At 43.6% G+C, this 72,089-nt stretch overlaps 3 protein-coding genes across 4 annotated transcripts in view; all 3 read left to right on the forward strand.

Annotated features, from left to right (window-relative positions):
- The window catches only part of dennd2b (DENN domain containing 2B), a 45,292-nt gene extending 43,973 nt beyond the window's left edge, over positions 1-1,319 (forward strand). For both annotated transcript variants that reach the window (XM_079996994.1, XM_079996995.1), the window contains exons 19-20: positions 281-367; positions 724-1,319. In XM_079996994.1, coding sequence (XP_079853120.1) covers positions 281-367; positions 724-758 — 122 coding nt within the window. In that variant the 3' untranslated portion in view covers positions 759-1,319. The remainder of the gene's footprint in view (positions 1-280; positions 368-723) is intronic.
- Positions 1,320-1,787: 468 nt separating this feature from the next.
- trim66 (tripartite motif containing 66) lies at positions 1,788-20,736 on the forward strand (the record flags this gene model as incomplete). Its single annotated transcript, XM_079997276.1, has 18 exons — positions 1,788-1,873; positions 5,545-5,689; positions 6,305-6,554; positions 8,501-8,624; positions 8,864-8,980; positions 9,252-9,366; positions 9,638-9,784; positions 10,059-10,176; positions 10,358-11,088; positions 13,593-13,799; positions 14,493-14,646; positions 14,783-14,867; positions 14,976-15,162; positions 16,741-17,606; positions 17,728-17,851; positions 18,215-18,289; positions 18,770-18,922; positions 19,009-20,736. The coding sequence occupies 18 exons, from the start codon at positions 1,788-1,790 to the stop codon at positions 19,240-19,242; spliced, it is 3,918 nt and encodes a 1,305-aa protein (XP_079853402.1). The 3' UTR covers positions 19,243-20,736.
- Positions 20,737-32,564: 11,828 nt separating this feature from the next.
- Positions 32,565-43,067, forward strand: stk33 (serine/threonine kinase 33; the record flags this gene model as incomplete). The annotated part of the gene is made up of 12 exons (XM_079997277.1): positions 32,565-32,651; positions 33,214-33,324; positions 33,447-33,551; positions 33,660-33,798; positions 37,030-37,115; positions 38,408-38,495; positions 39,086-39,161; positions 39,267-39,395; positions 40,193-40,352; positions 40,432-40,623; positions 40,964-41,062; positions 41,390-43,067. 12 exons carry the CDS (start codon positions 32,565-32,567, stop codon positions 41,546-41,548), a joined length of 1,431 nt encoding a protein of 476 aa, XP_079853403.1. The 3' UTR covers positions 41,549-43,067.
- Positions 43,068-72,089: the final 29,022 nt, after the last annotated feature.

Here is a 72,089-nt window from a genome sequence, read left to right on the forward strand (position 1 = left end):
TAGGATTTTGCTGTGAACACTGGCCATTTAAGTGCATGGATTTAGAAGAACACATTTGGTGAAACTGTGACTAAATAACCCGGGAGTTTATTCCAATCAAAGGACTCCTGTAGAGCCTCTCAACTGCAGCCAACCCCTCCCTCCTGCTGCCCTCTAGTGGTGCGCCCGTTAGCTGATCCTGTGCCACGGAGACCTCTGTGTATGAATTCTTGGAAACGTTTTGAGAATTTTCGTGACATTTCCTTTTTTTAATTTTTTAATTTTTTTCAATCACCACCAGGACTTTTTGAGCAAAGGGTGGAGCAGTATCTGGAGGAGCTTCCGGACACGGAGCAGAGCGGTGTCAATAAGTTCCTCAGAGGCCTAGGTGGGTATTGTACTGTGTAACTCAAATACAATGAAATACTATACTTATAATAATAATAATAATAATAATAACAATAATAATAATATTGTTATTATTATTATTATTATTATTATTATTAATAATAATAATAATAATAATAATAATAATAATAATAATAATAATATTAATAATAATAATAATAATGATAATATCATTATAATAATATATAGTTCCACCGTGTCTATGTGTATATGTGAGACCACATCTAAATTAAAGTACATGTTTTACTGCAATGACATCACTTCATGTTTTGTCTTTCAAATAACTTATATTATAAGTAATAAATAATAATTATAATCTTTCTTTACCTTTTACAGGAAGTAAAATGAAGTTCCTGCACAAAAAGAACTGACGGAGAGTTTGCTACTGTAAAACAAACAAACCAGTGTGTCTTATTTCGACATCCTACTAAAACGGAAGATTTCCCAAATCTGTGTATGTTGATAATTTTTTAGTCTCTTGTGCGTCATCTTATTATAATTTTTTTTATATATATATATATATATATATATATATACTTGTACATAGATCAGTGTAAACTGCCTGTGATCCTTTCCAATGCAGATGTATTTTTAAGCGTATGGTACCTGGTGAGAACGGTGTTTGAGGGATGGTACAGAGTGAGTGCGGCTGAGTGGAATCCGATGAAAATGTTTGCGTGAGTGGGACTCCACGTGGGCTCAGATGTACAGTCGTTCAGACCGTGAGGAGTTTAAACAGCAGATATGTCTATGATGATTTGTACATGCAATAACAGAAGGAAGAAAATGGTTGTAAATGTTAAAACGTATGGTCTTTTGCCAAGTAAATACATAAAATGTCTAAACGTTTCGAAATGACTTGATGTTTACTTATGTACTTACATTTTTTTTTTTTAGACTTTTGAAAAAAAAAAAAAAAAAAAAGAAAACCTTCCTTTACCTGTGTGTGAACTATGTCCTCCGTGTTATTTATTTGGAATTTCCAGTTTTAAGCGGCGATCGCCCTCTCATATCGCGCCCGCACAAGCCCCATTGAGCGAGGGCCTCTTATAATACGCCGCGCTTATCTTTTTAAGATATGTGGCGACTCTTATCACCTTAAATCCTTGAGCTATATTTTCGTGGTAACACTGTTGTGTGAGGTCGGGTTGCATTGTGAAAAGGAAAAACACCCAAGATGCTTCAGTGAACACAGCCTGACTAATGTGTACATTCCAACATACGAGAACTGACAGCAACACGTTCACAAGGACTGCAATGCACCCGAAACCGTTATTCATGTTATTCGGCCACACGTACGGATGGATCGCTGCACCAAATTTACTGTACCTCGACTGTATATATGCCCTATATGTAATCTGTAACATATTTCATTTCCGCATCATGAGTCGTCTCCCAACATGGCTCCTTCTCACTTTGACGTCTCTATGACAGCTTCCCTCAAAGCTGCGGGCGGTGACAACTTGGTGATGTCCCAGAAGGCCCGGTGTGTCTGGCCACACGCTGCCGCTAACCTCATTATGTCCTGGCACATCACTCTGCTGATGTTAGCGTTCTGACCGGACGAGCACTACGGGTATAAGGTCAATGGTTTTTATTGTGCCTGACGTCGTCGTCGCGTTCAAAGCGGATCCTCCTGCCTTTTTTTTTACGGCTTTCTTAAAAGTGGTAATCCATCAGATCGTCTGTGTTGGGTGGATTACGCGACAAGTTCCAGAATCCCATCGGAAACTGCAATGTGTTGTTGTTTTTTTAATTCTGGGTTTCCCCTCGTGTTAGATTCTAAGACCGTCACTTTCTTAAAAGTTGGTTTTCTTCTGATGGATTGATTTTTTTTTTGTTTGTTTGTTTGTTTTTTTTCCTCGGTCACTTGAGGTTGCGGGGATATTTCTTTACGTCCAATTGCGCTCGTCTTTTTTTTTTTTTTTGGTGAACATTCATCCGTATTGACAGTGTAACCGACCACAACTAGCTATGCTGGTTTGATCAAATTCAAATTCATCAAGGCTGCATTTTACTTGTTGCCCGATCCCCGCTGGGAAAGGTGGACCCCGCCGCCAACGATGGAAACAGCAAATAGAGGAGCATATGCATATGCACAAACATCGAATGGCTGTTTCTTCTACGGTGCCGGCCAATTTTAATTTATTTTTTTTTTTTTACATTTTTTTTTTTTGGACAAAATAACCTCACGGATTACCACTTTAATGTTCCCCCTGCCGACACGGTGCTCTGCCCTGCGCACTATTTTTAGTGTTTCCAACAAAAGTACCACAGCCCCGTGGCGCGTCAGAGCGATTCGGATGCGAGCAAACAAACTCTCACGATTAAGTGCGAGACTTTGCGTCTCCCAAAAAAAGCATCCGGAGCCACCAGCCTCATCCGAGGGGGGGAAGACGGCGACCGCGTCAAGGTAAACACGGCGCCTAGCACGGTGGAGCACGCCCGTCTCAACGTCGCGGCTGCTTGGGTTCATGCGACGTGCGCGGCGCGGCGCCCCGGGCGTGATTCACTTGTTCGCCGGACATTTGGCGTTTTCCCAAACGGGGGTTTTAAGGCAAACGGATCCGTGCTTATCCACGATTTGTCCCGTTTAATGTGCTATGGCTATGGATGTTATCATGCGCACGTTATAAAAACAGGGTCTTGTTGCGGTGTTATTATTATTATTATTATTATTATTATTATTATTATTATAGTTCAGTCTAATCAAGCAGAGTAAATATGCAAAAAAAAACCAACCAAACAACTTCCAGAGTCACGTCTGATCCTTCGCCATGTCATTCATTGGAAACAGTCCAGAAACGACAGAAACATGGATAAAAATAATGACACGAATGAATTATTGGTTATGTTGCCAATAGATAGCTGAAGACTGAACAGACACGCCCTGCTCTGTAATCTTAAAAAAAAAAAAATTAAAAAGCTATATATTTGACCTATTTTTATTATATATATAATTTTTTTTTAATTATTTATTTATTTATCTATTTTTTTGTTTGTTTATTTATTTAGCTGCTATTTTTTTTAAATCTTTCAAATTATTTCTCAAGTTCTTTTTAAGTTAAATTATGTTTTTATTACAGTAACTGGCAATTAATTGAGTTTATGAGTTCTGTTTATCGCTGTCCATAAATTTGGATAATTCATTCTGCGTTGCTATTATTATTATTGTGTTTGTTGTTATTACTGTTTTTTACTGCTATATTCTTGTTATTTATCATTATCATCATTATTGTCGTTATTATTGTTGTTATTATTGGAATATTTGTCAATTTGACACAGGATCACCTTTTCCAGATTTTCTGTGTTTGTGTAGAAGAGTGTATTGAAAAGTAGTGAAAGTCAAACATTAGTTATATTATTTAAAGATACACGGCTTGTTATATTAAGGGAAAATAGCTTAGTGCAACTTAAAAAAAGTGATGACACTTTAAGCAAAGCAGCAGAAACAAACAAAATATGTATTGGATCTGGAAATCTCCAATAATAAGCAAGTTGTGCTTGTTATTTAACCTCTAGAAGGAGACAGATGATGGCAGCCTTTGATTCCAAATTCAATCCCGACTATAAACAAAGAGACTACCTTTAGTAAAAGTGCTCCATTGTTTTTCAAGTAGCCTCTAGTTTTTGAAAATGGTATGATCATTTTTCAGTACAGATGGATGAAATGGATGATGGAAGTCATTCCTTGACTGCCATGGTAACAGCCTTGGATGTATCCAAGGCTGTTACCATGTAATACTGTTGAGGATTTGGATTTCTGGCCATACCACACGTGAAGCTGTAATATGAGAGAATAACTGGCGATGGAAAATGGTAAATGTGAAATAACTTCATTAATCTGACATCACGGTGGAAGGTAATCTCCCCTTTGGAAGATGTGGAAGGTGTCTCACTGGGACGGCACCCCTGGGCTCATGGAGATTACAGAGGTGCGCTTTCAAGGGAGGGATCACGCTGGAAGTTGCTATTATTGTGACGTCTCCTGAGATGGCGTAAATTTTGGGCAAGGCTTTATCCAAGGCCCCCGGGGTAGGCTGGGGTGGGTTCATTTTGAGTGATAAACGTCCACGGCGTGCGGTGGAAGGAAGGGAAGACACGGCGTTGCGATGCAAGAGAGCTCAGTGAAGGAGGAGCGGGGCGCACCTTAATTGACTAATTGTGTTCCAAACTGGGTCTTGGAGCTCTCAGCGGGGACGACAACGGCTCTGAGCTCCCTGGTGAAACACCCGAGGATGAGAGAGTTGTCAGATTTGTAGGTCAGGCTGTAGGGGTTGTCGTTAGGCAGATTTGCTCATCCCTCTGGATGTCTTTTGTGGATTGATTTGGGATTTACTTAGTTGGTTATGTAGTGCGCTTCTCGTGCTTTGAGTGGAAGGACAGCCGTGCTCTCTCCACAGTTTCATCTTCAAGTTTCCTATTCTTCCATAACTGTATACCACCGATACATGACGGTGATAGTGTTTCAGCCTCCGGTAACCCAATCCTCTCTATTCCGGATTTCCTTTCCTGCTCCAAGCGTAGCTCCTTTTACTGCCTTGTTTTTTTTTTTTTTTTTTTTTTTTTATTGCTCCTTCACTTCTGAAACGCTGTGATAGGATCTTAATTGATTCCACGGCGCCGAAGAGAGATGGCGGGAGTGTGTCCTCGTCCCATCTGGAGCGTATCAGAGAGCCTGACCCGGTTTCGGCGTGCTGCGTTAGGACGCCGCTCCGCTGGGACCTGTCCCCCCCCTCCTTTTGCTGACACAGGGATGCGGAGAAGGGCCACAGCTATCCCATCATAGCCCGGCCCGTCTCGTCCCCGCCTAGCCCGCTCCCCGCGCTTCCCATACGTCTCCCGCGCGGCATTGTAGGTCACTTGGCCTCTGCCTCCATTTTGGGAAGGGCTTCCGGGGATATTTTGCCCTAGAAAAAAAAAATAATTATCTTATCTCCCTAATTCCCAATTATTATGCACAGGCTTATTTAAGCGAACGGATTAGTTTTTTTTTTTTATATTTTATTTTATTTTTTGTGAGTGGAGTCGGAGCCTGCGGTGAGGATAGTCCTACACTTGGATGAACTGAGGGAGGAGAGAGGGCTCATCGCGTGAAGCTTCCCTTTCCTCCCTCCCTCCCGCCGGCGCCGCCTCATCGCTGTGTTCCTGCCGCAGGTACACAGCTCACACTCTCAGCTCGTGTTTTGCTGCTGCCTCTGTCGCTGCCGAGGCTTCGGGGCTGCTCGCTCTGAGAGGGGAGAAACTCTGCTCCCAAGCCAGCTCCACCTCTGCGCTCACCCAAGACCTCGACATGGAGAGGGTGAGTTACTTCCTTTATTTCTCGACATCCACTGCATCCCTGCTCTCAAAGTGGATGGGTTGATTAGTCGCAGGTGGAGTTGTCGCTTCGCCCGCAAAGTTTTATCTTTTGTCAATTCTGCTCACGATGGGCTTATTGTGTGGAGATCAGCAGAGAAATCTATTAATAACACGACAGAGACAATGCTCCGGAGTCAATTGAGAGCCTCCCAGCTCTTTTATCTGCCACAGTGTTCATTGCCACAGCGTTTGAAAGGCGAGCCAGAACATCCACTATTGTGTGTAATGTGTGTAATGAAGGCAAAACGTCTATTAGAGAGCTCTATATTTGGAAATGTTTATATAATTAAACCTTCCTATTCGTACCAATGTCTGTCATTGTTATTTCGATTGACATGCCTCTGAAGGTGTGTGTGTGTGTGTGTGTTTGAACTGATTTGTAGTGTAACCTCTTTTAGGGACTTTGATTCCATGCATGTGGCAGTCCCTTGAAGCCAGATGGGTTTTATCTCGTGAGATTGTCAGCATAAGAGCCAACAAGAGCTCTGAGAAGTGCTGTTAAGAGGAGGGAACGCGAATCTTTTTGACGTGTGCCACTCTTATGTTTTTATGTCAGAGCTGCTCGGAGTGCTCGGTGCACGGGGTCGCTCAGAGCCTCTGTACGTTCTGCAACAAGTGGCTGTGCTATCAGTGCACGGACCTGCACCAGCACCCACCCACGTCCGCCTCCACCTCCTCTCCCTACACAGAGCTGCTCCAGCAGCCGCGGCCCGCCGCCACCACCGCCGCCGCCGCCGCCACCGCCACCACCCAGTGCCCCGACCTCCACTTGAGAGGCCCCGGGTCCCTGGCCCCAAAGGAACCAGGCAAGCATCCGCCACAAGACATAGCTCCCCCGTTCCCAGACGCACGGGGGCGGCTGCACGGGCTCGTCTTCTCCCTTTCGTCGTTTGCATGCAGGATTTCACTTTTGTTTTCTGTTTCTCCTCTCCTTCCCTGTTCGCTTGTTAATCGTGTCTTCGTCTGAACCGTTGCATTGAATTATGCATGACTGTTGCAATGGCTGGTTAATGGTTCCTGGATATTCCAGTGTTTTATTACACCTCCCTTTGTGCATGTGACCCAGATTTTGAAGTGCTTTGAAGGTTCCCGTTCTCTTTATTTTTGGTACAAATAACGACACACCATTATATTTCCGATGTTAGCAGTTAGCTAGCATCCATGCTATCAATCTGCCAGCTGTCTTCTGTTTTGCGTGATTATAATTGACTGAAGTGGGAAATCGAATCAAGGCGTTTGTCACACATCATTATTGTCAGGTGTTATTTTTGGTGATTGGTTTGCATGCATGTGAGAAGTGCAGAGTGAAAGTGCGGTGAGCGAGATGCTGGAGTTGTCAGTCAGGATGTGGTCACTGTGCTCAGCTCTGCACCACGGAGATGTGTGATGAGCAGCGGCAGGCTGCTTCAGCTGCTTCAGTCCGCTTCAGGCTCCGCTCAGCGTCCAGCAGAGAAAAGTCCAGGACGTGTTCTGTCCCCAATTCTCACACTCTACCTGAGAGTAAAATGGCCTATTTTCCAACTTTTTATGTGTGTGTGTGTGTGTGTGTGCGTGTGTGCGTGCGTGCGTGCGTGCGTGCGTGCGTGCGTGCGTGCGTGCGCCCACACACGTTTGTTTGTGTTTTAGAAAATTGTTTCAGTAGCGTTGGTGGCCCCTGGAGATTTATTTTAGCAGATTTTATTAGTATCAAGAATGAAGAAAGTCTTTGTATTCAGAAACAAATTTCAATTTTTTTTTCTGTATTTATTTTCTTATATAATTATTATAAATGCATTATTTAAGAATATTATTTATTGTTATTATTTTAATTTATTGACTTAAAACATTGATTTTGTCGCAGGATTTTTATTCATTAATTTGTATATGTTTTTCCTTTAAACTAGTAAGTATCTAAGTAAGTTATACTTCTAATACTAATACTATACTTCTACTACTAATTGAATCTTTTTTCTGCTGATGACACATATCACTTATCAACCCTCCTTTGTTTCAGCCCTTACTGTGTTGAAACAAAAATTTATTAGGAGAAATATAATAAAAAAATATTGAATGGATTGGATCACACCATTGAATTTTAAAATAACCTTTTGTGTTATTAAAGCCACATTAATGTCCCATATTAAAAACTCTAACATTTGAACTGCTAACATAAAACATAAAAACAACATAGCATAAAAATTACATAAAACATATAACATTAAAGTATATATTTAAAAAAGGGATATTTTTATGCTCCCAAGTGCAACTTCATTTTGTATTTCATCAATTTAGTTCATGTTGTGAGCACAAGTATGGTCTTCATCATTTCATAACAATACCCAAGATAAGATAATATCCCAGCCAGAATATTTAAGATATATGGATAGATGGATGGATAGATAGATAGATGGATAGATAGGAATAAAAATACAAAAAAGACAATATGCGGCAAACCTAAAATTAACTTAAAAATAGGAAAATTAACCTAAAAATTAACAAAACCAACCATTAAATTGGATATATTAAACATGGCTTCAACACAGTTGATTGCCTATTTGTTTAATACGTGAGATTTTATGATACTATATCGAGCAACTCTCAACAACCATTTCTCAAGGTTTATCTTCCTGATTGATAAAGTGTCATGTTATATTATGTTTACATCCTTAATACCTCCCAGTACCTCGCACTACTCTTTCAGCTTTTGTTTGTCCGGCGTCGCTGGTGTTAATGCTCCGTTCCCACTTCTCTCCGTCGTCCCTGCACCTTCCAGGGTCGAGCCCTCGCGCGCTGCTCACGTGCCACGCTCACCGACAGGAGCCCTTGGAGCTGTTCTGCGAGTCATGTGACCTCCTGTGCTGTAGCAGCTGTCACCTGTCCGGCCACAAAAACCACAGGTCAGTCCTCAGACACGCAGCGCAAGGACACGGCAGAACGGGGTCGCCCTTTATACGCCTTGTCACTTTTATCTGCATACGCCTCATTCGCATTCCTTATTCATACGCCGTTGCCCTCGACGTGGTTCCAGTGCGGTAGTTTCCTCTAAGGTCACCTGCATTATGCCCGGACGCCAGTGAAAACAGTATCTAGGTGAGTGTCTAAACTCTGTGATCCTGTGTGTTTTTTCGGGGCTCAGGTTGGTGCATATTGGAAAGGCCTTGGAAGACCAGCAGTGGCTGTTTGAGAGCCTTATGGTGCAGGCGGACGAGAGGAGGTCGACCGTCGAAAACACCGCGAAGCAGATAGAGGACAGGTGAGCTGAGGCCTCAGCGTCTACCTCCGCAAACAAGCTCTGGCACAACCGACCAGGAATTTGTCATATTTGATCAAGAAAGCCGTTCCGCAATGTCGAAATTGAAAGGATGGTTATCTATTCGGCTACGCTGGGCGTGATGAAATATCCAGCCGACAATGCTCAAAAGATCCAAATGAGATGAAAGAGCTGTATATTCAAACCCTGTTTTGCGATTTATTTTTTCCCTGTTAGCAATCACAATGTAATTTTCTCCGCCCGTTCTTCCTAGGCTCCACGGAGTCAAGATCATGCAGAGGAAGGCAGAGAACCAGATTAAAATGGCAAAAATGATTATGATGAACGAGCTTAACAAACGGGCCAGCCTATTAATAGAGCAACTGGAGGTAATTACTTTCTCTTTCTTCCCTTCCCATGGTTCAGTTGACCATGAATCTACATGCACGGAATTAGTTGCCATTGTGATCTAATCGGTCCTGAAAGCAGAGTGAAGGTGAGCCAATAGCGATCTGTCAAAGCTGCCGCACGCGCCCTCGTAGGAACTACATGTGGGAAAGTAAAAACCAGCCACTGATTAACCAGCAATTCATCCATGACTTTCCATGGCGGCCATTACCGGACGACAGCGCGCTATATGCTTTTTGTGTTGCTTGGTAGAAGATCTCAGAGGACTTCCAGCGCTGTCTGGAGGATCAGCTGCAGGGGGCGATAGAGATCTGTGGACAGCTGGACCACGTGCAGAAGTTCATCACCTGGGCGAGAACGCAGCACTGCGGGAGTCCTGTTCTGTTCAGCAAGGACCTGGTAGGTGGAGAGGAGCGGTCGGCGGAAGGGCAGTGACCGAAACATTATATACCTAGAACCTTGTTTTTACAGACTTAACCTCAGGAAAGGTTATTGCGGCAGGAGCTTATTCTTAGTGCACACCTATTACCTGTTGATAGTAGCATGGGGGAAAAAAAAGGATTTGGCATTATAGAAAAGTTACTGCACACCATGTTTTTACATACACATTTTATATTTATATGGTTCATATTTTCATGGTTCCATCGTTAAGCTTTTCTGCTTCCTCTGCTAGATTTCCCTTCAGATGCAGCAGCTCCTTGAATCGTCACTTTGCTCAGACTCTTGGGTTCCTGTAAAGATCAAGTTCAACTGGGATGCCAGCTACTGGACCAAGCAAATGTCCTCTTTAGGTAACCTAAAGCAAACTTGCATTCGCAGATAGTATACATTTTTGACGTTTTACAGCGGATGGCGTAGTAGTTATTGTCCTATTCACATATGACGTTTGATTAACTCATTGGCATATTTTAACTCCCACCTGGTGTTTAAGAGAATAATTAACTAGAAACATATGCTTCTATGGGTCCACAGGTCAGCTGAACGTAGAGGGGGGGAACTGCCCCTTCCCCGAGGCCTTGGCCTGCACGGGTATCCTGAGGCCGCAGCCCGTGACCTGCATGGCCCTGCCTTCTGTGTGCCACAGAGGACGGGAGCCAGGCTGTGGCTACCAGGCCTGCTGCCAGCCCCAAATGTGCTGCCTGCACGCTATTCCCTCCCAGACCGATCTGCCTAGTTTGCATAAAACCCAACTGGAAGCGGTTGCTTACAGCTCCGGCTATGTCCCGCCGACCCTGAGATGCTCCGACCCAGAGGGCCTCGCAGCGCTGCAGTGTCCTCACCCATCGTCTGCCGGCTCGGCCACAGGATCCATCCATCTCAGCTGCGGCCTGGCTGCCGCGTCCAAGTCACAGTCGCATTCCCATCCGCAGCGTCCAATGGAACGTCTTCCCGAAGCCCACCCTCAGCAAGGTGCAGATCAGGGAACGCCGCCGGACAGCAAGGCCCCGCAACAGCATCCCAGATGCGGCGATGGGGATTATACGACGGATTATAATTGGGAGCAGAGACAGAAAGTGGAGGCCGGCCCTGGACAAACGGTCGTGGCTGAAAGCCATGGAGGTAGGGCAGCGCAGGAGGAGAGTAAGAAGGAGACTGCTCTGCGACCGGAGCACCAGCACAAGGGTTCCCCAGCGGCAGAAGTGAGGACGGGGCAGCAAGCGGCCAGGCCTCCGCCACGGCCCCGAGACTACAGAGGTAGCCGGGTGAGAAACGCTACTGATCACACTGTCAGATAACACAGATACATAACAGACAATGCATGTTTCTATGAGGCTTGCCGGCTTGTGCGGTGAAGCCACTGCAAATGATACAGAATGCGGCGGTGCGACTGGTGCTCAACCAGCCAAAGAGAGCATACGTTACTCCGCTGCTTATCGAGCTCCACTGGTTACCTGTAGCCGCTCGCATCAAGTTCAAGTCTCTGATGCTTGCCTACAGAGGGATTGTTGGGAATACTCCCACTTACTTAAATGCTCTTGTAAGAGCACATGTTACCCCCCGGATGCTGCGTTCGCTCATTTGACCAACGCAACCACGGCAATCCAGGCTATTCTCATTTGTAGTTCCACGTTGGTGGAACGAGCTGCCAAAAACCACCAGAACAGGGGCCTCCCTCTCTGTCTTTAAGAAGCACTTGAAGACTCAGCTCTTCAGAGAGCACCTCCTCTCCTTACTTACAATTACTTAGCACTGCTTAGCAGTATTTAGTTATTGTTACACTAATGTTTCTGTTGCAATGTAGCTTGAATGTTATTCTCCCTGGTAAGTCGCTTTGGATAAAAGCATCTGCTAAATGACAAAATGTAAATGTAAATGTAATGTCCAAATGGAGGGTTCGTGAATACCTGCAGCACGTCAGCTTTCTGCGGCAACTGATTCATTTCACTTGGCATGCACTCAAACATAAACGTCCAGATCTGTAACTCTCCAAAAGCTTTGCTTGTAAACCTCCGAGTTTCTATTATGGCACTTGTCTATGTAGTCACTCCAGCATACAAATACTAAATAAGTTATAAACAGCACCTTAAAATGATTTTTATTTATATTTCTTATTTATGATTCAATTCAGGTGATAAATGACAGTCGAACACCTTTAAATTGATTCTTGAACAGTTACTTTCTATCTTAAAATCTCATAATGGTAGGTAGGTCAAATCAAACTAAAAATAATAACTCTCCGCCTACATACCCCACTGATTGATCGTTTTTCGTAAGGTGCCAAAATGATCCGTTGTCACATTGAATGGTGAGTGTGGGAACAGATGGCGGAACAGAAACCTGGACCCAACTCCTTTTTGCGACGCGAAGAAAGGATAATTGAAAACAAAGCGAGCCTCGCTGTGACTTAAAATAGAAGCTGCGCAGAACGATGCAGCTTCAAATCAAGGACACTAATGTTTTTTTTTGGCGGGGGGGGGCGGGTTTCCCTGCCGGCACACACCATGTCAGAAGTTTGAACAGCCACATAATCACCTATCCAAATAAAACGCTTGCCGATGCACTAATTATGAACACAGGGACAAATTGTTTGCAGTTTTTTCAAGCCACCGCTTCTAAGTATGACACAGACGCTCGCGTGCATCCACACGTGTACTTAACCTGTCATTAATGAGCCACCCAGGGAATAGAAGTGAGGTTTCGACGCTGGTTACCGGCCTTAAAATAAATCCCCACGACTCCATCATTCCAGGAATGGGGGGAGGGGGGGATTAGAGTTTTTCTTTTCTTCTCTTTTTTTTCATCCTCATTTAGAATCCTGCACACCTCTCCTGAGGAGCGCGGATCAGGTAGGCCTTTTTAGGCTCATGATAATTATAAGCGCACGCTCTGTGTCGGCCGCCCTCAATCTACATGGAGGGGGGGGGGGGAAGAATTGTGCGAGGGGAGACGGAGCCAGAAAAAAAAAGAAATCAGGCGCTTTGTCAGTCAGAGTAAATCCCAGTTTCTTTGGGAGCACAGAGAAGTCACATTAGTCAGGTTATAATGAGGGAGGGAGAGAGAGGAGTTTATGAATTATTTGCCAGTCTTGCTTAATAACTTCGCTGCAGATGAGAACTTATACATGGTAATTAGGGTTATAACCAACCTTTCACCGCTGAATCAAAATATTCTGCTGTTTTGTTAATTCTTTGGGGTCATTTTGAATCCATCTATTAAAATTGTACGGAGGTTTGAACAATTTTGAACATCCGATTTAGTGCGTATGTGTGCTGACACAGATGCTCAAGGTGGGGGCTGGGCGACATTGACATATATTACAATATGTTACCCCCATATCCATAGATGGACGATGACTATTGATGCCTTCATAAGATATTGACACACAAGCAATATTTGGAGAAAATCATCAGTAATGAAGATAAGATAAACAAGCTAGAACAATCTATGAAGACAAACAAAAAACTGCATTACTTCACTATAGTCCAGCCTTAAAGACAAAATTTCACTTTTTCAAAAGATATTATGATAAAATCCCAGATGATATCTCAACTCATATCACAATATCAATAGTATAATAAAAAATCACCCGCCCCTAACTCAATGTGTTTTTTGTTTTTTTTTAATCATAATACACATCCCATGCCTTTCTCGCTTGTATTTGCATGAAAAGCTGCAGCTGCGTCTCTCCTGTGCATGACGTTGTCGTGCTGTAGCTCCGTGTTGTTGCTGAAACCTTCTTGGGTTTGTTTCTTTCTGTTCCTGACAGAGATCCCCGTCCCTCGAGGTGTCGCTGACAGCCCACGAGAGTGGAAAGGATGTTCAGAGCAGCAGGCGCTGCTCTGGCTCGGTGTGTGGGCGAAGGAAGAGCCGCTCCCAGAGCATCCCAGCCGAGCTGTCGGCCCCCTCTTTGAGCCCCCCAGGTGGAGGACCCGCTGGGCGGAGCAGCGGCCTGGAGGCCGGAGCTGCAGATCAGGTATCTATGTTACGATGGAATCCTGCACGAGGCGGAATTGAATCTCACCAGTAGAGGCCAACGCATTTATTGTAAAATAATGATCAAACATCAAGCAAGTCATTTTTTTTCTTCACAAGCAGCTTGTGTATAATGTTGAACTTTTTTATGCAAGACCCCTTGGTAGACTGAAGAGAAAGACTGGGCAAGGATCCCCTTCAAAAAGTGCAAATCTAACTAGCAAACTAACTTGGCATCATTAGTGGGGTTGTGCGTAAATATTTTGTAAAAGATAAAATGCACAGAAAATGTAAAACAAAAAAATAAAAACGAACCCCCTGCATTCCTTCACGGGGGCCCCCCGGACCCCAGATGGAGAACCACTAATCTACAGTACATTTTCCACCGTGTCTTATCTGTTCTACATTCTACGTTCTACATTCTACACAATTTTAGTTTTTTTGTGGGTACAGGAAACAGTATTCTTCAAGATTAAAAGGTATTGGACAGGTGGGTCAGGCGAGCATGTTATTGAGAAGAACAGAGCCTGCTCTGTTGTACTTCTATGAGTAGTTTTATGCATGTTTTCCTTTTTTTTTCAAAGTAAAGTCAATACATTTTTTTAATCTCTGTTAGTAGGACATTAACAGGATTGCAATGATTGACTATCTTTTACATGTTCTGTCTATTATCTTATTCTGTTCTAACTCTCAGTACAGCAATGTGGATCCGATGAAAAGAAGAGCTTCAGATGGAGTGATCCAGTGTTTTGCCAGGGAAAAGCACCCGGCCGTCCTTAGCCGATCCCGTGGCCGAGGGCAATCCATCCTGCACCTCTCACCACTGTTGTCCTATAAGACCGAGCCGGGTACTGGAGGAACAAATTCACCTCATATTCATATTCACCATATTGTAGCTTTGGATTCTTAAACACACCAAATACAAAGGCTTTGCAAGTGATCACTATTTGAATATTAATATAGGCGTTTCTTCTTCTTTCTCAGATAACGCTTGTGGAGTTTTTACAGACGAAATCGAGTATCAGGCCAACGAAGGATACGCCTTTGCAAGAAAGAGCCAAGATAACAGGTACATTCCATCTAAGACATAAGCATCTACAGATGTAAAAAAACAAAAATTGAAAAAAACTGAAGTCCTCCTCGGTTGCTTGTACTCGTGTCCCCCTCTTCCTCACAGCAAATGGGACGTTCAGACGGATGCCGAGATTCAGAAGGTTCCGGTGGTGTGCTTAGAGCGGCTCAAAATCCTGGTTTCGCGGCTCCCGCCACACGGGCGACGCCAGAGCGACCCCCTCCCCGCCGGGGGAGTCGAGAGGAGCTGCGCCTCCCCCCAGCACAGGCCCTGGGGAGACGGAGCCACGGAAGTAGGTCTTACCTCACTCCTCACACGCACGCTGTTAACACATTCTACAGGGCGGTTTCGGAGACGCGGATCAGGCCTAATCTCATACTAAATCAAACTATTAATCTGGACTAACTGCACTAGTAGAGTAGTTTTATTTTGAGATAAAGGAAGTGTATGAGTGAACCTTAAAGGACCCTTTTCTCAGTCACGGTTTTTAAAATAGTCTCAGACTTGCCCCCGTCTCAGTTGAAAAAATGTGTAAAGCCAATCTAGGTCAAAGTGAAGTCTTAAAACCTTTGGATTAATGGCTGTGGGACTCCAGGTCCACCTTGACAATAGAAAAAAAATGATTATTTGGACTAAGACCGGCACCAAGACCAGAGAGAAGGAGTTGACCAGTCCTTCATTACTTTAGTCTCGGACTTCCTCGTCTAGAACTAATTTGTCTTAAATCAAACGACGTCTCAGAAAGTCATTTTTAAATTCTGGAAACCCCGCCTGCAAAACCACCCCAAAGTATACCAGTTCTATTTTATTTCACTGAACCTACCACCGTACTTGGTCATCTGGCCTGGGGTCAGGTGATTAAGAAGAATTTATATTTTTTTTAAAAACAGGCGTGGGTGTGAGGTCACAGCAGTGTGACATCAAAGCAGTGGAGTATATTATTTTATCCTCCTGGTAAGTGAGAGCTCTGAGTGCATATCTTATTACACAAATGAGCAAAAATATATAAATCTTCACGGCGATATAACCTGCCTGTAGGGCCTGGCTGCCCTAGAGTACCCCTCCCTCCCCTAGGTGACCGTGTCAGATTTCATATACTGCACTACTGTGATGTTACACTGCTGTGATGTCACAGTGCTGTGATGTCACACTGCTGTGATGTCACACTGCTGTGATGTCACACTGCTGTGATGTCACACTGCTGTGACCGCATACCCACACCTGTGTTGACTTTGATATAAATACTGCTAAACCCACTGACCCAAGGCCAGATGACCAGGTATGGTGGTAGGTTCACTATCATTTCTAGCACCAGGGTTATATACATAACCCTACATTTGAAATGTAGGGTTTCTGAATTCAATTTCAAATTGATTATCATTTGAGCATGTAAGAAGGCATCTGATGGATCCTTTAAAAAAAGTGAAAGCCCCTTTCCTTTAAAAGAAAACCAAATAACCACAGTCTGTCCAAGTGAAAAAAAAGTATTTTTTCATACTGAAACTATATTACAGTATTATTAATATAGTATTACTACTATATTTTTTTTAGTTTATAAAATGTGTTAAAAGTATATTTCCACCTATTTGTACTTTTTTGTCAGCATACTTGTGTATTTATCAAGTTAAAAGTGTGTTATTTTATAAAAGTAACCAGAAATCCATGAAATATACAACTTCAGCGGTATAAACTCAACATAGTATATTTTCAAATAATTCAAGTCACCTTTTTTTCCCACGTGGGTGTATCTTTGAAAGGGTGGATATAGAAGTCAGATGACATTTTTATTTGCTTACGCAAGAGCAGTTGCAATAACCCAGTTTCCATTCTTGTGTCCTCTTCCATTCTGTGTTGGGAATGGGATGTGCAGGGAATGTGTGTTGGCCCTGTGACAAGAGCCACCCTGTCGCTGACCACACCTCCGTACACATCCAGAAGAAGCCCCAGTCAGCCCCCCGCCCCCCCAGCGATCAGCGACTTCCACAGTGTGAGAGGAAACGGTTCTCCCAAGGAGTTTGTTTTGCCAGCGTCGTCCTCTGACCCTGAATACGAGGCTCAGTTGTTCTCTGCCCCTGACATGGATTCCAACTCAGATCCCAGGTCAAGCTCAGAGCTGGAACCCGACATGGAGTATGACCCGCAGCTGGAGTCGGACCTGTCCCAGGACTCTGACCCGGGCCTCGAGTCTTCGTCCGAGGCTGAACCCGAGTCCCCCGCTAAGGATTTGACAGGACTGACGGAGGGGTCTTTTCGGGACCGAGACATGGCTGGGGTGTCGGAGCCGCACGTAGATGAATACGAACGAAATCCGGAATCGGACGCCGGAGCGGCGTTGGGCAACGCGGAAGACCTGGACGGCGACGGGGAGTCGTGCGACGCAGAGGCAGGATCGGACGTCTTCCAGGCGGACAGCGACTCCGACATCATCTCTGATCAGCCCCGGTACTCCCAGGGCGAGTCCGAGCCGGACCTGGAGTCGGACCTGGATCTCACCACCGACGAACCCCAACCCCTCCGCTCTGACCTGGAGGAGGACGCCCCCGCCGGTCCCGCTCAGAGGCCCCTCCTGATCGCCAACCCGGGCCTCCAGGCGGAGCTGGAACAGGAAAACGAAGAGCTGGAGAGCGAGGACTTCTGTGCCGTGTGCATGATCGGCGGTGACCTGCTGTGCTGCGATCGCTGTCCCAAAGTCTTCCACCTGTCGTGCCACATTCCGTCTCTGCTCAGCTTCCCCACGTAAGCCTCTCACGCTACACCCAGCATCAAAGAAAGGACCCGCTTAAAGAGCTTCTAAGTTGTTCTCTCATGCCGTAAAAACTGACTTTTTGGTAACGTGTCGCTTCTGAAACCGGCCTAGGGGCGACTGGGTGTGCACGTTGTGCCGGGACGTGATGCAGCTGGAGGCGGGGTACGACTATGACAACGAAAGAACGTCTGGCGAGCCGGCCTCAGTGCGTGGACTCTCCGCCTGCGACCAGAGAGTGAGTCCTGTCCTCAGCTGTTTAAATGCCACAGCCAGGGCTGTCATTTTGGGCGATAATTTGTCCTACAAACAATTGCGATTACCAATTGAGTTTTTTTCTTCATGTTATATCACTATCTTAGTATAAATTTATACTATTATGGAAGAGCTATTGACATTACAACATGAACATTTGGTTGGACGGTTTCCTCAACCCAACAAATGTAAATGCAGCTGATTCACATTCTATTTACTGCAAAATTTCAATATGATTTGTTGAATATGAACGTAAAGTTACGACTGATACTGGTGAATAGTGCTTCTCAGAATTGACTCAACAATATTCTCTTTTTCTCTGCTTGTTTCTCTCCACTCATAACAGAAGTGTGAGCGATTGACTCTCCTGATCTTAAGTAACGTGCTGAGTGCTCCCTTCCATGAGCCTGTCAGTCCACTCGTGAGTGAATATCTATTTATTTCCCGAAAACAAGTTTGAATCAATCGACTCATTTGCCTTTTTGTAGTTTAATGTTTTTGTCAGTGATTTGATATTATGAACTTAGTAATAACTCTAGTACAAGAATAAACTGCCATCTCATTGTTTTATTATTATTATTGTTTTACAAGAAAATCTTGGAAACAACCATAACCTGGAATTTAGGAGACCGAATAGAAATTTGCCTTTCCTGGAGTTGTATTTCCATGGCAACGTGTCCAAACTCTGCGCAAAGAAATTGGCATGATGGCAGCGAACTCAGAGGAGCTTTAGAAGTGTTTGGAACGATGATCTAAGTGAATTGGAGGTGAATTGGAAAGCCTAAGAAAGACTCGCTGGGCGGGGTTGATAATGATTCTCTGGTAACGTCATAATGGAGGAATCCTCCGACCTTTTAACAACCATTTCAACTCTTAACATTACCCTGCTTCCCTCGCACAGGCTCGACATTATTACCAGATCATCAAACGACCCATGGACCTGTCGGTGGTCAGGGCCAAACTCAGCAAGAGCAGCACGCGGCGTTACTACTCGCCCGAAGAGTTCGTCGCCGACATTTTCCTCATGTTCCGGAACTGCAGAAAGTTCAATTACGTGAGTGAAGCCCGTTCCCCCTCGACGGTCTCCCGGCGCCCTTTCCCGCGGTTTGATATTAAAAAAACTCCCCTCTCTGAACGCAGCCGGACTCCGAGGTGGCGCAGGCGGGCCGTAACCTGGAGTCCTTCTTCAGCTCCAAGCTCAAGGAGGTGTTCCCGGAGAAGGGCTTCCCCACGGGCCAGGAGGACCCCGACACCGACGAATCGGAAGCCTCCCGGGCGTCGGAGAGCGGCTTCCCCTGGCCGGAGAGGCAGGAGCAGTGCCACCGCAAGAGGAAGAGGAGACACTCTCTCAACTCCAGAAAACATCACTCATAAGCCCCTTTGGACTGGATAGAATCACAGAAATATGAATATAAATGTGGTGTTTATATCCTCGCTGTATCCACTCAATGCTGTATTCGTGATTTGTTGTCCAATATTGCGGCCAAACATCACCCCCCCCAAAAAAAAAAAAAAGAATTCTAGCGTCATATGCCAGTTAGCACATTATATGAATGTCATCCTTTACCTGTGTGTTAGGGATTGCTCATAGTTTACCTTTTGAACTTATGTAATACATTACATAAAATGTTATGCTATATGTTTAGTATACTGTATGTTTGTTTGGATATAAACTGCACACTGACTATGCGCCTTTTAAGTGGATTTCCCGTATTTGTTGGGTGAAGATTAACTGTGAAATAAAACCCAGTTATATGCACCAATTTGAAATATCCATGGTTAATATTAACCACGTTGATGTATGCTTAACATATTTGACACTATATAAAAATATTTTATTACAACTTTTTTTGATTTAGCAAATGCCCAAAATTTTGATATTCTTTGACATTTTTTTTTATGTCATTTTATCTTTGACATACATATCAGGCACAGTTACAAAGAACTATGTGTTACAGTATAGGCACTTTTCCAATAGAATGGATTGTTGGAAGTCTTTCCACTGGAATGGCAAAAGCTTAAATGGACCTCTTAGTTTTCAACATAGAATGTAATTTTAAAAAAATTTACCTTGATGTTTGTACTCAGAAGAAATTCTTAATTCTGCCCTTTATTAACTTTTTTTGCATAAATGTGAAAGCTGTCGATCGCCCTTAAAATCCTTCATACTGACTAAGCGTATTAAAGTGAATAGCTTCAGTATCATCATTAAGACCTTGCTGTTTAAAAAAAAATGTTTTTTTTTATTATAGTCCCTGCATTTTATTAGACCACCTACCATTTTTGGAAGGTAGATTCTGTTAAACCTTGAGGCAAAGTATTGTCTTCGCCCTTTTTAAATCTTGACATTTGAAATTTCAATTGTTTCATGCAATTTCCTATTATTGTATTGTTGAAGAATTCCAGATTTATTAGTTTAAGAGCCTGATGTCTTTTTTTACTCTACAAATGACCCTAAAATGTTCTGCCAGATATTGATATATTAAAAACATTTTTAAGAGACTATAACACCAAAACAATTTGCTCTTGGAACTGTAGACTGTCTGCATTGTACGTGCGAGTAATCATAATAATCATGTATAAACATAACTGAAGTCATTATGTTCCATGCCAGCATAGTGCACTCCATATAAACCTTTGTGTATTGCAAAGGCATAGCTGTTGAAAATTGTTTGACAGCATTCACAATCACTTGTATGGTAGAATGTTAATTTGCTGTTGCGCGCTTGTTGTCGCTTCGATTAACTTTCATGGGTACACTGGTTTGCAGAATATTCAAGTAATGGTGAGCTCATGTTTAATATTGCAACTTCAGAACGCCTTTCAATTAAATTTCTTAATTGCATTGTTCAAATATATATATATATATATATATATATATATATATGTATATGCAGTGTTAATGTACTGCATTTACACAAAAAGGCTCATCTACTGTGTATATATATAATTTACATTTGGCACAAATCAACATACTGTATATATGATAAAAGCATATGTCTAATAATCAAATACTCATTGTGATGCCTAAATTATGTCAATGAATTCACTCATTGAAGCACAGGAATAACAGAGCTGGTGTATTTGTGTTGGATGATAAACTATAATTGGTACAAACGGAGGTAGCAAGGCATTGCTTAATGGAAAGACGATGAATAATCCCAATGCCTGCACTCTTATTCCAGGGCAGACTATCAAATAATAAGTCATCTCTTATATTACTGGAACCAAACACAGAAATGCATTGCAAAATAATGAAGACAAATATCCACTTCTGCCTTTGTATATTTTAGTTACAAACATGTGTATGCCTGGTTTACATAGTGTCTGCCACGACTGTATCATAAAACATAATTCACAGTGCAAAGAAAGAGGGTTATGAGAATGTATGTATGTACAGGAGTTAAAAAGGACACATGGAACAAGATTTTAGACATTTCCAGCAATAACCTGTATAATTTTAGCCAACCATACACAAACTGTATGTAATGTCTTTCATTTAATGTCTGGATTGTTTAACAAAAATACAAACAAAAATATATGCTTACTATTAATCGCACAAGAGTCGAGTATAAGTGGCTTTGAACAACAATTCTAGCTTTTTTGTTTGATGATGCATGTCTATATATTCTTGTTTTGTTTTTTTTATTAAACATAGGACTGTCTTCTATTTATGCCTGATACATACATACAACATACATACATACATACATACATACATACATACATACATACATACATACATACATACATACATACATACAGTACATACGTATATGCAGTACATATATACATACATGCAGTATATACATACAGTTCATACATACAGACATACATACATACACACACATACACACATACATACATACATACATACATACATACATACATACATACATACAGTATATGCAGTACATATATACATGCAGTATATACATGCAGTACATGTACATACATACGGTAAATAATCTCTTGAACGTGAACATACATGTATACATACATACATATAGACATACATACATACATACATACATACATACATACATACATACATACATACATACATACATACATACATACATGCATACATACATACATACATACATACATACATACATACATACATGCATACATACATACATACAGTACATACGCCACAGACCCATTTGATCAGATTTAGTCAGCCTGCAGATGGACACGTTTGTGACATTATCTTTATTACACTATATCAATTTTATTTCAGATTTAATATTTTATTTAATATTTAATATATTAGATCTATATATATGTAATACGTGATGTCAAGATGAATGAAGACCATCTCAGAGCAGTTGGAAGCCAGCAGGACCCTGTGTTGTGATGGCTTCAGATGCCGCCGTCACAGGTTGCAGTTTTTGCATCCAGCTCAGCAGTCACTTTACAGAGGCACGGAGTTAAGACAGTGCCCAGAGGGCTTGTGTGGATACAAATATATATGCATAAGCAGGTATAAATATTGAAAACAAATCATTTGACATCATGCATGGCACCTTTTGGCAGGAGCGGTCTTAGTGATTTGGAGGCCCCGAGGCAGGGGCCAATGTGAGGCCCTTCACCACCTCCACCTTAATGCAAGCCTGGTAAAGTGAAACCATTCAGAGGGAGCTCCTTTCAGTGAGCAAAGCCAAATGAGAATTATCACTCAACCATTCAAACGCTCTTCACTCAGTTTGAAGAAGACAATGGGACAAGGAAATGATTATGAATATATTAAATGCAATTTAAAATGCGATATTAAGTGCCTCCGGAGTCTGGAGTCACTCCAGCAAAAGTCATTTGCTTGTTTTGCTCGCAAATCTAACTGCAGCGACTCACAGGCTGAACTGATGAACTGAACTTGTACAGATTCTCTTTTGACAACTCCATCACGTGTAAATTGTGAATACTTGTTGAAGATAATTAGCAAACCTTGACGTGTTTTTTTGTCTTGTTTTTCCTTCTTGTGTGTTATTTATATTCATTCATGTTATTGATTTATACCTGATTTGGTGTATTTATACCATAGAGTATGATATAGAGAGGAAATGGGCAAATTCCTTCACTTATTTACAGAATAAAAATGTATGTATGTATTTATGTATGTACTGTATCTATGTATCTATCTATCAGTGGTGCAGGAAGTACCAATACCTTCCAGTGCTGTCACCACCACCACCATTGTTCCATAAATCGGATGACTGGAGGAGACAACATCACTTGGTAGGTCTCCATGGCACAAAGAGACATGTGGCTGGAGGAGGCCTCGGGGTTTTGAGGCTCAAGGTCACAGGCCTCGGGGGTTTTGAGGCTCAAGGTCACAGGGCTTGAGCGCCGGACGCCTGGTGGCGATCTTGTGAAAGCCGGCACTTCACCTACAACAGCGCAGTGTTTCAAATCCTCATGTTAGGTTGTCACGGAATTAGTGGTGTGCGTTCATTCATCACCTATTATATCTATCTTATAACATCTACCACATGAAAGATGCTACCTGTGTTTCATGGTGACATTCAAATGAGGACTTTTGTATATTTGTTGGAACCAGAGTCAGGATGCAGATTGATGCAGCTCAGACATGATATCATTACCTGGCCCTGGCTCCTCAGACCACACCAGCCTCTATCCCCGGGAGAGGCCAGCGGCTCCTCTCCACATTACACACACGGCATGATAGAAGATGAGGTTTTTTTTTTTTTTTTAATGAAAATCAATACGGGAAGGTGTAAAGACGCAGTCGGATTATCGCTCAACTTTAATGGGGAATGGTCACTAGAGTTAAAAAAGTTGTTTCTAATTTGTAAATCCATAATCAGGAATAATAATCAGGATCAAATGCTCTAACTCAAGTTCTATGATCGTAGGCGAAGCCCGTGAGGTTCTTCCTTCTTGGCCAATAAAATAGAGAGAGAACGAGTACTTATTCGAGGAGTCTATTGCCAGTTATTGTCAACAGGTGGAATCTTCTATTGAATTGATTGTTAGAAAAATAAAATAAAATAAATTCAACATCAAAATGTTTTTTATCGAACAACATCATTTTTTTCCTCAATGTGCAATATCCAACGACGGCAAATTGATGTATATTGCACTTTTGTTTGACCATTGTATACGTAACGCTGCAGCACTGGAGCGATCGCTCGGCCCAGCGTTGTGGTCGTGGAGCGCCTCCACTTTTGGTTCTTGTTTGTGACCTTTCATACCAAGGACCTGGAGTAAAACATAGCGGCGTTATAATGGACACCTCCGTGACAAGGAAAGGACAGGGAGAAGTGTAGAGAAAGAAAAATGAAACAACATTTTGACAAGGGAAGCCGTCCATGAAATTGAAAATTTGAAGACGGAATGACTTTTTTTTTTCCCCTTCCTTTTTTCCCCCCACTCCCAAAAAACTGTGGATTTAAAGGGAAAGCTGAATCCTGCGCCTCTATTTAAGACGCACTCAGCCCGCATTAAGTGGCTTTTGAATACTTTGGCATTTATGGCCCAGTGGCAGCTAGCAGAACGGACTTGGCAGAAATGGAGTATGTTATTCATAATTACGTTTTAATTCGGGTATCATCCCATGAAAATGAGAATCGTTGTGTTTTCGTTAGACTGAGCCACGTATATCTACGCGGGGAGCGGGTCCTCCGCCACAGAGGCCGCCATGTTGCACTGCCATGTTTGTACAGTGGCCCAGAGAGAAGTAACAAAACACTGGCGTGAGAGAGGGCCCATCTTGGGTTTTTTCGCGGCCACCGTAGCTTCTCTTACACCCGTGGGAGGTGTGTTCACCTGGTCGAAATCTGCAAAAAAATTAAAAGTAAAAATAAACAGATATCTGTGGCGTCGTCCAGCTCCAGGCTGTCTGAATCCCTGTATCTCTCTATATCGGTGGCAAAACGAGAGCCTTTAAAGATCGGCCACATGGCTGAAGAACCGCTGTAAGACTCCTGAGTTTGTTGCGTTGTGGGGTTTTTTTTAGGACCCGGAGCGCCACGGCGCTGCCTTCACGGTGCGTTCGAAATCCTCGGGATTTCTCAGGCATGTACGTTTGTCTCCGACGTACGTAACTGTCGCACGGCGAGCTTCGATTAAAACACGCGGTGAATGTTTTTTTTTTTTTTTTTGTGTTATCGTGTCGATATTAAACAGCATTTAAAAAAAAAGCATCTTTCAGGATTGTGAAAAGGTAAAAGGTGGATTTAACCGTTTTTGTTTTTTTGTTCGCGACACACAGATCTAAGGTCCAGCTCAAAAACCGCAGGAGTCACAGCAGTCACATCTGGACTAGATTAAAACCCAATTTCATGTTCCAGGCATTTATTCTATTTATGAAAATGTATTTTCCCCCCACACTGACTTCGCTTCAGGGCCACCGGTTTACTCATATCTAGACGCTCTTTTGCAAACAAAGTCCTCTTGGTGAATGCTGACGTTTAAATATGTTAGCCCTTTCAAAGAGGTTGTGGTTGCGTCATTGAGATTAAAATTGTCTTTTCCAGGAGTATTGAGTGACAACAATATTTACAAAAAAATATTTGAGGAGGCCAACACTAAATACGAACACAATTGTTATTGTTTACAAAAAATAATACATGTTCCATTCAGATCTCTCAAATTGACGGATTTGACTTATTACACTACTTATTATTATTATTATTTTTTATTATTATTATTATTATTATTATTATTTATTTATTTATTTATTTATTTATTTATTTATATTATTATTATTATTATTATTATTATTATTATTTGTTTTTATTTTTTAGCTTGTCCATATTTTCTTTTTTAAATGAAAGGCTTAATGAATGACAGTTAAACTTAAAAAATACATCACAGGTATGTCCTATTATGTCAGCATGCACTGATCCCAGGTGTTTCAAATGTACATTTGTGAATTTGAATATGTTTTTTTAAAACAAGTTTTCACATTCTATATGAGAATATATGTCTTGCATGGATCTTTTAGAGTGTTTATATTTCTTCTTCTTCTTCTTCTTCTTCTTCTTATTATTATTATTATTATTATTATTATTATTATTTTTAGAAATGTGCCTGTCTGTCTGGAGTGCTTTACTGTAGATTACTATTACAGGACTGTGCAGCGTGTATAGTGTATGTTGAATATGTTTATAGCCAAGAAAGGGATTTAATAGTGGTTTGTTATGTGTGTTATGTTTGTTATGTTAATCGTGGTTTGTTATGTGCATCATGTATCCACAGACCATATGACAATACGATTAGGACTATCAGGGAAAGGGTCGGTGTGGAGTTCAATCGAGGTTTTATAACACATGAGACCAAAAATAAATTTGTCTTGTATCTGTAATTGGAATGTTGATGGTTGGCCTCTTCTTAAACATATCTTGAAATTGAATCTCAAAGCTCCTTCAAGGGGAGGGCGATTTGTAACGACTTTGGCCACTAGGGGGAGACTAATGACCGCGCCTGATGTGAGCCCTGCCCACGTGCTGGTCTAGTTTGTCCCTAAATACTTGCTGTAGTACCTACGAACACTGGCGCAAAGCGCAGCAGCGAGTCACTGGTTGTAAACTCTCACCAGGACTCGTGTTAAGGTTCATTCTAAGCCGAGTGCATCATTTGCAAAGTAAATGGACTGTATTTGCAGTCTTAATATCACAATTGTATAGTTCCGGGTTCGCTGGAAGCGTTGGTTAACGTATGCCGCATTCAGTTGAGGTTCGGAACTCGTTTCTATTTGATACCACGTCTACTGTCTATACTACTCTACAGGTTTACGGTGTGTTAATATATCTCGCAGCTCAATATACATATCGAATATGTAATTCACAAGCTTGCCACACGATCGCACATCTGCCGAGGAGCGTCCAGGTTGTTTTTTTTTGTTTTTTTTACACCGAGCAGATGCAATGGAAACAAACTCACTTTGGAGATAGGGGGGGGGGAACTACCGACTGGGAATTGCCGATTTCCGAGTGTCGACGGAACGCAGCAGTAAATCAGTTTGCTTGGCCATTCTGTTGCCATGACAACACGCGCTGAAGTAACCATGCGAGTCAACGTGTGTTTAACGCCACTTTTCTGCGGCGCTGGCAGCGCGGCGCACTCATCTTCCTCTTATTACTACTGTTATAGTCATTATAGCTGACAGGACTATAGCCACATGCAAACATATTTATGGGATTCCCCGCGTTTGAGGGCCGCGGCCCCGGTAGCTGAGGCAAACGTGGGGGGGGGGGGGTCATCACATGACGTATTTGTGACGTCACAACTATCCCCGTGGGAAGCTGAGCGTTTGGAGGTGACCACCGGCGCCGTGCGGGGTCCGGTCTGCAGAAGCAGGAGGCGGCGGTGCAGCGCGCAAGTCGCCATGAAACGCCAAGGAGGAGACGAAGCGGTCAGTTGACGCCGAAGAGGGCAACACACACACACACACACACACACACACACACACACACACACACACACGCGCGCGCGCGCGCACACGCACGCACGCAGGGCCGCACCCACGCACACACACACACACACACACACGGACGCACGTATACACAGTCACATACACGCACACGTTGAGTTTCACCAGGAGTCGTGTAGTGACATAGTTGATAGCAGAACTATTGATATGACATATATAACATGACAACATAACTGCCAAACTATGTCCCAACCAAAAGGTGAGTTGGTGAGACTTTATTTGGCATTCCAATGGGAAATTCTAAAATGTAATCTACGGGCTCGTTTTTTTTGCATTTTAAATACATAAATAAATAAAAGCAAAGATACAAATATGCATAAAAAAGGAAAAATAAAGAAAAATACTCAAGAGCAAAAGAATGTACAATGTAATTAAATAGTAAAAATAATAATGGCAATAATAATATTATTGATAATAATAATAATAATAATAATAATAATAATAATAATAATAATATAAATAAATAGTAATAGTATTCACAAGAGTATAATCCTCCACCTCATATCTATACAGCATTACATGTGAAGTGCATTAAGCGGTTTGGATATTTAACATTGTGTCTTCCTACCCACCGACAGGGGATGAGACAAAACCATTTGAACGGGTTGATATTTTCAATAATTACCATGATATTACATGTGGACCCGAATGTTGATCGTCTCACTCTTTGTGTACTGTAATATTAGAATTCACCCCTTAACTCAGTCAAGTCGACTGGTTCAATATTTGCATTCTAAACATGCAATTTCTTGCCTCATCAGGTAATGTAATTCCATGCTTCATTAGGACTGTGAAGTTTATCATTTGTCATCAAAGACAATGTGTCAATAAATGATTAACCTTCATATCAGGGAAATGAAATATTTTAGTTCAAGCAAGGCTGATTACAGTCTACATTATAATTGCAACCCGCAAGGCTGCTTTTTTTTTGTCTACATTTTGGAGCTTTATTGGCTGATTGCTACAGAGAATTGCAGTCATCAGACAACTGCCTAAATGTAATTAAACCTTGCATTTGTGCCACCAACTGAGTAAACACACATGATTGTAGAGCTGCCAGATGTCAACGTTGAGTATCCATTGATATTGATGAAAATGATGAGTCAGTAATTAAATGCTGTATGGTTAACTTAATATGAATATAGTAAAACAAGTCTCTGTGCTGTGACAGAGAATACCATCTTTAACTGTGGACAAACAACATCCTGAGCCGTGCTTCCCCAGAAACAAATTCTTTCCTCTACGGTACAACATTAGGACACACGTTAAGTAACATGTAATTAGTAAGAGTTTAAAAGTCAAATGTTGCATTTGGTTCCATTGAACAAACAAAACAAAACAAAACTTTTTGAAAAATGGCTAAATACAACCAATAAGTCTAGGCCACGGCATACATTTTTTTTGTGTGATGTATTTTGATGTGTGATTAAATTAATATTTCGTAATTTCAGGTTTTTTGTTGTTTTTTATATGTCATGGACTGAAACGGTCAGACGCATGGAAACATTATTTACCTATAAAGATGTGACTGAAGTACCCAAGACCGCCCACCTTGAAGCAATCGCCAAAGTTATATGTGGTATTTGCTGCTGTACATGACCCATGAGGCTGTAGTGGTTTTGCAATCATTCAGCATATCTGACAGACATCTAACGATTAATGAAGGTGTAGGTAAATACTCTTAACGGAACAGCAGGACGCTTGTGGAAATGCACCGCGCGCCAACCGCGTTGTGCATTTCCACATTATACAGTAATCACCACCGTCGACATCATCCATTTCCTTTCGTAAGTCGTCGGGGGGGAAACGGCCGAGGGGACTGCAGGGTTTGGACGTGCACGTCGGTCTTGACAGTGGAATCTCAAGTGAGTGGAAGAGTTGGAGTGGAAGCTCCTGAAACTCCCGCAGGAGAGCTTAATTATAGCCGGACAGGATGAATTCTGCTATAGTTGTATGGTGTAAAGGTGAGACGGGCCGCTCTGCCGGAAACCTGCTAGCTCGCTGCCAACGTGACTGGCATCGGATCCCGTTTCGTTTCACGGTTATATCGTCATCGCTCCACCAGCACGTCAGGGAAAACGTTTGCGGGGACCGTGCATCGCCGTGCTCTCTGGAGAAAGTCGTGAGGGCCCCCGAGAGCCGGTTGAACCGGTTGAAGACGATCCCCGCCCCCCGCCGAGCACCACTCTTCCTTTAAAGCCAATGATCGGGTCCAACATCCAAAATGGTTGGCAGCCGCATTAGTACCATAGTATTTAAAATGCGACATTGTTTTTTTAAAGGCATCAAATTCCCCCTTTAGAAAACTGCCTTATTTAGATACTGGGAATTCTTCAGGCGTGCATGGTGTGCAGCATTTCCCCATTGTTGTGGTCTCTGTCTATTTCTAAACCAGCCTCACTCTCCACCACGCCAGCGCCACATTGCTTTTGATCTCCATGCGTTCCTTTGGAGTCGCTGCCAGGCCGAGTTCACTCTGTTGTGAGTCGAGTCCAGCGTGCTGCTTTTTTTGGCGCCACCGTACTTGTGTCGATTCCCCCCCGAATCCGCCGCTGCCAGCGCAATTTGCGACAACGTTACCGCTGTGTCCTTTAAACGAAGGCACAAATGGTCGTACTCACTTTGGTTTCGTCTGCAGCGAAACAAACCAGGACTGCCTAAAAAAGAAAAAAAAAGAAAAATGTCCCAACTCTTTATTTTGACCTCAAAACGGGTTGTACGGGCGGAGCGGGTGGTGTCAAATGTTCCCGCTTCATAAAACAGCGAGAAAAAAACACCCCATTAATACTATTCATGCATACATTTTTGTACAAATGGTGTGTTTTAAAGTCACAATTTTATGAATATTCAAAATATTTCAAAAGTTTTGTTTTTGACTGAAACGAGGCCTTGTGTTTTAAAGAGGAGGCGTGTCTTGACCCAGAGGCTAAACGAAAGGTGTGCCGGAGATGAAGTTTCACATTAACACACACAAACACACACACACACACACACACACACACAATCAACAGCAGGGTAAACATGTTACCTATTTCAGTAAGACATCCATAACACCCTCAATAAAAAACGGTTCTCACAAAAATGATCATTAGCGAGCCAGAAGTTCTAAGATGAAAGAGTACTGGTATTATTACATAATTTCCCATTACCGTGTTTTTCAGACTTTGATTATTTATGACGAAATAATTGCATACAAAATGCTTCCCAGAAGCAGATGTAGAGGAAAACCACGAGAAAGCACCTGAGTGCTGACAGTGCTGTTTGAAGTGGAGCCTGTCGTGTGATTGGGAATCCACTTCAAAAGGAACCTACGTGCAAACCGCTGGATTTATAACGGACACGTTGTGTGGAGCGTTGGCGTGCGATCGCTATTTCTGACATTTCATTGGGAGGCTGCGGCACAGCTGGGTGTCTGGGTCCGTGTTCCACCGTGTTAGACCAGCGGCTTCACAAGTTTCGGAAATGTAAAGGAAAACAACTGAAAGGAAAGTATTTTCCATCGTCCTGTTTTAGTTTAATTGACTTGATTTGTTTAAGACTATATACTTTTTTATGGTTGCTGTGGCAGAGCACTTTAGGGCCGCTGCAGTGCGTGAATAGGAGCATCCAATTTTAGATTGTTCTGGAAATTTTTCACGTGCAGGCTGTATAGCGTGTAGCCGGCCCAGCCCTTCAGATGCAACAGTAAAAACATTGTTTTTGGTTTAATGAGCTTTGGATGCCCGTACGCTTCCATATGGTTGGAGCTCGTACAAGATATAAACAAAACAATACATCTTAAGATGAGAAAGGAAAGATGATAAATTGACTGACTTTCACAAATGGAAAGGTGAACACAAGAACTGAGGCTATACTCCCAAAACACAGAAATCCAAATCTGCATTAAGTTGGGCTCATCTATAAAAGTGGATGCGTGCACGTTGCACATTAAGTGGCCAAAGGTTTCAGATGTGACCGCAACTTTTTTGGCGGTTGGGAATGCAGTGGGACGTTCTCCTTTTTCGCCGGCAGCTCGTAAAGACGACGCGACTTCCTTTGCCAGAGCTGTAGTTTGTGTTTACCCAGGTTTAAAAAAAAAAAAATAAAATAAAAAACCCTCTCCCACAACCACTTTTAAAACTGACTCACCCGCACCAATTAGAGTTAGTGATCGTTAGCAGCACCGTTTCAGAGCACAGAGAACTCTTCTGTTTTGGATTCAGCTCCAGACATGTGGTTCCGCGCTGACCCAATTTCCAGCCAGACTCCTTCCTCTGAACCGACCCTGAGTTTCCGTTCCCATTGTGTTGGCACCGAGGACAAGGAACCCTGCGGACACCTGAGGCTCCGCCAGGTCCCCGACAAAGTCCCACCGTGGTCCACTCGTTCATCACAAAGCTCTACCTCGCGCAAATGAGCTGTGATTGAGGTGATTGGAATTTCCAAAGGCTGTCACAATCATTTTGATTAGAAAACAGACATGCGATAATGGAGGAGACAGGCCTGTTATGAGAGTCCTGTCAGGGCTGAGATAATGCTCCAGAGTGTAGAGGTTAAAGACACCGTTTCCTTGTTAATAATTAATTGCTGCCCGTGTGGTGGATCCACATCGTTGCTCCCAGCCCTCGCCTGATAATTGCTTTACATTTAATTTGGCTCCAGAGCATTCTTTACGATAGGTAAACGGTGCTTTAAGTCGATATGGGCTCGGACAGGAAGCGTGAAATTTGGTCAGAAACCAATAAGAAGACCAGGGAGCCCCACACTGTTAGGTTCTTTGTTTTTCCAGTTTCGGTCGGCATAAATGAATTATCTCCACTATAATCTGTTTAATGTAAGTGCCACTCAAACATTCCCTTCATCTCCCTGTGAGGTGCGTAAAGAATGCTGATATGCGTTACTTATGCCCGGTTGTTCTTTTGGAAGAAGGCGAGCCTCGCTCAACGCTCCAAGTGAGCGTGTTTCTCTTTTGTTGTTCCTTCTCTCAGCAATTTAATTACTTTGCACAAGCTCAAAAAAAATAAAAAGTGCTGCCAATGCCAGACATTCTTTACTGTCCTTTGCTGTGTATAATTTTGTGGCACAAGTTGCACTTAGTTTTGACAATTTGTGAATGAAAGTGTAGTTACACATTTCAATGGTGGAAGTGTAAATTATATATATATATATATATATATATTCGTTGTTATTGTTATCCTCTGTTGTGTTTTTACAGGGGTTTCAAGGCTTAAGAGTAATAACAGGTTTTTATTTTTCAGGCATGAACATGGCCTCCCAGCACAGTAATGATGACAATCCAGAGAGGAAGGTCCCTCACACCCGTATAAATAAGGAGGCCGACCTCCAGGTAAAAAGGTTATTTTTCCTCTTATCAGTTGCAGCCATGATCCCTGCTACCGTCCGGAGGCTTGTTGTGAAGAAAGCCACACCCACAGCACCTCGCCGCTTACCTCTCAAGTGTACTTTGTCTGTGCCCGTGAGAGAATTACCCTCCACTTTGCTCCTGAATGCCGCCCCTTTCTCTGGGGAGTCGAACTGCTCTCTTTGCCAAATCCAAAGCAGACATTGCTCAGCCTTGCATGTGCAGAGATAATGATCAAGTTAATTAGACCTGAGATTGAATGAACTGCAGCAGCAACTTAATCATTTGTAACTTGATTAGAAATGCTATATTCTGCAGCTCTGGAGACCAAAAAGCTTTGCCCTTTCATGGTGCTTGAAAATTGGGATCTCTTGCAATGTTCAGACCTTGAATCAATTTGTATAAAGCAGTTAAATGAACTCCAGCACTCCAATTTAAGGATTTTTACAAGCATGGGGTGACCTTCTGCTTCTGACTGTCTTGATAAGAGTTCACAGAGCAGATGCAGATTACAGATCTATTAATGGCTTCCTCTGTTATCTCTTAGGCAATATACACTTTTGGAAGACCATTGGGCGAAGGGAGCTTTGGGTTTGTTTTTGAAGCCACCCATAATAAGACCCAGACAAAGTGGGCTATTAAGAAGATGAGAAAGAAGGTAAATATGTTAAATTAAAAAATAAATCACAGAATCCTGTTCTCCATTGTGGTGGACAAAAAAAATACTTAAAAGGAAAAAGAAAAGTCCCCTAACTGTGACTTGATCTTCTTCTACTGCAGGCAGAAGGTTTTGGTTCCAGAATGCTGGAAAGGGAAGTGAACATTCTCAAAGAAGTGTATCATGCTCATATAATACATCTTCGAGAAATCTTTGAAACACCAAAGGTGTGAGTCACGCTGCCCTTAAAGTGCCAAGTCAAGGCACTGACATTGGTGATAACACACAGGTCAGTGGCGGAGCGTGAAATGCAGCGTGTGTATGTTCTGTTCTAGTATTTGTTTTTGGTCCTGGAGCTGTGCGATGGAGGTGATTTGAAGAAGCTGTTGCAGGAGAAGAAAAGTTTTCCAGAGGATGAAACCAGGCAGATCATCAGAAGCTTAGCGGAGGCCATCGTCTACCTGCACAAGAACGGTACTCCGCTTTGAATGCATCGTAGCTGTACGAGTGTGAAACAGGCCGTCAACCTGCCATCCTGGACTGTATAAATAAAGCTTTAATAAAAACCAAAATCAACTTGATTAATAATTGACTTAGATGAGTAATCCCATCCCCAAGCAATAACAATATGATGACACTTGGAAGTGATGCTAATAGATTTTGTCATCGGGTATCATGGTAAAATAATATATTTTACTGCATACATTGATGGACTTATTGGGGTAACTGTACGGGACATCACAGTGGCACTTTGGTCCAACTGGCACTGCAGCAATGTGTGATATTTCATGCCAGTATGGCTTTCGGTCATTGTGGAATCCATTTTATTTTTAACGAGATAATAACTGCCAAGGAAAAAAAAAGCTGGACAAATTTTAATTGAATTTGAGGGGTTTATTTGGAGATGCTATGTTTTGCCCTTCTAATGATGAAATCTGTAGTTAGAGGTAATTGCTTGGCAATGAGACACCATTACATGTGGCTAATGACTCATTTACAACGAGCTGGGGAGGAATACTGATTAATAGGTGTGTTTTTACACCGAGTGCCCCCCCCCCACGCTGGTTTAGGATACCAAAGGGGAAAGTGCAGCAGAGAATGTACAGATACATCATGATTAACCTGCTGGACAAACATTCAAACCGTTAATACCAATTTGCCCCGTGGCACGGCACAGGGCATGGCTGCACTGTTTGTAAAACGCATCGGAATCAATAGTTTCTAAGTCACGTGATGGAGCCGACAGACTGTTTAGGCGACTTACTTACAATTTTATTACAAAAACATTGATGGATACATAATAAAAAAAACCCACTAACATTAAAATGTATTTGAATTTCATTATAAATGTAATTTGTCTTTGTCAACAACTTGCAAATGAGAAAACGTAACTCAAACTTTCAGCAACGACAGCTTTCAGAGTGTAGATCAGTTGTTTGATCCTGTAACTTTAGCCCCTACAAATAATGCACGCCTACTAATGTTCTAAGAACTATTTACGTACCAGTGCCAATGTCATTTTTGTGCATCTCTGTAATTGGCAGTAGAAAATGAGACCATTTCCAGCTGATTCCTAATGTAATCACTCGCCATGAGGTTGGAATCCCATCAAAAACTGACAAAATGACATTTCTGATCATTTCTGGTACATTTCCTTGTTACTGCACATTGAGCAAACAGCTCTTTTATTGAGCAAAATAAACTCTTTATAACAAGAAGCGATGGAGTGACAAGAAGTAAAGCGGCAAGAAAGTCATTGTTTTACCATAACTCCTTGTAGTGGCTTTTAAATGTTGCTTCAACTTTAGAAATACTGAAATAAACGAGATTGAACGAGAATGAGATGAGACAATTCACATTACTTTTAACATACTGTTGATAAAGCATCTCTTAAACAGCTGTTTCCATAATTGACATAATTTAGCTGACGTTACTGAAATGTAGCACATGAACTTTGAAAGAAATGATGGATTTTTTCATATTTATTGCAGCAATGATTTCTTTTTAAGTAGCAAAATATCGCAGAACGCTCCAGCAATATTCATCTTGCATTGGCAGCATCCCTTATGTTATTAGTTAGTTAGTTTCTTTAAACTAACGGCAAATAGCGTTTTTCCCTTTTAAAGTTTACTTTTAGATGGGGTGACAAGGTCCTTCAGTTGGGTCCAGGCCTACTGAGCAACATAAAATCAGTCCTTTTGGCTGGCAGATGGCATGAAACATTTGGAGATCTCTCTACATAAAAAAGCTTTATAAAATAATTTAATAAGATTTCTGTGCCAGCCATTCCTAACAGTCGCTTCCTTATGTACTTAGACTTTATCGTCCTTTTGTCGCCGTGCACAAAGCAAAAACAGGTCCACTTCAAGAGGAACGTTTGCTCTTCAAGTCGGCATATTCCCTGACCTCATTCCACATAAACATTACAGGAGAGGAAACAATTTTGGAGAGGGGCCACTGTTCTCCACCCCTCTGACAAAATCATTTTAAGGGAGATGAACTTTAAGACTCGAGGAGATTGTTCTTCCTGGGAAACAAATGTGTGTTGTGACACTTTCCAATCTTACCTCCCTCTAGCATCAACATTTAATCTAACCTTGGACCCCCTGTCTTGCTCAAATGCCTCTCCATCGCCTAAGTCACAATAACCGTTTTAATGGGGTTAACGGAGTTTGTGTTATGGCTCTTTAGTAGATCAGTAGAACAGAATGCCTCCCCACCCACACACACACACACACACACACACACACACACACACACACACACACACACACACACACACACACACACCATCGCTGTTTACAGTGTGTTGATTATAATTTGTCCATTTTTAGTCAGAATTAATAACACTTGTTTTGTTTTTCTTGTTGGCTGAAGTCAGGTTTTTCCATCTCATCTTGGTTATCTCAAATTAGATAATCATCAGTTCAAATGCGGAGGCATTGATGCTACACTTTTGTGTTAAACGGGCGTTAGCACTTAAATGGTCAACTTCAATTCATTATTTGCAATTAGATTGAGTGGGTGTGGGGGTGGGGGAACACAGTGTCTGAGCCTATGAAGACAAGCAGCAGTACCACCAGTATAAACACTGTCAGGCAGCCACAGGGCTGGACGTCTGAGGGCGTGGCAGACTTGGTTGAGTGAAGTAGCTGCAGGTTGGTTCACATCTCTAACCATGAGTGACAATGATGAGAAGGTATTCCTCCTGTCTGATAGTGTGATCAATATTTTATGTTTCAGCAATAGTGATGTTTTCACAAAATTGAGTGTGCACATTAAAAATTCACAGTTATTCCTAGATAATGACTTCTGTCTGTCAATAATGACCGTTGTCAAGGGCAACCACCTCTCCGCCTGGTTTCATGTCCCTCGTATCACTCCGCCTACGTCTAACGCCGGCGAGTGTCGACAATTTGAGATGCTACAGTGGAAGACTTCAAGGCGTGAATGTGGATATGTCCAATTTCATATTGGACATATCATTTCAAATTAATATTCTGTCTATATGTCCTTTCACTGAGTAAGTAGCCATGAAAAAGGCCAGATAATGTGCAGCCATGTGCATTACTGCAAAATGACCCCCGACGAGGGTATCACGACCCCTACTTAACTAACAAAGTAAATATTAAAAGGATTGTTGATTTTTTGTTGATTTGGTTTGTTTTGAACCTTTATCTCTTGTTTCCCCCCCCTCTCTTTCAGACATAGTACACCGGGACTTGAAATTGGACAACATTCTAGTGAAAAACTCCCTCCCTGGAGACAAAGATAATGTGATCACTATTAAGGTGAGATGGAACTTTCCCACCCTGCGAGAAGCCACCGACGGGCGACATTTCCGCTCTCACAATTCCTTGAATGTAACATTTAGTAAACGGTTTTAAATACTGCCTCATTATAACAGACCTCCCCCGGTCTGCCTTTACACTGCTCATGAATCAATGGTATTTTTAAACAAGTCACCAGCTGAGCACAGCGTGTCGAGTGTGTCGACAGAAAGTTAGTGGAAGCAGATACCTGGTGTGCGAGATACAACATGGCTGGACCACAACTACCCCCCTCCCTCCTTCTCCCTCTCATTATCGCTCCCTTATCAGTCTAGTTTTCTATCTCTGTCATAGACACGCATGCCATGTTGAAAGAAAGTGCCGCCTTGGCACACTATAGAGGACTTTTATCTGGCAGGAGCCGATCATCGCGACTGGATATTTTTTGCTTTTAATATTGAATGAATGACTATTACAGCCCCCATGCAGCCTTTATTTGTGCACCTTAAGAGGAACGATCGGGGGGTAATATAGATTGGTCTCAGTCTGTCTGGTTGTAGATATCTGATACCCCACTGGACTGGTTCTGATTAAACCAGGGAGAATAACATCTGGACACATCTTGTTATCCATTTAGAAATATCTCTACTTTATATAACCGTCCATACATCAAACAACTTTCCTTCTGTTGCATCTGGTTTCCTTGTCATTTGGAACATTGATTTATCTCCAGCCGATACGCATTTCTGGCCTGCAAGTATATTATGCGCCGTCCACTTGGATTTTCTACATAATTTCCAATGTTACGATGTTGAGTTGCATACAGCCAACTGCAGAAACTGCAATAATACTGAATAATAATACTGAGAATAATCAGTCAGTCAACATCAAAGTAACAAAGAGTGTTTCTTCTCGGCAATCTCACTGGATGTATTACCCACAAAGGGCAGAAAAACAACAAAGTTGTTTCACAGTGCACTCTCCACATTCTCTCATCCGTGATTCCATAATTAATTGAATGAGGAGGAATTGTCACATTCTGATCGAGGAGATTGTGAACGCAAACGTCATATGTGAGAGGATTCTGCACAGCGCGCCTTTAAGTCGTACCTATGTTGACCACTGATTTGCATCTTGACATTTTTGACATCTGACTATTTCAAACTCCTCCCTCACTATGCTTTTTCTGACGGTGTCCAACAAGGGAAGGCTATAGTTGATGCTTGTATGTGACTGTCATTGAGGGGTAACCACTAATTCTGTCTATAAATCAACATATATTTGAGGATTGCTGGGTGCTGTTTTCCGTCTAGGTGACAGACTTTGGATTATCAGTGAAAAGAGGAGGCAATAGGAGCGAAACCATGCTGCGGGCAGCCTGTGGCACACCTATCTATATGGGTAATACAATAATACCACCACCACCCCCCCCCCCCCCCCTATCTTTTAAGCTCTTGAGTTGACCACACAAGTATTTGTGTTTTCTGGATGCTTCAATAGTAAGTTTAAATATACATTTTATTGAATATTTAATTAACATTTTAACTGTGTGGTACCCATGTTTTGTTTGCATGAGTTGTGTATTGCAAGTGTGCACTGTAAAAGTTCTCAACACATCCACACGTATGACGCTGCTCAATGAGACAGACAGGCAGACAGGCAGACAGGCAGACAGGCAGACAGACAGACAGACAGACAGACAGATCAATAGACAGATAGATAGATAGATAGATAGATAGATTGATAGATAGATAGATAGATAGAACGCAGTGTAACAGCAGCTCATATCAAAACAATAGGCAATAAATATAAAGTAACAATAAAAATAGGAAATGGCAATAGAGGATAAACCTTTAAATCAACAGAAAATTTGAAAAGTTTGTCAGTATACAACAATTCACACACTTGTGCAAGTTTGCGCAACATTTTAACAGTTTACATGTATATAAAATGTGCACCAGTAACTCACGTAGAAATCTTTGTGTTTTCAGCTCCTGAAGTGATTGATTCATATGTTTACAGTCAACAGTGTGATTTGTGGAGCATTGGTGTTATCATGTACATGTTGTAAGTACACACAGTACGGTGTACACAGTATACACGGTAAACACACATACACACGTAGCACATACACCAAATAGACAAAAACATATCTTGTGTTTATCTGTGCAGGCTGTGTGGGGATCCTCCCTTCATCTCCTCTTCAGAGAAAAAACTAGTTCAGAAGATTAAGACGGGACAGCTGACGTTTGCTGGGTCTATCTGGGACGCCATTAGTGCTGGAGGTTGTGTTTGGGCTCTGTCATTAGTTTGTCATTAGTATGACGAGTCTGCGGCTGTGCCGAAAAAGTGCAACGAGATGCGCAGCATTTCACAAACACACGGCATGTTGATGAACGGGACGCAAAGACGAGAGAAACCCAACATTTGCAACATTACAATTGAGAAACATTGCACAATTTACCATAAACGTTGCAAAATCAGAAAATGCAAAAATAACAATTGTCAACCCACGGAATAATTGATCTCTTTTAAGGTGCGGTATGTGACTTCCACGCGGCGTTCCATGCAACATTTTCAAGAATCAGACATTCTTTCACAACGTCACCGAGACTTTCTGAGGTCTGCTTAAATAAGACTCTACGATAATCTACCATAAAAGCACAGTGACCCCATGAATGTATTTGAAATCAAACTTCAACTGATGGGAAACGTTATCATACAAAGTCCTGGCGACCAAAGGTTGTATTGCAGTTGTGGTAACAAGGTTTTTACCTCCCTCCACTTGAGATCAGGAACAAAAGGATTATTCTGATCAATCCGATCAGGGTTATCCGGTTGCTGTAGAACACAACATTCAATAATTCATTCATTTCTGTTTTGTTGGTTGTCATTTTTTGGCTGTGTTGTTGTTGTTGTTGTCGTTGAACAACAGCGTGAACACAACTGCGGATCATTTTTTTGAGAACCTGCACATGTTTTTCTCTGACTTTGTGTCGTGCATCAATCCCCGCTTTGTGTTTGTGAAATGCTTTGCATATGTAGTCAAATAACTATTTGTCTCTTTATGGTATTGAAGTGAGTTGATTTATTGGCAGGCCGCCGGTATTTCACGCTGTATTAAAAAAAAACCCCAAAAAAAACACTGATTGTCTTGAATCTGTCTCGACAGCAAAAAATGTCTTGAGCTGCCTTCTGAAGGTGGACCCTGCACATCGCATCACAGCTCATGAGCTGCTCGACAGCCCCTGGATCACAGTAAGGAACGACTTCTTCACGCCGAGCATCAACTTAATCGACTCCTCAGCTCATGCGCGGTCGGTGCTTTGTCCTCCAGGGCGACCCCAACGCCCCCGCCACGCGTCCCAACGTTCTGGAGATGATGCGTACCTTCTGTGAAGACCAAGATGCATTAGACACGCAATATGTGAGCGAGGCAGGGCCGACGCTGGAGGAACCGTCTGTCAGCTCGGTGAACGCCAGCAACAGCCACAAGGAGAGGAAACCTGCCAGCTCCTCTGTGCAAGAGGTAACAAACCCAGATACATCATTCAGAGCTATAACACAATTATGTGAAAATGCCTCTCTGCTGCATGTATTGCTCCCAAGTAAACCTTGACAAATACCCTTTTGATCGGCAATTCAGTCATAGACAGCTGTTTTTTACAACTGCTTGGACCTCAACTCAGTTGGTTATGATCTTGTCTTGTGACTTAAGACTATCGCACGATCGCACTATCGTCTTGGATAAATCAGTAAGTTATTACCACAAGGTTCAACCTTCATCCATTATTCAGTGTCATGAAAGCCATGACCAGGTCTCTCATGTTCCACCTCGGTTCGCCGCTGTAATCTACGAACGGACACAGAAGAAGATGCCGCTGATCTCCAGCAGGATGAAAACAGACAGAGTGACAGTGAAAGCCAGCTACTCCATCACTGTGCCCACCTCACGGGACGATATTAAAGTATGTTGGGCCCATCAAATGCACCAAAAGCTGAATTTCATGCCTCTTCCATACACTTTAACTCGAAAGATGCTTAGCTGATTCTGGCTCATATGCCATTGTTTCACAACCCTTTTGGACGCCACTGGCAGCATATATTTGCATCTATAATTTGTTTTGAGAGTCTTCCAATTGGAAACCCTACTCTCGTCTTACACTGGCCACTAGATGGTGCCACAGTTAACTAATAAAGAAGGCTGTAAGCATTTTCCAGGCCACATATCTTGTTTTGATCTGAATTTTGCACCTAATGGCCTCCAGTAAGATGAATGTTCTATCTTATTGCAGCAGTCCACGGCAGATGTTAGTAGTCCCAAGAAGCCAAGTGGCAGGGTGACCAGTGCCAGCCAGTCAACCGGCAGACTGACAGGCAACAGGCAGTACATCAGACCACATTGTTCGTCTCCTAAGTTGCCTTTGACCTCAAGCAAGCCACCGCAGAAATGAAAGCGGAGACCCGCGGTCCACGAGGGGGGTCGGGTCGGGTCGGGGGGGGTTTCTCCCACAGACCACCCGCCTGGCCGCCCCAGTACGAAGAAGAGCTCGGCCTTGAGTGCCAAAGGGACAACGAAGTGTCTTGCTTCTGTCATTGGTTGGAATATTGTCTCAAAAACAGTATACAGGTATAATATACAGTTTCTATTTATAGATATAAGTATGACCTGTTATTCCATCTGCACTATTTGTGTATAGAATGTACAGATGCCTTTCGCATATCACAAATGGAGCAATTTGAAAATGTTGTGTTAATGTATTGTGCAAAACACATTTTGCGGTTTTGTATTGTATCATAAGAATATAATTATATTTATAGAATCGAATAGACACATTGGTCTAGAAAGAACGCTGCTGAAAGGTAGTTTATCAATGTCGGTGCTTAGTGATGGTGATTGATGAAGAGACTAGTAAAACTGTGTCAAATATAAAACAACAAAAAGTGTTACCTGGTCGTTTGTGAACAAAAATGTATTATTATTATTAGAATCAATTTTCCCGATTAATCTGCAGATGTGTTGCTCAGAATCCTAGTTTAGTTTAGTGTTGCCTTTGTTCCATTTCACAAGTACACGAGGAGCAATAAGGATTTGGTGTACGTATAAAAGCTGATTTATTTATATATATTTTTTGCTGCTCTGACCTCTCAATTCCAAAGCGCTCTGTATGCACTGACTGCACCCGCCCAGTGTCAAAACAGAGGAACTGTCACACAGGCCGGTTCCGCTCCATCTGAATGCGGAGGATTGAGACTGTGGACAGCCGTGGCTCTAATCTCGTTTGGGAGCGCCATTGAAAGCAGTAGGAGCTACTTTTGAGGGCAGTGCCATTCAGGCACAGCTTTTTCTGCTGTAGAGAGAATAATCCCCGCCATAGATACAACGCTGAAGTAGTCATGCAGAACACACAGAGGCTGAATTTCAAATCCTTCCATTTGCATCTGGAAGTGTATGTGCGCCGACAGCACAACGTGCACGTGCGCAGGCAGTGTGGGCTGTCTGTGTGTGCGTACACCCAAATGGATGTTCCACTTTCAGGCCGAGTGCAAATGTAATTTCTGTCTTTCTCAATAATCATGTCGTTTAAACTGTTAAAGTGTGTAACTATTTTTCATTATCAAAGGCGTCACCCAAGTTGGCTCACTTTCCCTGCGTTTGGAGTGAGAGTGATAACACTTTTTTTTTTAAATCTAAAAGTTGATAAGGATAAATGGATATCCACCAAACTTACTTATAACAAAATAGAAGTTTGATATAAAAATTCATGGTTTAACAAAAACTTTTACAACAATGAGTGAGTTGACATTATCAAAATGTGCAATGTCTTTCAGTCTGGCAAAAACAGCAGATGGAGCTGTAGTGAGTTGCCAGGTTGATTTTACAGGAGAGTGTTTGTCCAGCGCCTGTTATCTCTTTTTTATCTATGAAGGTGTTTGAACATCCATGTGACTGATAAATTATTATGAACTCATTCAGCCTGTATTCATTGGTCATTCATTTAAATGAAATGATTAAAAAAAAAATGCAGATGCCATTTGTTTGGTGGACTATTTGGTTCTCCACAGATGAAAAGAAAGGAAAAACAGAAGTTGATAAAAAAAATAAAAATACGGAACACAGATAACAATGATTCATGCAGTTTGTGGAACCTCCTTTCTCTTTCCCGACGCACTGGATTTGCATAAAGTCTGTTCAGAAAGCATCCTGTATGGCTAACACCTTGTCAGAGGAGGAGAAGGGATTTCAACATATGGTCCTCATTTTTCTGTGCCAGACATTTAATTAATTATAGGAAAAGGGGGTGGGGGGGTGGGGTGAAATCACCAAATTGAATTGTGCAAGTGGAATGTGACCTGCAGCCACAGTAGAGGAGTTCAGGACACGTCCAGGCGGTGGGAAACGAAAAGTAGAAATGGACAAAGTAATGCTATCGCCGGTAACAGCAGAGCCCACGTAGTGCTGGCGATTCAAGCGTTGAGTATTTTTCTGCACCGCTTTTTGGCAAAACTAGAGAGAGGCGGGGGGTTGCAGGCTTTCTGGTGACTAGGTTAGGGCGGTGAGTTTGGGACAAAGCGTGGAGGCAAAGGAAATTAGAAAATGTGTTGGGATGGAACGGGATGCGGCCTGTGCACCCCCCGCCCCCCACACCCCTCTCCAGCAGTGCTGCTGACAGATGGGAGTTCGAGCGGGTGGGTGTGTGTGGTGGGTGGGTTGGCATGCCGGAGGGATTAAAACTGCAGCCCCTTTTGGAGCCCACAGAGTGTCACTCCTACAAGGTGGGGAGCAGGGATGGCACTTGTGGTGAGAGTCGCGGGGAGCGCAGAGAGGAAAGCAAGCCCCCCCCCCACCCCCCACCACCATCACCACCCCCGACCCCCACCCTCATCCACTTTTATTGACTGCCACAGAGCAGAGGAGCGGGGACTGCTTGGAGGGGATGCATCTCAATAACCTTAATAGAGCTCCCTTTAATTAATCAGCTCATCTGTGGAGGCCCAATACCTGCAGCTGAGCCCCCCCCCATACACACACGCACACACACACACACCCTCACACTGCGGCCGTGACATTGTGCTAATGCGCTAACAGACCCACAATGTCATGGAAATGTTTTGGAGACGTTATCAGGTTCAGCACATCACAAATGCTGATGTTCCTGATCCCCTTCAGTGTTTGCACTATTGCACTGTGTGTGTGTGTGTGTGTGTGTGTGTGTGTGCGTGTGTGTGCGTTCATGTGAACTTCATTCTGCGCAACAATGCCACCACTTTTCCGAAATAAATAAATAAATAAAACAACAAACACATGGGTAAAATGAAGGGGGAGGAAACCACAATGAGCGAAATTTCACGGAAGAAGAAAGGGGGGAAGCCTCGCCGCAAGTAAACATTTGAAACAGATGGCAATTTCAAAGCAAGCCTCATCAATCTTTGTTGACACTATCCTTTTTAAAAAACTACACTTATTTCGGATATTTGCAATTATAATACATAAGCTCATTATAATATCAAATTAATTACTGAACACACTAGAGTAAATGCCTTTTTTATAAGTCCTTGTTAAAAGTAAAAAGTTCTTGACTACGGTTGGGTGGCGTGTTAATTTATAGTGATATCTAATCCCAAGTTACTTCACATAAAAGGCATTACTATACATATTTTAATGGGAAGGTGGTTGTTTTCCAAGCAATTTTCTGCTAGAGTAGATTTTTAATTTATTCACATTTAATTTATTGGTCTCTGCATACCCACTCAGTAAAACTAATCAACAGCACGTACGGGCCTCTTACAGTGGCATCTCTCCCTAGCAGGCGGCACACGGGCAGGCTTTGCATTAGGATAAGCCCTTTCCAGTGCTACCCAGAACGGCACAGGAAGACGCCGGGCTTCCTGCCGACCAGGGGAACCCTTCTGGGGCTGATTATCTCTCACGAGGAACCTGTGAGTTCTAGAGAAAAGAGAAGAGATTACTCTACAAATAAATAGACCAAAACGTACAAATACGTAGACGATAAATAGACGATAGATTGAAAGAAAGAAATAAAACAACATGTGTATCACATTTCAGTCGTTATGTTATATTTACATTTAAATGCATTATTTTTATACCTATTTTCTGGCCTTGACTTGGCTTTTCACAGCTTTCGTCGCCATTCAACTCTGTCATAACCTGGGTTCCCATGGCCCGGGTCCACCGTACTCTTCAAGTAACCATGGACCCATCGGCACACCTCAAGCAGCGATGTGCACAACCTTACACATGGAAATTATTTCAATTAATTACCATTCACTCTTTGACAAGTGGTGGTCGTGGTGGTTTTGGGGTGGGGTGGGGTGGGGTGCGGCGGGGGTGTCAAGACAACAGCAGCATTTCTCTGGTGTAATGTGCACCACGTGTAATGAGCAGCAGAAAGGTCATTTGACACATTTCTCCCAGTATGAATTCATTTATCTCGAGCACTCAATTCCGTAGTCACCTCGGCGGCACGCTGAGCACAGGGTGCATGCGAGAGGCTTGCTACCCCCCCCCCCCTCCACTGGTGGCTGGTGCTGACCGGAGGTCTGGGGAAGCGCCCGGAGAGCGGAAAGATAGTGAAATGGAGTGTGGGAGATCCAATCACCCCGTCTATCATAGGAAGAGCACCTCCATCACCTTCAGCGTAATTGGAGCATTCATTACAGTTCACTAAAAATGTGCCTTGCCATTAGGCGGACGGTTTAAAAGTCAGCCTGTGGAGAATGAGAGACTCGCGGGGTCACGATATAAGGGTCACAGTCAAGTATATAATTGGAATTGGTTTTCCAAGGTATTGGATAAACCACTCGGGCTGTGGTTACACACTAAATTGCAACTTAGTACAAAAGAGGAAGAGAAATTTAATCATCAGACAGGAAATAAAATGCCCTCTATGCCCCCTCGATAAAAAATAAAAAATAAAATAAAATCCAAGAATAAAAGAAGATCACACTGGAATGGTCCAACTCCAGCTTTAACTGGAGTCTTTACAAATGAAGGCCGTCCTTGTGTGCTAAATATCTTTTATTTAGGTGTCTATTAACTATAGCGTAAATATGTTTTTCCATGTCAAGTCAAGTCAAACCATGTTCATTTAATCAGCCCTTGATCATAGTTATGTAGTGACATAGTGACCCAAAGGGGTGGGCCACGGCATGCTGTGTTCGATACAAAGGATTATGGGTCTGCAGATGTATTTTCAGTTGTTCTGTTTGGGTTGGGTTGTGTTGTTTGTGGTGGAGGATGACCCAGACTACGTGGACTACTGTTACTGACTGACGACAGGACCGTGAAGTAAGTGGTTATGGCCCCGGGGATCCTGATGTGTAGCTTGTCAAAATAAAAGCCACTCCTGTTGGTCCTGCAGTGTATGGGGTGCAGGTTGGCATTAAAAGAATGCTCTACATGGTCTGTGAACTCAATGCTCAAGTTCGCCAAGCCCTTGTGAATACTGGGTCCAACATCACCCTCGTCCGTCCAGGAGTCCTGCGGGGCACCAAGGGGGTACTCTTTTCAGCCTGGACCCCTACTGCTGTTCAGATGAAGATGGTGATGGGGGAAAGAGCCAACATGTAGAGCACAAAACCAGTGCGCATCCGTGTCGGAAACTAGGAGATGGTGCATGAGTTCTGGCTGGCCCACATCCAGGACCCATGCATCATCCACTTGGACCTGCTGTCCTGCTGGTGTGCCCAGGTCGACGATATGCATGTGTTGTAGTGTAGTGTAGTGTGGTGTGTCATGTGACAAATAAAGATGCTTAATAATGTGAGCATGGTAACGCCAATGCCCTCTCGATGGCGATGGAGTGGCATTACTGTCCGCATCAGGAGGAGCGGAACTGGGTGACGCTGATGGTGGCTACCATCCAGACCAGCATCGATAAGGGGTGGCTGCCATTTTCAAACGAGGAACTGCAACAATATCAGGGAGCGGACCCAGTGTTGGTGCGAGTGCGGGGCTAGCTAGAGGAAGGACGGAGACAAGTGTGGGCAGGGGTGTCAACATCCGGGCCTCAGAATGGGGTCTGCCAATGCCCCCTCGCAGCACAACTTGGTGAGGAGGACATCCTCGGCCCCTTCCCTATCACTGACTCAGGCAACCGCTACATCCTCGAATTATTATTATTACCATGAATTATTTCACGAAGTGGCACAAGGCGTATGTATGCGGTGCCAGATCAGCGCGGCTACAATGGCGGAGAGGCTAGTGGATGAGATGTACACGAGTTGAGCACGGGTGAGCAAGACGAGGACTACGCTGGTGCACCCCAAAAGTGATGGGCTGATCGCTTCAACCTGAGCCCTTCAACCTGAGCCCTTCAACCATACCCTGGCAACTCAGCTGGTCATCCTCACCAGCTGACTTCAGCAGGATTGGGACCGCCACCTGCCTCTGGTCCTGTGGTCCTACCAGGCCACCAGGCCAGAGTGCCTGTGCCACTCATGTTCAGCTGGGAACTCAGGACGCCTTGTTCGGGGCCCCGCCCGAGCCTGAGAGAACTGGACTGGTGGTGTCCCCCAAGTTGCACAGTCACTGGCAGGGACCTGATGAAATTCTGGGGAAGATCACTGAGGTGGTGCCCACAGAGACATCTTTTGTGGAACAGAATGGCTATAGCTAGTCCAGTCCCTTTAGAGTTATTTTTATCGCTATTTTTATGGCAGTATCCCGTTAATTAAAATTTAAAATGTATGGGTTTAAATTTTGTTGTGACTATCATTAAATAAATTAGGAATACTGGTTTGGCTGTTTCTCTATTGAATGGTCCATTAAATTCAAGGTTGGGCGAGAACAGGGTTATAGGGTCATACCCTCAGTATGAATTTGATTCATCAATTTTAACTGGATATGGATGTCAGTGTTTGCTTGCCTGTGTACCCATCAGCCAGTGCAGAAAACATTTCCATGGTAACAGCAACTCTACCAATCAGACACATAGCCGTTACACTTAGGATTATGGGTAGTGTATTTTCGATGACATCGCAAACAAAACATATTTTTTCTTTAACCTTGGTTGATATCATACGGACTTGTGGCTTCTGTAGGCACAAAACAAATCATTATATACATTGCGTAATATGTGCACAATTATTTATGAACGTTTCAAACCTTAACGGCAACCCTAATCCTAGGAACAACTACAACAAAAAAACTAAAATTCTGCGCCATTTTGTTATGCATCTTGATGCAATGGCCTCACAGGGAAAGTAGTTGTATTATTAAAAATGATGATGATTACCTTAAAATGAAATGAATTTAAGGGTGAACAACGACATGCATGTTGCACTACTAATTTGGTCAGGGTACATACCTGCTTGAGACTGGGTTGCAAAAGAAGGCTCTGTCTCAAATGGTCAATTTGTTTCACGGAATAGCTCACCATAATATTATTTTAGTTAAACATATAATCCATTTAGAGCTCCCTCTGTGCTCTGTGAGATGATAAAAGTAGTGTCTATGTGATACTTAAATTCACACAAAAGTTGCCTAAAATGCAATGTGGAATATCTCACCTTTGACCAGTGATGACTCAGCCCAAAAGAAACATTCTCATTCAGCCTCAATCTGTTGTTTATTGGCGTGAATGTGAATTGCAACACACAACATTATTGAAAATAATAAATTCAAGGAATAAAAGAAGATTTGTGACACTTTAACACAAATCTAAAAAGGTTTTGGGCGTCCCTCATTATTATTATTATTATTATTATTTTTTTTAAATCTGTACCATAACTTTTATTTATTAAGTAAAGAGTGTACTGATCTGCAGAAGAACCCAGAGTGGCGTGGGCGTGCTGCTGACTTCCCATGAACCTGCTGCATCCAGCACTGGTTGGTGCTGCTGCCACTGGTGACACTTCCCAAATGCGCTTTGTTTGCATGGTTTGCTTTGTTTTTTAAAGGGTAACCGTAATTAATGTTGAAACAAAACCACAAAAACAACAAAAAAACAAAACAATTGTTGTTTTGGCGGATCAAAAGAGGAATATTTAATATGTTTAGGTTGGAAAATGAAGTTATTATTCATGGTGTTTTCTCCGAGTTGTTTAGTGAGAAACTTTGTTGAAAAACAAGGCGGCCGAACAATAAGAGTAAAATAAGAGTACTTAAAGAAGCCTCGAGTCATGGCATGCAACGCAATCTGGGATTCTCTTTGAGGGGTTTAAGCACCCGCACAACATGCCGCACACACGCACGCATGCTTGGTTGCAAAGCTCCCACTAATGACTGTGATTTCGGAGGAGAAAATGGATCCAAATTAAATATGAATAAATACATTGTGATGAAACAATTAGGCGACGGGCCTCACGTGGGACTTCAGCCCGAGGTGGAAGCACTGGTACAAACCACAACGAAATAAAAACGCCACGGCCGCTTTGTATTTGTATATGTCTGTGTTCCTCGGAGGAAGCGAGTGCAATTTGTTAAGAAAGCCGTGACATTTTCCTCAAAGATTAAAGTCAAAAAGGAGCCAGATTGGACTTCACACTCTCAGCTACTCCACATTATTGTCCATTATCACACCGTGGCCCGTGTGGAAGGTGACACTGCTGCGCTGATGGAGAGGCAACAGGTCCCCATGTCGCCCAGACTGCAATAACATATTATTAGCTTTTTCACTGCTCCGTGGGGCCGGATTTACACTGGATATCCACAGACCTCCCAGGGCAGCCCAGGCCGCCACCGGCACAACAATTGCCAGATATAAATGTATATACTGTACACACAGGGGTGTGTGTGTGTGTGTGTGTGTGTGTGTGTGTGTGCGTGCGCGTGTGAACTGGGAGGCTCTACTGTGCACCCATGCAAAGGCAGGGCATAAACACGTGTGCATTTTGGTAGTTACACACACACAGCTCCGTCTATAATAAGTGACAGCTCTTTTCCAATTAGACTCAGTGTGTGTGTGTGTGTGTGTGTGTGTGTGTGTGTGTGTGTGTGTGTGTGTGTGTGTGTGTGTGTGTGTGTGTGTGCATGTGTGCGCGCCGCAGCTCGTGTTCGGCTTTTTGTTGCGCCAGTTGTAAACACATACAGTATCGTTCCATCATAAAGGAGCGATTCATAGAGCTTGAAAAAGAGATACAATCGGGGCAAGGACTGCCACTCCTGGTACCTTCCTGCGAGCAGTTGAGATTCCATGCGAGACGTCGGGGTGTCATGTCCGCCGCTCGTGTCCTTGGTGACAGGGGACTCTCTCCCCCGTGGCCGATGCCTCTAGTCCCCGCCCTGTTTATACAACAGTCAGAACTTCGTTAAGGGACAATAACAGCAGCCAAGCTCAATTATGGTGACATTTTGCTGACGTGCAGATTGCCTCCCCTCAATCTTTTTATGTAAAACACCGATGTGCCAGTCGCATATGGATGGATGAACTTTGGGGGAATCGATGGTATTGACGAATCATAGATCATACGAGTCAACAAGACCGACGCTGGGCAGAGAGAATCTGTGGCATGAGGAGGGTCAATATCAAATTGTAATCATAATCAGACAAAGTGAGTTATGTATAATCGATAGCACAATTATGATAATTGAACTCGTCCTTGCAATACGGAATGTGAGATTATTCAATATTTACTTGGTAGTTATGTTTGCGTTTGTGTTTGTACAGCTTATTCGGGCGTCTTATTTGTCGATATGACCGTTCAATTGATCGGCGTAAAGAGGGAAGTGAATATCTTTTGCCGCGACCTCAGCGGTTATGTTCCTTTGACTGCCCACTGGAGAGAGGGCACCGCTCGCCAACGGGGCGATTGGGAGCCGGCAGCTGAAGGAAAATGGGACGCCTAGCAGATACACAACAGTCATCAAAAGATGCAAAGGCCAGCGTCAAACGTTGTGAAGGCAGATAAAATAAAAATAAAAAAACCTATATGTGGAGAAAAAAAACAACTCAGCCATGATAATATACTGTGGTACTGTTGTCTCCCCTGTTCCGTTTTTACTGAAAGATATTAGACAGGCATCGCCAGGAGGGGAGCACAATATGGCTCTGAATCCAGTGAGACAATGGCATTTGATTGTCCTTTGGTGGACCTGGAAATATTGGACGGATTGCAAGGGGTTTCAGAGGAACAGCACTAAGCTCCCCATGTCACCTGATGCCGCTGCTGGTCAAACACTGCCGGGCAGAATGCTCCCCCAGAAAGTTCTGGAAAAAGTTTTTAAAATAGATTATCTCATCTTTGTCAACCAAATAACTCACCTTTGGACAGAATGATGATGTCGGTTTGATGTGCCGTAACTAGGTTTGTGTTCGGCAACAGAGATCAATCAATAATCAATCAAGACCAACATTCTATAGAAGAAAGAAGAAATGGATTTTTAGTACTATAAGACTTTGGTTGAGGTTTGAACCTCAGTCTTTCAAGCCCTAGTATCAAGTGTTTACTGAATTAGTGCCACTGTGGAAAACGCTTCAAATGTCATTAATTGTTCTCGGGAAACTTGAAATGGTAAATGGACTGCATTCATAATGTGCTTTTCTAGCCACTAAAGCTGTGGCTTTTGGTGTACTTAAATATGGAAAAAATAAATAACGAAAAGGAGGTTGAAGTCTGGCTCAAATGACGCAAGGGCATTTGGAGCACAGACAAGGGAAGCTCTCAGAGCAAGAAAAAGACATAATTTGACTTGGGGCTTGCCCCGAAACCTAAAGAACCCAAATCACCGCATCATTGTGTTCTTCGTTTGTTCTGAGCATGTCTTTGTAGTCAAAAAGTTCTACCTTTTAAGTATGCCTCTGCCTTTAGGGGTTAGGTGTCTTGCTCAAGGACACCTTGGCAAATTAGCCAGGAGGAGTGGAGGACCGAACCAGCAACTGTCCAGTTGCCAGACGACCAGTCTACCTCCGGCGCTACTGCCATGCAAACCTCAATCCTGTGACAATGATTTTAATTCTTGCTAACTAGCTTGTTAAGCTGGGATCATTTACCAGTATCCCCGAAAATATACACTATGGGGTTTTTTTTTACCGTGTTATTCTCTTCTTGGCTTTCAACCTCCTCCACAAATGAATGACTTAATTCCAATGACAGCAAACATTTCTATATTTTACATTTGGGTTCTGCACATCACCGTCAAGATGCCATTTTGGGCCTTGTGTGAACTCCAGAGGTAAGAAATAGTAAGGGGGATAAGGAACAACACCACACAGCCATGGTGTAAATACTAGAATGGTTCAGACATATTATACATTGTACAAAGAAAACCCAACATGAGAAGTGTGTTAATATCAGAAGTGAGGAAATCCAAATCGATCCAAACCGCACCCAGTGAGTGCTCTCTCCATCACAGTGCTGCTCCTGCTTGGGGAACCTGTCATGAGTCAACTAGAGATGAAGGTGGTGCAACACAGATGCAGGACACAGTGTATGAGCAGGAGACTCAGGCAGGAAATGTTCAAACAAGGTTTATTTATTTTTTGTATTTTTTTTTACAGTGAGAAACATACAGGTAACACTCACTGCCAGGAACTTATGATCTGACAAAGACTGACTGGGGAAGACAAACATCCGTGCCTCCTTTGACTACCGCTTAATCTTTCTTAATACAATGGGGTAACTACTAGTATCAGGGAGCAAAACAAAACCCCCGAGGCGGACGGCCCGGGGCTGGAAACCCCTCCCAGCAACCGGGGCTGGTAGGTGGAGTCATTCGAGGACTACCTGTCGGCAGGGCAAGTGAGCGGGACCGCTCGGACACAAAACTATGAGACTGGCGACTAGCAGGCCCAAAGCTAGCTGACTGGTGGCTTGCCAACTGGTGGCCAGCAGGCCGGTGGACAGCAGGCCGGTGGATAGCGGACTGGTGGATAGCAGACTGGTGAATAGCGGACCGGTGGATAGCAGACTGGTGGCTAACATGCCGAAGCTAGCAGATTGGTGGCTAACAGGTTCCAAAGATAGCGGACTGGTGGCTAGCAGACTGGTGACTAACAGGACCGTGGCTAGCAGGCCGGTGGAAGGCAGGCTGGTGGATGGCAGACTGGTGGATAGCGGACCGGTGGAAAGCGGACTGGTGGCTAACATGCCCGAAGCTAGCAGACTGGTGGCCAACAGGTTCCAAAGCTAGCAGACTGGTGGCTAGCAGACTGGTGGCTAACAGGCCCAAAGCTAGTGGACTTTGGTGGCTAGCAGGCTGGTGGCTAACAGGCCGGTGGCTAACAGGCTGGTGGCTAGCAGGCCCAAAGCTATTGGACTGGTGGCTAGCAGGCTGACTGATAGCAAGCCCCACACTAGCTTGGGGCTTGCATCTCTGCTGCAGTGCATCTCTTCCCTGCAACCAGATCGAGTACTACCTGAACACAGGTGACAGGCTGAGCAGGTACATGTCCACTGGGCTCATTTCTGATCGAATCATACCGTCACGAGTCAACTAGAGACAAAGGTGCCGGTACCCAGATGCAGGACACAGGGCGATTGAGGCAGGGAATACTTGAACAAGGTATTCTTTACAGAGAAACTACAGGACATACAAGTAACACTCACAACCAGGAATTTATGATCCAACAAAGACCGCCTGGAGAAGACAAACTAAATACAATGGGGTAACGGCTAGACGAGACACAGGAGAGGGGAAAAAAGACACTGAGGACAGCTGCTGGACAAACGAGGGAACATAGGACCTGGAGGAAACAGGGCGACAGAGCGAGAACCCAAGGAGATACGGGAAACACAAGACTACAGTACATACACTAAGGAGAGAAGGATAACAAGGAACAGAATAAACTTATAACAACCACAGGACAACACCCTGACAGAACCCATTAAAAAGTGCCCCCCCCACCACCACTTTCTGGTAAATGTTCCTCTCTGTCCCTCACAGCTGCTGGAAATCGTTTTAGATCCGTGCCTCCTTTGACTACCGCTTAATCTTTCTTAATACAATGGGGTAACTACTAGTATCAGGGAGCAAAACAAAACCCCCGAGGCGGACGGCCCGGGGCTGGAAACCCCTCCCAGCAACCGGGGCTGGTAGGTGGAGTCATTCGAGGACTACCTGTCGGCAGGGCAAGTGAGCGGGACCGCTCGGGAGGTCGACCACATAGGCAGTGCCACTTAGGAGGTCGACAACGTAGACGGGACCACTTCGAAGGGCTGCCAAGAGGCAGTGTGTCAGCGGGGAAGGCAGACTGCTGGAGGTCTGGCTGGAGGTCCACCGAGAGAGCTGACTGGGTGACAGCCCAGGAAACTGGTGTAGCCAGAGAAACAGGTGGCAGTTGCAGTTCAGGGTCCGGAGACAAACATTCTGTAGGAACAACAGATAAACAGGCTATAGAAACAGTGGACAAACAAAAAATAGTGGACTCACAGGCTGTAGTGACAGTGTAGAAACAGCAGTCAAACAGACACAGGCTGTGGCTGTTGGCCAGGGCACCCAACCGCTCGGGACCAGGAATGAACCCAGCTTCGGCAGTGCCGGCCAACGGCTCAGGACCAGAAAGGACTGGACTGAGAAGCTCGGTAGAAACTGGAGGCATAGACTTAGTGGCACTGAGCAACTGAGAAACTGGGGTGTTAGACAGCAGAGACACTGGGGCGCTGGGCAGCGGAGAAAGACAACGGTCTCGGGGATCCTTCAGACTACACTTTCTCCTTGAAGATCTCTTCTGAGGGCATCTGCAAGGTGCGGCCCCCAGAAAAGGGACTGCTGGGGATCTTCAGGGGCAGGAACTGGACCGGTAGGTAGCGGACTAGCCGGTTTATGACTGGGGACTAGGCTAAGTTGAACAGACACAAAACTATGAGACTGGCGACTAGCAGGCCCAAAGCTAGCTGACTGGTGGCTTGCCAACTGGTGGCCAGCAGGCCGGTGGACAGCAGGCCGGTGGATAGCGGACTGGTGGATAGCAGACTGGTGAATAGCGGACCGGTGGATAGCAGACTGGTGGCTAACATGCCGAAGCTAGCAGATTGGTGGCTAACAGGTTCCAAAGATAGCAGACTGGTGGCTAGCAGACTGGTGACTAACAGGACTGTGGCTAGCAGGCCGGTGGAAGGCAGGCTGGTGGATGGCAGACTGGTGGATAGTGGACCGGTGGAAAGCGGACTGGTGGCTAACATGCCCGAAGCTAGCAGACTGGTGGCCAACAGGTTCCAAAGCTAGCAGACTGGTGGCTAGCAGACTGGTGGCTAACAGGCCCAAAGCTAGTGGACTTTGGTGGCTAGCAGGCTGGTGGCTAACAGGCCGGTGGCTAACAGGCTGGTGGCTAGCAGGCCCAAAGCTATTGGACTGGTGGCTAGCAGGCTGACTGATAGCAAGCCCCACACTAGCTTGGGGCTTGCATCTCTGCTGCAGTGCATCTCTTCCCTGCAACCAGATCGAGTACTACCTGAACACAGGTGACAGGCTGAGCAGGTACATGTCCACTGGGCTCATTTCTGATCGAATCATACCGTCACGAGTCAACTAGAGACAAAGGTGCCGGTACCCAGATGCAGGACACAGGGCGATTGAGGCAGGGAATACTTGAACAAGGTATTCTTTACAGAGAAACTACAGGACATACAAGTAACACTCACAACCAGGAATTTATGATCCAACAAAGACCGCCTGGAGAAGACAAACTAAATACAATGGGGTAACGGCTAGACGAGACACAGGAGAGGGGAAAAAAGACACTGAGGACAGCTGCTGGACAAACGAGGGAACATAGGACCTGGAGGAAACAGAGCGACAGAGCGAGAACCCAAGGAGATACGGGAAACACAAGACTACAGTACATACACTAAGGAGAGAAGGATAACAAGGAACAGAATAAACTTATAACAACCACAGGACAACACCCTGACAGAACCCATTAAAAAGTGCCCCCCCCACCACCACTTTCTGGTAAATGTTCCTCTCTGTCCCTCACAGCTGCTGGAAATCGTTTTAGATCCGTGCCTCCTTTGACTACCGCTTAATCTTTCTCAAAAGTAAAGTTTCAACTTGAAAAGTGGATTTTAAAAAGCTCTTTGATCGCTGGAATTCCAAAACACCTGTCTTCCACTTCCTCTTTTACGCAAAGCCTTGTTCAAAAAACAGTTTTTTTCAGCGATATCCAGACAAAAATACATAATGCTAATTATACAACGTTCGTACTCCAGGTCTTTGTCTGTATCTCTGTCACACACAAACGCACGCACACGCACACGCACACGAATGTCATTCAAAGGGATTTTAATATATTCAAAAAAGTGAATGTGATCATAAAAACAGGCTCTCTTTTCTGTCCTGTAACTCCAGAAAATACAAGGCATTATAGGACTCACAGGATATGGGCTATTATGTGCTATTTTTCATGAACTCCCAGAGAATGAAAATCTCTCTCTCTCTGCGTTTGGACGCAGAAGCAGCTGAACCTCCTCGCTGTCAGTGTTGACCAATAAAAATACTCCTGGGCCCTGGAATTCTTCAGTTAGAGGTCAAAATGCATCGTTCCAAGATGGGGACATGAATGGCAGGATTGGTGTGTATGAATGGCAGGTGGATTGGTTGGTCTTTCTTTGTGTTAATGTTGTTTTTTTTGTGATATCCTGGGCACAGTATGGTATTTTATATATTTCTGTATTTTTATACAGGCATACATAATAAGCCACAACATTAAAACCACCACTAATAACCACTTATATTGTGTAGCTCCCCCTCGTGCCACCAGAACAGCTTTGACCTGTCAAGGCATGGACTCCACAAGACCTCTGAAGGTGTCCTGTGGTATCTGGCACCAAGACGTTAGCAGCAACTTCCTGGAAGTTGCGAGCCCCCATGGATCGGGCTTGTTGTTCCAGCACATCCCACAGACGCTCCATCGGACCCTAACCGTACGTACTATGTATTTATACACCGATCAGCAAAACATTGCCCAGAGCATCACACTGCCTCCGCCGGCTTGCCTTCTTCCCATAGTGCATCCTGTTGCCATCTCTTCCCCAGGTAAACAACGCACACACACCCGGCCATCCACATGATGTAAAAGAAAACATAATTAATCAAACCAGACCACCTTCTTGCATTGCTCCATGGTCCAGTTTTGACGCTCACGTTCCCATTGTAGGTGCTTTCAGTGGTGGACAGGGGTCAGCATGGACACTCTGACCAGTCTGCAGGTACACAGCCCCATACACAGCAAGCTGTGATGCACTGTGTGTTCTGACACCTTTCTATCATAGCAGCATTAACCTTTTCAGCAATTTGTGCTACAGTAGCTCTTCTGTGGGATCGGACCTCATGGGTTAGGCTTCACTCACCACGCACATCAATGATCCCATGGGTGGCCATGACCCAGGTGAAGTGAATAACATTGATCATCTCGTTCCAATATATATATCGTATCCGATATATTAGGCAGCCAGTGAAGAGTCCGTTTGGGAAGTTGATGTGTTGGAAGCAGGAAGAATGGACAAGCATAAGGATCTGAATGACTTTGACAAGGGCCAAATTGTGATGGCTCAACGACTTGGTCAGAGCATCCGACAGGCAGGGCTTGTGGGGTGTTTCCAGTATGCAGTGGTTAGTACCTACCAAAAGTTGTCCAAGGAAGGACAACCGGTGACAGGGTCATGGGCGCCGAAAGCTCATTGACGCAGGGCATCAATGAGCGGTCAAGGTGCCCATACTGAATGCGCCACCCTGACTACCCCCGATGGGCATGTGAACATCAGAACTGGACCATGGAGCAATGGAAGAAGGTGGCCTGGTCTGATGAATCACGTTTTCTTTTACATCATGATCAATGGCCGGGTGTGTGTGCGTTGTTTACCTGGGGAAGAGATGACAACAGGATGCACTATGGGAAGAAGGCAAGCTGGCGGAGGCAGTGTGATGCTCTGGGCAATGTTTTGCTGATCGGTGTATAAATACAGTGTACGTACATAGTACAACAAGAAACAGAACTATATATATGTGTGTACAGGGGAATAACTAACACAGGGTATGCTGATATCCATCTTGTCTATTTCATCGCATTCTGTTTCCATTTTCTCCTTTTTCCCCGCTCCTGAAAGAAGTGGGGGAGCCTTGACAGAGAGGAATGCATGTTACATTACCCTGTCAAAGGTGTGTACACCCTGACTCGTCTGCTGTACTTCCTGTTGCCCTCCTCTCCTCTCCTTTTCATTCAATATCTTTTGTTGATTGCCCATAATGACCAAGCCGGGACCTAGAACCGGACCCTCCTTCTGAGTGAGGCGGGGCGGCGTGGGGTTGAAAAGAAAACGCTGTTGTGGAGGGGGGGTCAGGACGAATCAGACGGAGGGGCTCGTCTTGTGTCTGGCATCCCGACACTTTCAAATGTTAATGGATTTGTGCGAACAAAGTTGAAGTGGGCCTGAAAATGCTAATCGTCCCTAATTCATGTAAATAGGTTTTTTAATGGAGAAATTAAGCATTTTAAATATGCAATCGGAGGCTATCAGTCCTTTCATTTGCTGAGATGGCACAGGTGTAGTGGACTGAAATACATCTTTCACACAAGACGGCTCATTTGTCATTTGGCTGTGCTCAGGCATGGGTGACGGGGACCCGGCTTCTCCCGCACGCGCATGTACAGATAGCGGCCAGAGACACTCGCAGGACCACCTTTGATTGCGTTCATGCCGATGATCGCTTTAGGAGGAGGGAAAATGCAATCGATGCAGAGACTAATCAACACCGGAGCGCACATGCGAATCAAAGTCCACTCGGTGGACGAAAGCATTGTGCGCATCAAGGTTTTCCTCCTCGGCTGCACAGGCAGAAAAATACCAGGATGCCTTTCAACATATTTTAAAGTCACTTTGCTCTAAATGTGTCCCAACGCAAACAAACAAGGAGAAGGTGTCACAATTATCACATAACGGCCCGATCGATCCCTTTTGTCATTTTTTAAAATCGTAAAATTCTACAATCGTGTGCTTCCATCCCAATTTAAGGGCAAAACTGACAGCTAGCTGAATGTCAATATTCCAAGGCTCGATGTCAATAAACAGCTGTTCTTCATGAAGTGGACGTGTTTTTGTACGCCATCAAAGGCTTCTAGGATGGAGGCATGAACTTAACCAAACAGACAAAATTAGTTAAATAGTTTGTTTGTTATTGATTATTGTTTGTACGACAATTAATCGTCAGCCAAAATTCCCTCCCCATCTCAAACAAAGCGAAAAACCACGGGCATCTCACACTTCTAAGACCAGAGGCAGAACTCGATTCTTAGACAGTTTGTGAGATAAAGAAGCAATGCGGCGGCACTAAAAATAACGTATCCGTCGATACAAGGTGGACAATGTGTCTTTGTGGGTGTAAATAACCGCTGTGCGGCGGAGGGGGAGGAGGCGCCCCGCGTTAATGAACGAGACAAGAAAAACCTTGTTTAAAGGACATATCAGATCACACGGTTTCAAACCCATTAGCCGCTACTCACAGGGAATGATAATAATGATAAAGGATGGGAAAGGGCCTTTTGATTTCTGAGCAGGAAACTGTGTTGTCTTGGGAAAAAATCTTTTCCTGGAGGAGAATCAAAGAGCAGTTCATTTTCACACTGACCTTCAGGGCTCAAGGCGGCCAGACAAGGGCACAAACAGATTGAGAATTAATTGGTGCAATTAACATTTTGTGATTATAAGGACTCCAGATCAATACCCTATGCAAATAGCAGTATTGATGTGCAGGAGAAACCTTGTTAATTGTGTTTGGCGAACAAACAGGGCCCTCTGTTACTATTCCATAATGGAACAGGAGGCACGAACAGGCTCAAACTGCTGACCACTTAAGATGCACAGAGTCTCTCTCTCGCTCTCTCTCTCTCTGTCTCTCTCTCTCTCTCTCTCTCTCTCTCTCTCTCTGTCTCTCTCTCTCCCTCTCTCTCTCCCCCTCTCCTTTATTCCACCCTCTAACCCAGCGATCGTTCTCAACACATTTAAGAAAAGTTGCAGAGTTTGATGATCTGGCTCGCTTTTAAGTTATCCTTTTAGTGTCTCTTTGAAGAGGCTCTTGAAGGGTGAGTGTGGATGCAGATTCCTCTGTTTCTGTGATCTTCTCGCCGGGCTGCGCTCACGTCAGGCTGCTGTGATTATACAAATGGCCTTCTGCCTCTTTTTTTGGCTTTACATGTTGTTGGGCTGGGAATGCGCGTCGAAAGAGTGGAAGCGCAGAAACGCTGCACCCACAGCCATTCACACGGTTCTGCCTCAGCTTTATTGCCGCCGACTGGATTTTCCACTCTGGTTATTAAACTGCTTTAAAAATGCACTTTCATTTCAGATAAGTACAAGTAATCCTGTTTGCGGTTAAATATAATTTAAGGAGAAATGGAAATGGGTGGAACAATGTAATCACTGAAAGTGAGATTGAAGTGATGCTATTCTTATTATCATTATTATTACTATTATTGTTATTTTCATGGCTTCTGGAGTGGAAAGCCAGCGGTGATAGTCGTGGCGACGGCGCCGTGGCAGGCAGATGGGAAGAGAGTAACACTCAAACCCAATTACCCAATAACCACGAGCTGATAAATCCCAGTGCTCTATTGCCCGTCTCACTGTTTCTCTGTGTGACAATGGCTTCCAAATTGTTGGAGGGCTTACATCCTGTGGCCTGGAGGTGGTTCCCACTAAGCCAACGGCTCGGCCGTGGGAATGCTGTGTTAATTATCTGCTTTATGGGCAGAGGGGAGCAGTTAGCCGCAGCCGCTCTGCTCTTACATCCCGCTCGGCCCGGTGCGGCCAAGGTGGCCGCGCTATCTCTTTTTTTGGCTTTAAACTCCAACAAGACTCTCCAAAGGTTTTTTTAAAGGTCTTGGTCGAAAAAATGAGGACATGGTAACGATGTGATAGAAACATACAAATTTTTTTAAATCTCCTGCGTGTGTCCCCCCCTGAAATTGAAGTAATTTAAAATCCCGGGAGCCTTAAACCTGTACACATAGAGCGGAATGAGGCGCTTGAGAGTAAACTACAGGTAATATGTAAAAGAATGATTGCTGTGTTATTAGTAATTTGTCAGAATGCTAATTGCTGTTAATTCACTTCAATTTTGGGCTGTGGTCCTTTAAGCATTAGCCTTAATCCCCCTGGTGAAATAAGTGTATTAAATAGGAAACCAATGGGAGGTGTGAGAAGTGGACATGGAATTAAACAATCATGACCATGTTTAACAGACACTGGCACGAAATCCACCCTTGCAGCAATGAAAAACTAATTTAAACCAGAATTGCCTCCCTGGTTACAGGCAGCTGTGTTCGTAAGGTCAAATTCTGACCAAATCAATATCCGAGGCCTATCTGCACAGATGGCTCTGGTCACCTGGCTTTGAAGACAAAGATTTTATGTGGTGTGACAGCCAGAATCTCTTTATACTTTAGCCAGCGAAGGCCTCCCACCTCGAGTGGTGCTGGAACAAAGGTTGACTTAAAACAAAACGCTAAAACTCACACATGCCCAGATGGTCCAAGTTGCCGTGGTCTTGGCATTATAATAAATGTCATACCACAGCCGCTGGCAGCAGAACCAGAATGTTAATCCCGCGTGGCCTTTTGACCATGTGGTCATACAAAATCCATTCGCTCACTGATAGGTTGGGCAGCTCGATGAACTGGCTCCCCAACTGCATCACTCCGTGTCCGTGGTGCGGAATGTGTAAAATACTTTACAGAACGGGGGTAAGAGCCGATGCCTCCGTGCCTGACTGTAGGGTACAGCAATGCACTGGGAGAAATATCGCTTGTAACAGTGATTATTAACTATAGAGTGACGGCGAAAAGGTTATTGCTCGTATCTCTGATGTTTGTCCTGCCTTTAAGAAAGAAAACGTCTCTCTATCTTCAGGCCTGTTATTAGTATTCCTGCACTCGCAGCGGGCGCACACGAGCAGCACTGTTATAGATTGTGACAGTAATAATGTAGATAGTGAATTGTAAAATAAACTGCAGAAGAACCGCTCGTGTCCATCTCATCGCGATCCACACAGAAGCGGCGGGGAGAAAAACACACAAGAGGGTTTCATCTTTCGACGTGTTTCAAAAAAAAGACCTTGTCAGGGTGGACGTCTCTCCCGTGGCCGTAGTTAATGGGAGGGAAAGACCGTCGAAATTAGAATCCACTCCCTTCTAAATGCGCCACCTGTGAATCGAGGACAGGGGGGGTGGGGTGGTGGTGGCGGCGGGGGGGGATAAATAAAAGGGTACATGTCATTTCTATAGGTTGCCAAGACAAAGGAAAGAGAGAGTAGCCAATCTGCGAGGTGTAATGGATATGTCAAGCATTGCTAAATCATAGGTGTCCAGGACACGGAGGCAGGCAAGCCAAACATAATGCAGTCCTTGTGAGAGCGACCGGGGGAAAAAACACCCAAAATAGCACGGCCGGAGAAAATCATTTCGCTCAGATTTTCGCCAGCAGAAATTCTGAAAACGTAACAGTTTATTTCCATACGTACTTTTCTTTATTATTACTACCTATTTGGCATCTCTGTTTGGGCGCATTATGGAAATGAAGTAATGCTACTTTGCTTGACAATAACACACTGACTTTGAATCCTCTTACTTAAGGTTTGATTGCTTCTTGACGGTGGTTTTAAATGAATTGTGTTGAGGAGTGATAAAGAGCTTATTGCCAGGAATAAAAGCCCAGAGCAATGAAGAAAAGCTACACATGGAGTGGCTAGGCGATACAGGCTATTACGGTGAGGGAATGGTGTCCTTGACTGCCAGGACGGCTTAGAATTTTATTTCATCTTGTTTTGCCGGCTGCTGACAATGATGCGTGACTCTGGCACTGGAGAAAGAGGGCAGGCGTGAGAGTCATTTTAGATCTCATTTACATATAGCGTGTCTATAACCGCCCGTGAAAAGGAAAAAAAAAAAAAAAAAAAAAAAGAAACCTGTCCGTGCACGTGTGTGTGTGTGTGTGTGTGTGTGTGTGTGTGAGCATCCCACGGTGCATGGGGATGTGTACACACACTGTAAGTCTAACTCCTGCATTTATGCATCCCGGCATTTTGTTAAGTTCCTGTTCTTGACGGGGGCTGCACGGCAGATTTGAGCGAACGCCACTCCGCTTATCATTCTCCTCGCGGTGCGCGAGGGCGTGTGTGCGCGTCCACAAACTCCCGCTGACCTCCAACGGTTCGGCGTGCCGAGGCCCACAACCCGATGCAAATGAGGACCACGGAGAACAAGTGGACTCTGGGAATTGTTGTTTATCTGCGCCGCAAAGAGGACGCTTGAGTTGTAATGGCCCTCCTGTGGTTTCGCCGTGCGCACTTTTCTATTCCTCAGCAGTTTGAAGCCACGTCTCTCCATCTTAGCCTGCTGCTTGGCTGCCCGATTTTAGGGCGGGCGGAACAGTTCATTTGGAGGTTATTATTGCTTTTGTCAAGGTGATGCGGGACCAGAGCTCGAACACAATGCAGCTGAATCTCCAGAGGAAAAAAACAACTCATCGTTGAATTGTCTTTTTTATCAACTTCATTTGAGGATAGCTCAACCAGAAGATTGGTACTGTGATTCCCCCCATACGTCTTTATGCAAAATAATTTGACTCGATGTGTTCATATTGGGACATAGATGAGGGGACAAGACAAGACATGTCCTGAGCTGCTGATTGTAGGCACTAGTATTTTTCATCCACTTATTAATTTGTATCTTGACCTCCAATTTGACAGCAATAACATATTAATATTATAAAAGTCACAATTCAAACCTGAAAGTGAAATATCACCACGTTATTTCTCGGTCAATTTCAAGATGTTTGGAAAGGTTATGAGAGCTACAGTAATGAGTCAAAAAAAAAAAACCACGCAGTGAGACAAAGAAAATCTGTTGAAGGCACCATTCCCACAAAACGCCAAGCTCTACAACAGCAAAAGCCAAAGCTCTGACTTGGCTTCTGAGTCAGGCATGCCAACAGCCATTACCCTTTAAGTAAAGTATATGTCCAATAATTATCTCATGAGTTGCTTTGTGTTTTTCGAGAAAACAAAAAATAATGATGGTGCCCCACGGAACGCTTCAAAGATAACAGGGATGAAAATAAAAAAAATAGTACAAATTCTCACTGATCGGTCTGGACACCTCAGACAATCTCTTCCAAAGTCATTTGTTCGGAGCTTTTCCTCTACTTAAACACAGAAACATTGAAGACCAATTTGTGGGATTAGTGGACATTGCTGAGATGCAGTTGCTGCTGAAGAGACCCACATGGGCAGCGTCCCCTAGCGTCCCACTAAAGCCCTCTTAGCTCCGGTCCTGGCAGAGCACATCAAAACCACAATTGCAATCACAACCCCGGCTCAACTCGGACCCTCTGAATCCCCCCACCCCAACCCCAACCCCCTTCATCAGCATCGCAGGGCTAAACTACAACCCGGTCCCCTGTTTCCAGCCCTCCCAGCCTCGTCTCCTCCCAGAACTTTATTTAATGAGTGAAGTTTTGCGGCGGGTGAGCAGGGGTCTCACGCCAGGCCTGGAGCAACAGAGGAGAAGCTTTCATAAAGCATGGGCGAACAAATGGGATTTAACACACAAGAGGCTCTGATGGCCTATTAATTCTGCTTTGGCTGGCGTCCATAATGAGCCTATAGCCTCTCTCCTAATTCATGGCTAATTTCTATCAAAGGTATCAAGAGACTTTTTTTTTTCCCGACCGGGCAGGATGCATCCACATAACTTTAATGGATTCATTTGAGGGCTACGGCACGCAGACATTGATTAGATTGCCTCAGAGGCCTCGCTGCTGGTTGCTTGACATAGGCAGCAAATGAAATGTGACCTCCGGTAAACAGGCCCCAACCAGCCAGACCCAGTCGAATCCATTAGCTCAGAACCTTAACCGATCCAATTGCATTAATGGAGTGATTTGAGAAGAGGTCCACACTTGCTTTATATTTGACCAATTAGCAAAAAATTAAATCTGACAATGTAAAGTCATCACGACACCAACAGCCTTACCAGCTTCCACAGCAACAACAATAATAACAACAACAACAACAACAACAACAACAACAACAACAACAACAACAATCTGTACGCAAAGCCAGTCATGGTACTCCAGCAGGGGCGCCAAACAGTTGGATGGGATGATATAGCAGTCCTGAGACAACATTATTTACCCGCAAGAACATGTGCAGATGTTGAGGCAACGAGGAAAAAAACTGATTACTTTAAGAGCTTAAATATTTGTCAACAAGAGGAAAAAAAATTGTCAATTTATTCATAATTTAGCAAAACCAAGCAGTGACAGCTTGGGGAGAGGGAGTTAATCAGTGAAATAAAAAGCGTAGGAGGGTTTAATGTTTTCCTCTACGGTTCTGCACAAAGGATTTTCCAATATGAGTGTTTCTCTCTCTCCGATCTTGCACCTGAATCCCAGTGTTTGGCTGCAGAGCCGGCACACCGCTGCCCTTTCAACCAGCGTCCCTTTCTCCTGCAAACCCTTCATTTAGGCAATTGGAAATGACCGTCCTAGGGGTTCAGCGATGCCCTATTATTCTATAAAAACCCTTCTCCATCCTCAATGTCAGGGGAAAGGCAAGCACAGCATCTCTGTAGGTGCATATGTTACGTTGCTTATTCCTCTAATTACATTCATTTATTTATTTTCAGTTAATAATTTATGATGCAACACACTGGTATGCAAATGAACAATTTAATTTTAATGAGATTTTAATGACTAAACAAATAATTAGCAGAACCCAGTGTGGTGTGCATGTAATTTGAAAAGGAATGAATTTTTAAGCTTTGTTCAATGTTTGAGTGCAGAATGTGTCAGGGTAATTTACTGAGGCCGGTTTATGAGAAAAAAAGATTTGTGTTTTACATACAAGAGTGTTTGAAAGTCCTTAAATCAAGGTCATTAAGATACTGCCAAAAGGCCGTTTTTTATCACGCAAAATAAATTATGTTTGCAGTTACAGCATATCCCACAAAATATTAGCAGGCATCAGCTATTTCCTGATATATCCCAGCACTGCAAACTCCAAAACATTCTAATAACTCCCATTGGTCTGGGGGAGAAAGGCAAAGGGCGAGATGCCACTGGAGCCAAATGACATTTGATAATGGCTTTTTTTCCCCAGCAAACCCAAAAGACATTGTTAAGATTTACATTTTCAAATATATACTGACCTTTTTCCCCTCCTCTCCCCTGTTCGCTTGTCATCAGCCCCGTAATTGAATCAATATATTTCCTGATCAGCCCAGAGATTGAATAAGGTCACAGGAAACCATGTGTGGACATTAAAAATCATTATTCTACTCAAATTGAGCAGAGATGGCATGGACCATTCAGGGTTCAAAATGAAATTCTATTAGAGTCTATTACACTTTTACAATTATAGAGACGTTCCAATATTACAACGGGAAATGAAGTCATAATAAAAAAGCCCAGGGGTGTAGTACAAAGCAAGGACCCAACTTTTTTTCCCCCTCCGTGCCCTTACTGAGTTGATGAAGAGAAGTTGGTGACCTTACATTTACTGATAAGTGACCTTATTCATGAAAAATAGTCTTTTCACCAGCTCCATTTCCCCTGCATTCCAAAACGGGGTCCCCACCTGCATCAAGAGGGAGATTCTCAAAGTGGATGGTTAAAATCTGCAACATTTACTTTTATTTTCTTACGGGCTTTTTTCAAGTTTTATGAGTTGCACACAAGTTTCTGCTTTAATTGCCTTTCATCGTTTATTGTAATTATTCATTTATTTTCCAGGGTATAGAATTGCTTTGTGTGCCTCTCTGAGAAGAAAAAAAAAAAGGCTAATTAAATAGCCCAACAGCACTAGCATTTGCAAGCAAAACTTGAAACCCTTTAATCCATTAAGTTAGAAAAAAAAAAGTGGAAAATTAAATATACCACATTATTAACTGAGAATTTTCAGTTTAAACTCTTGCCAATTATGTCTAGCTATCAAATTAGATAAAGCTTAATTTTTAATTGGCTCACTCATTGAAATTAATAACGCTTATCAGCAATCAACTTATCAACTCTGCATGCAAAGAGTGAAATAAGAGAATGAGAGCGCAATGAGCAAAGGCAAAGAAAAAAACATTCCTTCTGGCTTTGCAGTCATTATGATCGGTCCAGTCCCAGCCGGTTTACATATTTAAAACGAGTTCAAGCTGAGTCTATCTCAAAGTCAGCATAATACAGGATAGCTTTGAAATTACAAAGTGGTGGATTATTAAGTGGTGTCGTGTGCTTTGTCTGCGCTGCCAAGCCCGTATGATGTTGGAGCGGAAGAGGTTCATCGCTCAACTTGTTCAACTTCTGTTTCACTTAAAGCGCGGCCCCTCTGGACAATTACGTGCGAGGACTGTAACGCGGCGGCGCGGCTCCTTAAAGCCCTGTCAAACGATGGCGAGCGCCGGAATCCCGGTAACGACGTCCGTTTCGACAGCCATCATTACCACCGCCGCATGTAAATAGGCTTTCATCGGAGGCTGAGCGGCGTCATTGAGCGAGCACATCGACAATGCCCCGGTGGAGAAAAGAAAGAGGGGGGACGGAGCAGCATTGAAAGGATAAAGTGGGAGGAACGGTATAAAGAGAATAAAGAGGGAGGAAGAGTAATGAAAGGGCTATTTCCACTTTCTATTTCACCTCAACCTCTCCGGATTATTTGAATATAAAACCTCAGACTGGAACGTTTATGAAACACATAATGACAATCTAAATCAGTGGGCGGCTTCCATCTACAAGGATTAGTGAGCTTGATGTAGCTAAACACATGAAGGCATACTTGTCTCATTATTAAGAGCTTCAGAAGTGGTGGTGGTGGTGGGGGGTACTTGATTATACCACAGAGCTCTGGCAGCAAATTAGGCTGTGATATCGACTGTATTTGGGATGAAAAGGGAGGTACAGCAATTGGATTATCATATCTTTCAAGTTGAAGAAACAACCGTAGTCTGAGATATACATTTTGCTCCATACTCAAACACACCGTGCGACCCTACAGCCACCGGATGAAACCACGGCTGGTTTTCATGCACATTTCAATCACAATGGTATAATACACTGAAACCGTACAGCCATACGTTCTGGGGCATTCTCTTCATTTTGTCTGTACGAGCAGGCTGATCACGAGCTTTGTGAACCTCTTTTCCTTCCAGACCCACGGCTTGGACGCTGGTCGTTGTCCTTCGTGGTTACAGTCCTTTTTTTACTGTGACCTTCACGTTCACGGCGGCTGCTTCCCGTCATTCTGCACCATGACATATTGAGCCTTCTTCCATTCCATGTTTCCCAGGGCGGAGGTGGACCTGCCAGTTTGCTGTGTTCTGGCTACTATTTAATTGTATTGTGTAGTATAGTATAGGATGGTACTATCTCATGCATAGCTGATAGATCATAGACCATAGATATACCATAGCCTACTCATACAGATAATTCTCACAGAGATTATACCTACTGCAGCCCACTTTTAGAGATGATTTAGTCATGCTATGCTATGCAACCTGTCATGTGAGCATGAGATTGAGAGATTTTAGGTGCAAATATGGTAAAAAGGAGATAAAACATTCTATGAACCTCTCCTCAGTCATTACTTGCGATCTGTTAGTCATCCAATAGGGGAGTGTAGCAATCTGAGTAGCCTCCATAAGCAGGCTACCTGCCATCTACCATTGTGGACTATGGATACACTGCTGAGAGACCATGTTTCAGTGACCAAGATCATGTCTGTCACACTGAATGAAGGATACATGTATATGTTTATATGTTGTGTCATATATGTCTTTGAAAGTAATACACATTACATTGTCATTACTGTGATATGAAAATACAGGCCTCTGTATTTTGCTCAGTCAGTAATTATCAGCGATTTACAAGTGAAAAATATTTATGATATTCTCTACTAAATGTCTGATTCCAATAATTATTGGCATTCCCGACTGCACAGCAGGAAAAAAAATTAACGGATTACTTGGGAAATCCAACATAATTACAATCCAAGCAAAACCTTCATCCAGAAAATGACAAAAATCCATAAGGTAAAATGAAATAAAAACAAAAAAAAAAAACCTTCACGGCTTGGCCTGGCAGCACAGAAGGAAATAACAAAATTTGGAGGCTAGACTGGATTGGCAAACTTGCATTCTCCTTAGCTTAAGCTGCAAGAGGGTAAATAGCTGGTTTGCTGTTCCAAGTCCAGGTTAAAATCAGCATTGTGACTCTTGAATCTGAGCTTTGACTACGTAGTCTCTTTTCCAGTGCCTTGCTTATGGTTTTCTAGGGACGGTGAGAATTGCAATTCCTAGATAATTACAATATACCCCCGGTTACCCTTTATGTCAGGTCAAAAGCATTGTACATAAAGTTCATGTCAGATTGAAGAGTCATGTTTATGAAGACAGCCAAGCATCTAGGGCCTTTAGCATTTATTGACAGATCTAATTCACTGTACCTGCCTACCTTCCACTAAGAAGCTTCTGACCACCCCAATTACCTCTGCCATGAAAATGGGTTCCGACAATGCTGCAGCATTTTGCACTGCCTCCTGTATCGAGGACTTATCCTTCTGGTAAACTCCCACAAAGTGTTCCTTCCACCTTCCAAAAATATCCATCGTCACTCTCAGAGTTACGCCATCAATTCACTGCCACTAAGAACAAATTGCGCAAAGCTACCCCCCACCCAAGTTGTGGAATGGTTTTCCAGAATGTATTGAGGTCGCCCCAAAGTGATTCTTCATGAGCTCTCATCATTGAGGTCCACAAATGGGTTCTTTGGTTGCCACCATGACATCACACTGACTGGAGTTTGACGCCAGCTACTAGCACAGCGGATGTCCTTAACAGGGTCCATTCAGACTCCATGTCCCCAACCTAGGTGTGGAAAAATATTTCAGAGGTGGCAGCTGAAATCATTTTGAGCGGAGTCGTCTGCCAGCCATTGCCAGCAGTCCCTAACAATGATTTCGGTCTTCTTTGGAAGCTTTCATGTCTTGTGATCCAACTCATCAGCAGAGGGTGATCAGCTCTGCGCCTCACTGATCTGTCCAGAATATATTAGCTCAAGTGTGTTGAAACTAAAGGTATTCTGGCACTGCCTACACATACTGTATGAGCAACCTTGCATTAGAACATGGCAGCCATCGCACCATCAGGGTTAAAATCAGCATGCCATTCCTCACAGTTATGCTTCTGCAAGTTTCCAAGTCCTCCACAGGGAGGACTACAGAGTTGGTAGTGGAGCCCTCTACAGAACTTCATCCACATTCTCCACACAGGCCGGATACGCTGAACTACTGTTGGGTGCATACACACAACAGTCATTTTCCTCACTGCAGCTCAGTGGCATTTAGGTGACCCTCTCATTGAAAGGCACAAATTCTAACTGTGCGGCAGCCAACACGGGGCACATGAGTGTTTTCACGCCCGCCTGTCTGCCACCATGAACAACTCCTGAGTAGGCGAGAGACCATACCTTATCGAGGAGGAACACTGCCCGTAGAGAGAGAGAGAGAGAAAAAGAGTCCGTACAGCCAAACTATATCTAGTCAGTATCCCTCAGTTCACATTCCATAACGTAACAAGAAACAAGTTTTGGTTGCAAAACTCCAAAATGCCAAGAGCTTTTCAGCTTTTGTGCCTTGCCTGACTAGCATTGTACTGGTGAGCCCACATAATGGTCATGTGTTGGCTCTTCGAGTAAGGTGTTTCTGGGTAAAATAGGTTGCCCAGCCACCAGGCACTCACCCGTGAATGCTTCCCCCAGCCCTTGCTCCAGGGGTAACTCTAGCTCCAGGGGTAAGTCTAGCTCCAGGGGTAAGTCTAGCTCCAGGGGTAGGTGTCTGTGGCCCTTCTTCTGGGCAGGATGATCTGATTTTGTCTGTCTACCATCATTGGAGGTATTTTGGACCATGCTCGTCTGGATCTTCATTAAGGACCTTTGCCTGGGGAGACCATACAAGGAGAATAAATGTTCTAACAACACCACTCTCATTACAAACCTTCCGCCACAACAAGGATACGATCCAGGAAGGGTCTAGTAGGAATGTTATGTCAATGTGTAATCGTTTTGTTTTTAATTTAGTCTTCTGTTAGAATTTGTAGTTCCTTGAGTGATTTTTATATTTTATTTTCTATTTTCTTAATTTGACTCCTAAATGTGGTCTACACATCAAGTCAAGTACCTGAACCTTGAATATAGTGAAAGGAAAGTTTGCACTTGTGTGGTTAGTATGGGAGGTCATAATAAATAATTGCTGTTGGGAGGAGAAGCAAACCAGTAAATTTCAGCACATTGTAAAATATTGCACATTCCGAAGTAAATATGACCAGAAATAGATATTTCTGTTGGTAGCTAACAATTATGAGATCCTTGTAAAAATAGTCAAAAGCGCTGTTCATGCTGCTAAAAGCCAGGGCTTGCAACTGTGTTTCTCAGTAGGTCAATGAAATACCCGAGGGCCATCCAATATGATTGCAATGATTTTTCGAATAGTCCAATGTGAGCTAATCACGGGCGTGAACAGGTGTGCACGCGCGCGTGCGCGCATGTGCCCGCGCACGTGCGCACGTACACGCACGCACACACACGCACACACACACACACACACACACGCACACACCAAAAAGGCATGTGCACACAGTACAGCACAGGGCCCTACAAGCTGCAGTTCTCTCCAGTCTAACCAGGGTGCGTCCTTCCTCACTCTTAGTGGATTGCTGGCTCTGTCACCCAGGTTTTTTTGAGGCCCAACGGTGATGAATGTCTTTTCCGTTTGGTGAAGCCCCCCTGTACTGCAACAGCATGCCAGACAGAATGAAAAACAGATTAAAGAGGCAGGAAACCAACACAGAGAGGATGTTTGGCTGCTGGCTATTGAGTTATCTGTCCTTTTCACACCTAATGAAACAACTTTTAGCACTGCAGCTTATTAAATATCCCCTAGTCACTGGCAAGAGCTGCAGAATTGCCAGGCCTAGAGAAAGCTACATTCGATTTTAATTAAAAACAAACAAACAAATTACCCAAAGTCTGTGAAGGGAAATTTAACTCCACCCCCCCAAAAAA

The sequence above is a fragment of the Zeus faber genome, assembly GCF_960531495.2.
Source record: "Zeus faber genome assembly, chromosome: 3".
In the NCBI taxonomy this organism is placed as follows: domain Eukaryota; kingdom Metazoa; phylum Chordata; class Actinopteri; order Zeiformes; family Zeidae; genus Zeus; species Zeus faber.